This window comes from Pistacia vera, unplaced genomic scaffold (assembly GCF_008641045.1).
Source record: "Pistacia vera cultivar Batoury unplaced genomic scaffold, PisVer_v2 Contig144, whole genome shotgun sequence".
NCBI classification, from domain to species: domain Eukaryota; kingdom Viridiplantae; phylum Streptophyta; class Magnoliopsida; order Sapindales; family Anacardiaceae; genus Pistacia; species Pistacia vera.
The window spans coordinates 439049-491901 of NW_022195510.1; the positions used below are offsets into that span (position 1 = coordinate 439049).

The following is a 52853-nucleotide window of genomic DNA, read 5'->3' on the forward strand; positions in this document are numbered from 1 at the left end:
CTAAATCTTATTGAAAAGGCATCTTTGCGCTTGGGGCAATGACGCAGCTAGTGAGGTTCTAACCGAGGCGCGTCTATTGCTGGTTGAAAACTATTTCCAAACCCCCTCTTAGGCCAAGGTTCAGCTTTGGCCTTTGAGAATTTCTGGAAGGGCTCCCTCCGGGGTAAAGCCCTACAATTCCTAGTTTAAGCACACAGATACCAGCATTGACCAATATAAACTTTGCTAAAGAAAAGACCTCTGCATAATTCTTAGTTTAAGGCTACAGATAACAACATTGACCTGTATAAGCGTTACTGAGGTAAAAAGTATTATATATGGGATTCTGGCAGGAAAAAAATTACAAAAACCATAAACCTTGCCGGTTGATTCCATATAAAAGCCACTATTAATGTAAGGACCAAGCCTGTATTAATTATCTTTAATTTAAAGACCGAGACTGAGCCACTATCAGTTATCTTAATGTAAGGACCTTGACATGGTTACGAGATAGAGTGAAAAACTATTGGAAGGTCTCAATTTTATCAATGAAATTCTATATGCAATAAAAATAAATGAAGAAGAGAGTATTTCTAAATAAGTTTCGCAATAAAATCTATCATGTCTATTCCACATATTTGTAATTCATGTTTAAATTTATGTGCTATAAGAATATCAGTTCTTATTGAAAATTTATTCTGGTATTATAAGACAATATTAAGTCTTCTTTTGCTTGATGCATGTGTTTAGAATTTAGTTAATTATTTGGCCGTTGAAAATGTAATGAAACAATACCAGGAAATTGGATCTAGCAATATCAGGAAGAGAGTACTAAAGAGTTAAGAATTGCGATAGTGATTTCATGAGCAGCTAGGATTTTTCTAAAACCTTGAAATGGATCATACATGAAACTTTGAAGATATAATTAAATTTTAAAATCCCACATGGCCTAGAAGATACAACTCTCAACCTGAACTTTCTTTTATAAAATGCGTCAAATGCCTGATTATAAGTATGGAGCCGTGTGGTGAGCACAAAGCGAACTATTCTTTCGCCTTTTACTAAAGAATACCGTGTGCTCTCCACTTTCTGCGGCATACCTTTATTTTTGGAGGGGTTGCACTCTTTGAGTAATTACCCCAAACAAATCTAGTTGAGTTTCGCAGCAACTACTACAGTCTTCTCCAAAAAATCTTCTTTCCACATTTTAGAAAAGTTTTTGAAGGGCTAGGGTTTATCTTTAAGACTCTCCCTTAACACCAGCTTTCACTCTTTGCACCATGTCAAGTTGACAACAAAAGTTTTTGAACTTCCAGTACTGAAACCTTTTGTGAACAAGTCTCCAACTTGATCATCCGTATTGATTTGTCTCATCTCAATCTCTTCTTACAAAACCTGTTCTCTCATAAAGTGATAGTGCACTTCCACGTGTTTAGTTCTTGAATGAAAAACTAGATTCTCTGCCAAGCAAATTGTCGACTGGTTATCATAGAACAAAGGAACTGCATAGTCTATTGGTTGATTGAGATCATTCATTAATTATATAAGCCATGTACTCTCTTGAGCTGCTTAAGCTACTGCTCAGTACTCTGCTTCCGTCGTTGACAATGATACTGTTGGTTGTCTCTTGCTGCACCAAGAAATCGTTCCAAAACCAAGCTTAAACATGTACCTAATAGTTGATCTTATGGTGTCATGATCTCTTGCATATTTAGTGTCACAATAAACAACTAGTTTGCAGTCTTCGCCTTTCTGATATAAAAGATCATAATCAATTGTACTCTTTACATATCTCAATATTTGCCAAACTGCTTTGAAATGAGACTTCTTTGGATTTTGCATGTACTGACTCATCACACCAACTGCATAAGAAATGTTAGGTCGAGTCAAGGTTAAGTAAATCAAACTACCTACCAGTTATCGATACATCGTTGCATCTTTCAAGTCTTTGCCACTATGGGCACACATCTGGCATTCGATTCCATCGGTGTCGAGATTGGTTTGCCTTCAAGCATTTCGAATTTCTTCAACAAATCTTTGGCATATTTCTATTGACCGAGAAATATCTATACATTTGTTGTCTTGAACAGAGAATTGGAAAACTTTTCATATGTGCCAGAGCAAATTTGTAAGACTGCTTTATATATCAAAAAATTTCATATACAGTGTGTAAACCACTTCACTTTGTTTAATTAAAAATTAGATTGAACAGATAGAAGATGATTGTTGAATTGAAACATTAATTGCTTATTTAAAATTGGAATTATTTAATATGCTAAAAAAAAAAAAAAAGGTATGACCACTTTATTTATAAGGCCCACATGATTGGAATTTGACGGGCCTATAAAGTTAGGCCCAAATCAAATTGAACACTCATGCTTAATACCTAGAATTCTGGCAATTGGACTTTTAATTTTGTATCATATGCAGTACATGCACATTATGTGCTTGGAGAAGATGAACAAATTCACAAAATTATCTAATTAATTTAATACAAAAATTAAAGAAGAAAGTTCACTTTGAAAATTGATTATTGGGAAACAATAAGTTGAAAGAAAGAAACTGCAATGACTTGGATTACAAATAAACTAGAAATTATGTTATAGAGGATAATTCCGTACTGTAATACCCCGTATTTTTTTTAATGGAGTTTTATTAAATTTTATTTTGTGATTCTGGGGTAAAGTGTAATAATTTGAAAGTTTTAGGGAGTACAAGGTGATAGTCGAAATAAGTGAGGACTAATTTAAATTTTTCAGATATTTTGATGAACAGTTATCATTCAATGAAAAGAAAAACGGGGAAGAAGAAGAAAAGAAAAGAGAGAAAAGGAAGAAAGAAAAGAGAGGAGAGAAAGAAGAAGAAGAGAAGGAGAGGAAGAAGGAAAGAAAGAAAAGAAAAAGATGGGAGAGAAAGATGAAACCAAGAATAGAGGGAGAGAGGAGATAGGAGACCGACGGAGGTGGCTGCAAAAGGGGCCGCCGGCGAGCAAAACTCCGGTGATCGGAGGAGTGAGTAAGATCGAGCAACTGGAGGTTTAGTAACAGCTTGATATTTCATCTTTTTGGTGATTTATGATCAGAATCTCTTTGGAGTTTTGTTATGATTTGTATTAAATTCATGAAAACAAAACTAAAAGGGCGATGATTTAATAATTGGTGTGGGTAGAACATGAGGGTTGTTTCTAAAAAAAATGGGTTTAAAGATAGATTTTGATGTAAGGGTTATGATAGAAATCTGACCATCTGGAAACTCCGAAAATTTTTTGTATGTTTTGGGTTTGTTGTTGAAGCCGAATTTGGATATGTTGTTAGACATCTTGAGGGTGTTTAGAAATTTATTCACTTAAAAATTCGAAGGATTGAATTTTATATGGTTTTTGAAGTTGCCTTGTGAATCCTGGAATTTTCGTTTTCGCAGAACATGTTTTTGGAAAATGATTTGATGCATCTATTCTTATCCAAATTGAGTGATTTTAAATTTGGTGAATCCTATGTGTGTCTAGTTAATTCTGGAGAGTTTTCATGAGTTTTGGATTAAGGGCTGAATGTTAGAATTTTTCAAGTCAGTACCTCAATTTGGAAAAGGGGACAGATTTGAAGAGTTGAAAAGGAAATTGTGGTTTAAAAGTTATTGATTCTGGAATGACTTGAGAAAATTAGGGAACAACTTATGTGTCTCTAGAACGCTCTGTTAAAATTATGGCTTAAAAATGATAAATAGAATTTTTAAGGAAAAATCGGGAGGCGGTCCGATGTTCGATTATGAGACAGTTGTTTGAAAGCAGAAGTTATGTTAATCTTTTGGTGTGTGAAGTGTCCAATGATTTAATATTGAGGCGTTACCTTATGGGACTATGTATGGGGATTTTATTGAATTTTGTACATAGGGAGGCAAGCGGGGCCATTAGAAATTTCAGTCATTTTTTTCGCTTAAGGGTCGAGCTTCAAACGTGTGAGTGGTTTTAATAAAAACTTTTCCTTAAAAAATTTCAAATCTATGCTGTATGAGATTTCGTGATGCATTTTTATATATTTTGGTGAGGTTTGAGCAAAATGTGAAGCTTGCTTGGTTTATTTCTTCTTGCATGTTTCGGACAAATTCTAGAGTGGTTGTTTTGAGTTTTAAAGGGAATTGCTTGCTAATTAACTTGCAGCATTGGCTGTTTCAATAAATGAGATGGTGGCTAGATATTTTGGGTTGCATGCACTCGGCTGGATTGCATTTTGAGAGGTGCTTGAGTATGTAGTTGGACTAAAAGTGGTTGGTTTAAATACACTTGTATGCTTCCAGTTGGACGTCTTGAGAAAATGATTTCATGGTGTTTTTTTAAAATGCTGGGAGTTAAGGCATTTTGGCGTGTTTAAATGGTAAAGAAAAAATCAGATTGTGAGGTTAGTAATAATTTTCAATCTGGGTTAAACCGGTAGTTCGGAAACATGTTAGAAAAATTGTAGTTTCACCCTTATATGTGACTTTTGAATATTATGTCCTATATGTATGATTTATAAGCACATACGAAATATGCTATTGACTTTACATGTTACTTGAAAACTATGCATGAGTATGCTTGTGATGCAAAACCACCTACGAGTAACTATCCCAAAGAGATACAAGATTTTATGGCTCTGCCTGGGCGTTGAGTGGTCCGCCAGTATGACAGTTTCAGTGGCTTGCCCGGCGATGATAGATCTTGGCCGGGGTATGACAAATTTATTGGCTCTGCCTGGGGTTGAGTGGTCCGCCAGGTATGACAGTTTCAGTGGCTCTGCCCGTGCGATGATAGTCTTGCCGGGTATGACAGATTTATTGGTCTGCCTGGGCGGTGAGTGGTCCGCAGGTATGACAGATTTATTGGCTCTGCCTGGGCGTTGGAGTGGTCCCGCCAGGTATGACAGTTTCAGTGGCTCTGCTGTGCAATGATAGATCTTGCCGGGTATGACAGATTTATTGTCTGCCTGGGCGTTGAGTGGTCGCCAGGTATGACAGATTTTGGCTCTGCCTGGGCGTTGAGTTGTCCGCCAGGTATGACAGTTTCAGTGGCTCTGCCACACGCGACTGATAGATCTTGCGAGTAATGACAGGTAACGTCCCTCGCTCTGCCTGCGTTGTAGGACGCCGCCAGGTATGACACGATTTTCCCAGGGTACGTAGTTGGGTGAGAGTTTTCACATGTGATTGAGGATTTTGGATATGTATATCATTTATTTGAAAATGGGAACTTATAAAGTAAATGTTATTCGTATATGAATGTTTCTTAGAAATGAGTTTAGAGAAACATGAGTATTTATTCGTTATCATAATAGTGTTCAGAAAGAAGTGTTGCCATGAGAGATTTCAGATGTGTTATTGAAAGATGGCTATATTATAAATGTGTATACGGAAATGAAATTTATAAGCAATGAGTGTTTATTGTATATTGAAATGTTTATTACATACTAACCCATCCCCATCACTGAGCATTTCTAGCTCACCCTCGTTTTCAAAGTTTTTCTTTGCCCCCACCAGGTCTAGAAGGTGATCGTGCAGAGGAGTGAATTTCACTCAAGGTTGGGCCACACGACTTCATTTCACCATAGATTCTATAGTTGTATTTTGTTTGCCGCTGCAAAGTTTATGTTTCTTTCATCATGTATTTATTTCTTGTTTGGATTATTAAAGATATAGAAAAAAAAAATCTGATACCATAAATTTCATTTTGTGAAAATTTCAATTGCATTTGTTTATATGCAAATGACGTTACATTTTTATGATATTTTATTTATAAACAGGTTTTATAGTTTTCTCACATGGCACGTCTCGATCACCTGAGTCTCATGGGTGCGCCCGGAGCCTATGGGATAAGGGGGGGTCGGGACGGGTCATGTCACGTACACTTCTATAAAACAGAGTAATGCTATCAATCCCAAAATTCATATCTTCGCAGATAGGTAATTCTATGTGGTATTTTGAAAATAAAATTTACTAAACATTCTAAAACTTATATTTAAAGATGAGTGTTTCTACAATAAAGAGATTAAAATAAAAATTACATTAATCCCAAACTGTCCTCACTCTTTAGAACTAGGCTTCACTTCCACATAGTTAACACAATGGCTCTGGCTCCACATTGCCGAAACGTGACACAGGTGTTCAGGTTTCAGGGGCAAATAGATATGATGAAATTGTAAACCAAATTGAACACCAACATGACACTAGTCAAGAAGCTTCTGCTGTAGAAGACATGACCAAATCAGAGCCGTGGCCAGCGACATTGATAGCTCAAACACCATTAAATGACACACAGCCAGTCCCAAAACCAAGCAGGATTAATCAACTTAATCTTTTCTCTTGCAAACAAGTGAATTCCTGCATAATCGCTTAGCAAAATACTCGAAGCTTTTGTGCTCTCATGATAGCCCTTTTGGTAGTTCTATCATACATTGATTATCCATATTTTGGAATGAATATAGTGATATCAGAAGGGATTGTGGCCTCAAGGCCTCTTTACATTCTCTTGCTAACCAATGTGACAATTGTGCTTGCACAATTGTATCTCGAGGAGCGAACGCATTCGGAAGAAGCTGAGAAAGAAAAAGTGATACCTCAGGAAGAAAAGCATAACTTGATACAAGCAATTCAAATTATGGAGAAAGGCTTGGTGGTGTACCAGAGTATCTGGGCAGTTTTCATTGATTTCAGTATTTATGTTGTGGTTGTTGTTTGTGGCCTCTCTTTAGTGTAGCTTCTGTTATAATGTTGTTCAATTCTATTCACTCATTTCCAATTTTTGGATTTGTCATTGCCTCCACTTAATTTCTGCATAAAAATAGAAAATAAAATGACTTTCTTTTTTCTAATCTCGAAATAATATAATTTAAATGAAATGGTAATCAGTTTGATGCTTGATAGATGCACAAGTCCTTTGTGTTTGATTTGATAACTTCTTGGTATGAATGATTTTAATGATTAATTAGCACGAATAGATTTTATTTTTGGCAGAATTTTAGGTGAGTGTTTAATAAGTGATATTGTTGGATTTACTGAAACCATGAAGTTAAATTAATATATATGTTGCTGTCATTGCAGCAAAATCCAGAGAAAATTAAGTCCTTCAATACAGCCGCAGTAGTTGGAAAATTTAATGTGCAGGTTATACTTGTATATCTCAACTGCTTTATTCTCCTAACCTATATTTCTTGACATGATTGACTCCTTGGAAATGCATTAGTAACTGATCATGGCATTGATTGAAACTTCTTTATATCTTGATTGACCATAATTTTCAAGTAGGATGTTGTCACACTTTATATTGTTAGCAAAGAAGATCTAGAGAGATTTGAGTTCTCTCAATTAAGCAGACGCATTTTGGTTGAAGGTTGCTTGCTTGAAAGCCGAAAACAAATACTTGAAGATGAAAGACGCATGCGTTAAGTCCAAAGAAAATACTTAGTTGATTCTGGACTATATATGTTGTATTGAACTTACATGAGCTTTTGCCTTCATAATAAGTGCAGTAGTTGGGAATGAAGAATGGCTTACTTGAGTGGGGTAATGTGGTAAGAACTTACCCTGTCACTCTGGTCTTGGATTTCATTTAATATATTAGGGGACCAATGACGGAATATTGGACCCCATATATATGTAATAAGATTGGTAAAAAAGGACTTTACATGGGTCAATTATGTCATCCCTTAATGTGGCAACTTCTAGAAAGGGTAAGAAAAATTTAATGAAAAATGAATTATGCAGAAATTGTCTATCAGCAGTACCAGAAGAAGAAATTATTTGCCATGAAATTCAAAAAAACTGTTGTGTATATGGGTTCCTTTGTTTTGAGTCAGGCAATGATTGCACTTAATTGTCAGTTTCAGTAGGTGACATTGGCCTCTGTATATTATGAAGCACAAAGCTAATAATAAAGTATGTAGTTGAGGCCATCAATACTGAGGACTTGGTACAATGATAGAACCTCCAGAAGCAGAATCACATATCCAATACGTTTGCTATGTGGGTTCTACAATGGATTATGAAAATGTTTTTTGTTTTCTTTTTAATGGAAGTTGAAATTGAAATTGCATGAACTGATTTAAATGTTGTCTTTGGGGTATCTCTGGCTTGAGAACAAACAAAATAGGAGTTTGGTAAGCTTCATGATTGTAGTAAAGATCGATCATCTAACCTTTATTTTTGGGGTTCCTTATTTGATTCTCTATCGTAGTTGTAATCCAACTTTAATTTGTTTTAGGAGTATGTCAACGCAAGTTTCATAAGTTTCTTAATGAAACATATTTTACATATATATTTTAGTTTTTCTTTAGGATAATGATACAAGAATTCCCCTAACACATTGATAAATATGAACTAATCTTACGGAATTTTTAGGGGAAATATATTGATGTGTCATAGCCCATCTCTAAACAGTCTTGGTCTTTGTTAATCAAATATCCCACTAAGTCAGACAACTTTGACCATCCCCATTCGGAGCTTTTACTCTGCCTTTTCCCATTCAAATAACATCGATGGAGCCCTGCATCCCTTTAAACAATGAGATAAGATTTTATATACAAAGATGTTGACACGCAAATTAGAAAGACAAACCTCACCCACTTTCTTTTTGTTCATTTCCACTAATTCTATGTAAATCAGCAGCTTCTTCAGTCTTCAACCTTATGCATAGCTTTAATGCTAGAAGAATAAGATAATCTCAATACTACTTTTGCTATGTCATTTCGGTTAGAAAGGCATTAAAAATTAATCAATTTGCTAAACTTTGTTTCATGATGTAACGGTGGTTCTTGGCCTAATAATCCACCAACCAAATATGACTCTTCAAATCAACATAATGATTGATGATCTTAGAACCCAGAAGCCAAGGATGAACAAGTTATATTTGTACACTGCAATGGGTTACTTTTATCAACGACAAAACACAATAAATTCCAATGGTGCAATAATATATAATCGAGTAATCAGTCAATGATTCCTTCAAAGTTTCAACAATCTCTACCCCAATTTCCACATGTACTATCAATCCACAAGATTGACCAGTAGTAGTACTGCAATAATTTTCTCTTGAATCAGTTTTGATCAACATATTATTAACAATAGATTAGTGGAAGTGCAGTATTTAATTATTTATCTATGTGGTTTTCAAATTGAATCAGTTTATTAAAAAAAATATACTCTTTAACTGCAGTAGCTACTCCCATTTTTAAAGACCAAAATATATAGAAAATTTTGTACATATGATATTTATTCAATTATATAAATTTTTATGAGTTTGTTTTTCCGAATTTTATATATTTAATTTGTCAAGATAAGAGGAATGACTTTTCTAGAGAGATGCTTCATATCAACATCAAATATTTTGTTTTTTAATTTATATTAACCATTAATTAAGAATTTTAAGTTACTATCAGTTTATCATAAATTTATTTCTAATCGGTATCAACATTATTAACTTCTATAATCGATTAGAAAAGGCTCACGGTTCCGGAGTAGGTAATGCAATCGGCCACCGACAGCCCAAAGCACAGAGAAGGATGGAAATTTCGGCCCATCATCAGCAGCCCAAAACGAGGGCAACGGAGCCACGCCGTTCTTGGAGTGGCTTTAATTTGGGCTTATTTACAGTGTCTAATCACCCCATCTATTCTACTAATGTTACTGCAAAGAAATTGTGGTTACTTTTCACTACCATGCAACTGTATATTTCATGACAATTAAATGCGAGAGTCTTGTGATTTGTGAATCAAATAAAAAAATAAAAAAAATTGTTGGTTTTCACAGCAAAGAGGTAAATATCTCACTCTATATATCAAATTGAAAACAAAAGATTAAGATCCGATTCCCACGCTAACGTTAAACATTTACGTACAGTAGCTTTAATTGATTTTTCATCCGCATCAATCACGGAAGCATCAAATTAAAACGTGAACTTGCAGTTAAATTAGTCTGTATTTTCGTTGCTCCATCTCACTCTAATAATTTCATCACACTTTATTCTCTCTTATTTCCTCACCGATTTCTCAATACCACTTTTCAAAGACAAGTTTTTTCAGATAAATCTGAATTATGAGCTGTTTTTTTTTTTTTTTTTGTTTCCTTAGTGACAAGGAGTTTGGGACTAACTTGCCTCTTTACAATCTAGGCACATTGTGATAATGATTCAAAATTTGAACTCAAAAATCTTCTTAATCGTTACCCCCTTGGATTGAGCTGCATCTTCTTTTACTTGTCATTTGGTTATTATGTTCTCATGCAATGATAATAAAAAAACCTTAAAAGAAAAAAAGACAAATTATTGTTAATTTAGTATCAAGTAAAAGACTAAATGCCCCTGATAATTTCAAATAAATTTTATTTGCTCAAATACTCCCCAATGTAGCTGGAGATAAAGACAAATAAAATTGTAAAAGATGCGTATAACAAATAAACCAAATGACATAGAAAAATATTAAGAGATGCGTATTCACCCAAAAAAACCCTATCATTTTTATAAAGAATTTTGAATCGAATCACTTAAAAATCAAGAAAGTTTGTCTCTTGTTCCAAATGCTTTCCCTTGGCTTCGGTGCCAGCTTGATGCTTCTTGGCTCCTCCACTTCTCTAACTGTGTTGAAAGTATGATGACAGTTCGGTTTAATGGCGTTGTTTTGGGGAATGAAGACCCTTCTATTTGTGACTGTTTTTAGTTAGGGGTGAAAAAACCAGTTACTGGTATCTTGAACCGAACCGTTTTTTCGGTTTTAAAAAAAAATTAAACCAAACCCAATCCGATTTCGTATATAACCGGTTTAACACCGAAAATTTGGTTCAGTTACCGATAATTATGATGGGTTCATTGTTCGGTCCATTCGGTCAAACCCTCCACTTTGGCCCTTTTTTTCCAGGTTTTTTTTTTTTTTTTTTTTTTTTTTTAACTTATTAAAGTTTTTTTATTTTAATTGAATATTGAATTCATAATTTTAATGTACATCAAGTATTAATATTTAAAATTACATTATGAAGACCTAGGGAATAATTTTTAAAAATTGAAAATATAAAATTTTTTTTTTATTCATTAAACCGGTTTAAAAATCTGGTTCGTTAACCGTTTTATTATTTCAAAAAACTGAAACACAAATATGGCGAACCGAAAAAAAAAAATCGAAATTTCGGACCGGTTTTGGTTTTTTTCTTTCCACCCCTATTTTTAGTGAGGGAGTTTTTGTTGATGGTTGTGTGCCATGGTGGTGTGAGATTATTGAATTACAACTAAGAATTTAATTTCGCTAGATCATTGGCCGACGTCGTCTGCCACTGATTTGACCAAGCTAGGCGAGAATGACGACCAACGATATAGCCAACGTTGATAGTTGGGTTTTATTTTTGAATTTTTACTTTAAATATTATTTAACACCATTCAATTGTTAATTGTCCATTGTCACTTGTGTGGTTTTTAATATTTTCATGAAAGAAATACTATGTTTAAAATTGAATCTCACAACCCTAACATGACAACATATTAGTATTGTCATGTTAGTTCCCACGACACTCAATGCACTACTAGTAAGGAACGCACATTCATGATGAATAATTGTTCTTTATGAAGGAACATCATTCCTTTATATGGAACATTGTTCATTATGAAGAAACAATCTTCCTTCAATAAGGATGACTATATCTTATTAAAGATAAGTATGACAATTCCTTAAGAATGTATGAGTATTCCTTATGAAGAATAGAATGACCATACCTTCAAAATCATAGAAACGATTGTTCTGTAAGAGGGAATTGTCGTTCCTCTTTGAGGAATGTTCATAAATCATAAGGAACAATCATTCTGTAAGAAATGAATGGTCGTTCCTCAAAGAGGAACGTCATTCCTTTCGTGAGAACGACCGTTCTCTATGAAAAACGTCGTTTCTTAAGTCTAGTCAAAATCATTTTGTGCATTGGTATAGTGTGAACTGACTGACATTTTCAACTTAACTATCACGTCAAGGTTATAAAAGAAGTTTGTGAAATAAATCGTAGGCGTATCTTCCCTAAATTGATAATCTCCCCACAGTAATCATTATATATTTTGGTGATGGAATTTTTTGTTTAAGCTGTTTTATTAATAATATAAGGTTAAAGATTAATAAATTTATAAAGATAGATTTATGTTTTAATTTGTTCTTTCAATTAATAACTATTTTATATATAAATACTACGTGAGATCTCAAGGACTCCAGATTTTTTTTTTTTTTATGATAGTATATAGAACTAAATTCATACATTAATTAATTATGAAGAAATTAAAAAAAAAAATTGCTATAATAAGCCATTCCATTCAGTTAATTTCCGGTTCTTCACATTTGGACTACAGCTTTGCAACTTTCTTCTATCTTCTTCTTGTGCTTTTAAATTACAGTTATTAGTTAGGCATCTCTACAAAAGCTATGTAGTAGCCAGTAGGTATCATAAATCACAGCTTAGAAGTACGTTCCTTCCTCGACTATAAAGAGTTTCTTTTTGGCATTATATTGGTTAATGGTAGGATATTGGTTCAAGAAAGAAGATATGACAGAAAAACTTATCCAAAAGAATTAAGGAAGACCCATATAAAGTGAGAGTCGATTATGAAGTTTAAGGGCTACTTGTTTTTCTTGTATATTAAAAGACTCAATATTAGTAAAATATGCACAAACCCATTCGAAAGCTCCAAAAAAATTACACCATAAACATTAACATAAAAACCATGTGTAAGTGTAAATCATCAGCTGCGGTCCCATCCATTCCCTTTATGTCATAGAATCAGACCATAATAAGCAACACATTTTTTTTTTTTTCGATTTGTTTAGAACCCCTCCAGAAAAGTGGTTGAAGGAACTCAAATCATAACGAACGAGCACGGAAATACTGATTACTGCACAGAGATTTTGTGAAAAAAGGAGCCAATATTCCTTGAGAAAAGTGCATCTGTATTGATTATTCATTGTAATTAAGAATATTGGTGAGCAGAGCATACTACTTTAATCCCAGCAAGGCTATCAAACTAACAACAATTGTATAGGATTCCTAAACTTTAATTAATAGACTAAGGCCAGGTAAAAGAGCCACAAACACACAAGTGAGAATACACTCGAAGATCCACCCAATAATAATTTAAACCATGTCGTTTTAAAGACAAACATGAACACATATAAATCCACTTACACTTAAGAGGGTGGTTGTGGTACTTTCCACCACATTCTTCACACTCAACGAAACCGACCAAACTTAAAAAAAAAAAAAAAAAAAGAATTATCAGAAATTTAAATGTTTTCGTCATTAAAAATGCCAATTATTTCAGTGCATGATGTGTCATAGCCCATCTCTAACCAGAGCTCCAAGTTTATGAGCTCCCCTAAATTTCCAATTTCGGCTGGAATTGGACCCTGAAGGCTACAGTTTGATAAATAGAGCCAATTCAGCTTGGTCAGCTTTAAGACTTCAACTGGAAACGGGGTTGGAGAGAAATTATGATCGCCGAGACTCAGTGAAATCAGGTTTGTCATTTTTTCAAGTGATGCCCATGGAAAAACGCCAGAACACCCGCTGTTATTCAGATATAGATAGCGCAATTCACTGAAAGACGATATGCTTGGAAATGATCCCGAGAAACCATTGTTGCCAAGATCCAAGTATTGTAATTTTGTACAGTTGTTCAATTCTTTTGAGATTGTGCCATACAAAGAATTGAACCCAAATGAGAGCTTGTCCAAGGACTGAAGCTGGCATATTGAATCAAAAAGAAGAGTTCCCGTCAATTGTTGATTAGAAAGCTCAATTTCTTTGACGAAATTATCTGAGTTGCAAGTGATGCCTGTGAAATTGCAAACGTGATTATTTGAGACCCAGGAAGCTAATACATCAGTGTTTGATCCTTGAAGGGCGGTTTTGAGCGTCAGTAATATCTGAAGCTCGTCGGATTTGATACAGGAAAAGATGGAAAGGAAAAGAAAAAGACAGAGAGAGGAACTAGCGAGTGACATAGGTGACGGTGAGAAAGAAAAGATAAGACCAAAGGGTCTATTATTCATAGAAGAGCCATTTTTAACTAAAATGGATGGCCTCTTAATCTCATTCTCAATAAGCCTAATACTTACAGATACGTACAACTTGTAAATGGAGTAATGTTTACTCACAATCTTACTAATTATCTTACTATTCTTTGTAAATATAATTTATAGTATGGATATTATATACATAGTATGAATATTATATATAATTTTAATAAAGGTAATAAGATGGTTAATAAACTCGTGAGTAAGCATAATATTATTATCCGTAAATGCTTTGGTGGGATTTGGAGGTTCTGTAGCACTAAGCCAATTTTTAACATTAGTAATACGAGATTTTTGGTTTTTATAAAATTGTTTTTGGAAATATTTTATTTAATATTAATCTTATGTTTACAACAACTCATATATATATATATATATATAGAATCCCTTAACAGATATTATTCTACCTTCCATTATTCTGTAAACACAATTTCAGCAAATAATTATTGTGGTTTTGTAGAATTAGTGCGATCTAATTTTTGTACTACTCTCACAAGCTATAGAGAGTATGGGCCACCAACCACGTGGATGATGGTGGTGGTGGGTAAGTGGTAAGAGGCAGCCGTTAATTTGAAATGCAAGAGACAAATCTAAAATAAAAGGGAAAATTTGCCCATCTACCAAATGGAGCATTAGATCAACAAGGCAATGACAAACAAACATTTTCGTGTCATTTTAGATTCCATAGCCATCCATACACAATAACACTTGAAAGCCCATTGGCCATTGTCTTTTTGAGGCATGTGATAGGGTTACTCAATTTGAAAAATATAATATTCAGACATTCTAGTATTTATACATATAAATAATCATAGGGTCTGATTAAAAATTGACATAAGAGCAATTTAGTGCTCAAGAGTTTTCTAATAATCAAGATCCCGTAACTTAACTATGATTGAGTAAGATTAAAACTATGAATTCAATTGATCCCTTTTTAACCTGATATAGTCATTAATCATCTTTTAATACTAGGTAATCAAACAGTCAACTAGGATTTTTGGATGTATTTCTTAAGAGGCTTGAGTTCAATCTACTTTAGCCGATTAAAAGGTTATTTGATCTTTGATTTTAGGATTCTAAAGAATTAATTGAAATGTGAATTTTATTATTTGTTATATAGACTTATAGTGGGTAGGAGCGATTTATTCCTCTTCCAGGTTTGGTTGACTAATTGAGTAAATAAAAGGAGGTATAGTGTTGATTGCTGTCCTCCGTTACTTATCTTTCTTCTCAGAACGGTAGACCAAGTCTTCCATAAAATGACAAAATAACAGGAAAGGAAATGCAAACGAGAAGAAGATGAGCAATTAATTGTTATTGTACCCTTTAATCTGTAGTTTAATTATTATTATTTTTTTCTTTTAAATGATTTAACAAGTAGTTAATAATCAAAACATTCATTGTATTTTTATGATGATATATGCACAAATTGTTTTGCTGGCTTTTGGGATCCATCTGTTTGGTACGCGCTCAAGTGACAATGAAATGTGATATACGGAAGTATGAACATGAAGCCGCCGACATTGACTAAATTGGAGGATTGGGTTCAATCAAAAGCACGTGGATAATGTTATCAATAAATATCGAGCGATGAAAGAAACCTCCATCGCTGTTGATTCACTTTGAGACAAAACTCAGCTGCTTCCAAGGGGAATCCATGGATGGTTGATTCATTGCACCTTCTGTAGTTGCAATCTATAGTAAAATGACAGCAAATGGGGATGTCCTATCATTATCTTTTATGTGCATAGTCAAAAACAACTCACCAACAGGTGGGTCTAAATCACCCCATCTTATTCTTACTAATGTTACTGCAAAGAAATTGTGGTTACTTTTCACTACCATGCAACTGTATATTTCATGACAATTAAATGACGAGAGTCTTGTGATTTGTGAATCAAATAAAAAAAATAAAAAAAAAATTGTTGGCTTTTTCACAGCTAAAGAGGTAAATATCTCACTCTATATATCAAAATTGAAAACAAAAGATTTAAGATCCGGAATTCCCACGACTAAATCGTTAAACAATTTACGTACAGTAGCTTTAATTGATTTTTCATCCGCATCAATCACGGAAGCATCAAATTAAAACGTGAACTTGCAGTTAAATTAGTCTGTATTTTCGTTGCTCCATCTCACTCTAATAATTTCATCACACTTTATTCTCTCTTATTTCCTCACCGATTTCTCAATACCACTTTTCAAAAGACAAGATTTTGTTCAGATAAATCTGAATTATGAGCTGTTTTTTTTTTTTTTTTGTTTCCTTAGTGACAAGGAGTTTGGACTAACTTGCCTCTTTACAAATCTAGGCACATATGTGATAAGTGATTCAGAAATTTGAACTCAAAAAATCTTCTTAATCGTTACCCCCTTGGGATTGAGCTGCATCTTCTTTTACTTGTCATTTGGTTTATTATGTTATCATGCAATGATAATAAAAAAAACCTTGAAAAGAAAAAAAGACAAATTATTGTTAAATTTAGTATCAAAGTAAAAAGACTTAAATGCCCCTGATAATTTCAATATAAATTTTATTTGCTCAAATACTCCCCAATGTAGCTGGAGATAAAGACAAATAAAATTGTTAAGAAGATGCGTATAACATAATAAACCAAATGACATAGAAAAATATTAAGAGATGCGTATTCACCCAAAAAAACCCGTAATCATTTTTATAAAGAATTTTGAATCGAATCACTTAAAAATCAAGAAAGTTTGTCTCTTGTTCAAATGCTTTCCCTTGGCTTCGGTGCCAGCTTGATGCTTCTTGGCTCCTCCAACTTCTCTAACTGTGTTGAAAGTATGATGAACAGGTTCGGGTTAATGGCGTTGTTTTGGGGAATGAAGACCCTTCTATTTGTGACTGTTTTAGTTAGGGGTGAAAAAACCAGTTAACTGGTATCTTGAACCGAACCGTTTTTCGGTTTTAAAAAAAAATTAAACCAAACCCAATCCGATTTCGATTATAAACCGGTTTAAAACCGAACCGAAAATTTGGTTCAGTTAACCGGATAATTATGATGGGTTGCATTTGTTCGGTCCAATTCGGTCAAACCCTCCACTTTGGCCCTTTTTTTCCAGGTTTTTTTTTTTTTTTTTTTTTTGTTTTAACTTGAATTAAAGTTATATTTATGTAATGAATAATTTGAATTCATATAATTTTAATGTACATCAAGTATAATAATTTAAAATTACATTAGTGAAGACCTAGGGATAAATTTTTAAAAATTGAAAAATATAAAATTATTTTTTTATCATTAAACCGGTTTAAAAATTGGTTCGGTTAACCGTTTTTATTATTTCAAAAAAGAAAACAAAATAGGGGAACCGAAAAAAAAAAATCGAAATTTCGGACCGTTTTGGTTTTTTTTCTTTCCACCCCTAGTTTTAGTGAGGGAGTTTTGTGGATGGGTTGTGGCCATGTGGTGTGAGATTATTGAATTACAAATAAGAATTTAATTTCGCTAGATCATTGGCCGGACGGTCGGTCTGCCACTGATTTGACCAAGCTAGGCGAGAATGACGCAACGATATAGCCAACGTTGATAGTTGGGTTTATTTTTGAATTTTACTTTAAATATTATTTAACACCATTCAATTGTTAATTGTCCATTGTCAACTTGTGTGGTTTTTAATATTTTCATGAAAGAAAAATACTATGTTTAAAATGAATCTCAAACCCTAAAATGACAACATATTAGTATTGTCATGTTAGTTCCCACGACACTCAATGCACTACTAGTAAGGAACGATCATTCATGATGAAATAATTGTTCTTTATGAAGGAACAATCATTCCTTTTATGGAACGATGTTCATTATGAAGAAACAATCATTCTCAATAAGGTATGACTATATCTTATTAAAGATAAGGTATGACAATTCCAAGAAGTATGAGGATTCCTTATGAGGAATAAGAATGGACCATACCTCCAGAAATCATAAGAAACGATTGTTCTGTAAGGAGGGAATTGTCGTTCCTCTTGAGGAATGTTCATAATCATAAGGAACAATTCTGAGAAATGAATGGTCGTCCAAAGAGGAAAGATTCCTTTCGAGGAACGACCGTTCTCATGAAGAAACGGTCGTTTCTTAAGTCTAGTCAAAATCATTTGTGCATTGGGTTATAGTGGAACTGACGTGACATTTTCAACTTAACTATCACGTCAAGGTTTAAAAAGAAGGTTGTGAGAATAATCGTAGGCGTAGCTTCCCTAAATTGATAATCTCCCACAAGTAATCTATTATATATATTTGGTGATGGAATTTTATGTTTAAGCTGGTTTTATAATATATAAGGTTAAAGATTAATAAATTTATAAAGTAGATTATGTTTTAATTTGTTCTTTCAATTAATAACTATTTTAATTAATACTACGTGAGATCTCAAGGACTCAGATTTTTTTTTTTTTTATGATAGTATATAGAACTAAATTCATACATTAATTAATTATGAAGAAATTAAAAAAAAAAATTGCTTAATAATAAGCCATTCCATTCAGTTAATTTCCGGTTCTTCACATTTGGACACAGCTTTGCAACTTTCTTTCTATCTTCTTCTTGTGCTTTAATAAATTACAGTTATTAGTAGGCATCTCTACAAAAGCTATGTAGTAGCCAGTAGGTATCATAAATCACAGCTTAGAAAGTACGTTCCTTCCTCGACTATAAAGGAGTTTCTTTTGGCATTATAATTGGTTAATGGTAGGATAATTGGTTCAAGGAAAGAAGATAATGACAGAAAAAACTTATCCAAAAGAATTAAGGAAGACCCATATAAAGTGAGAGTCGATTATGAGAGTTTAAGGGCTACTTGTTTTTCTGTATATTAAAAGACTCAAAATATTAGATAAAATATGCACAAACCCATTCGAAAGCTCCAAAAAAATACACCATAAACATTTAACATAAAAACCATGTGTAAGTGTAAAGTCATCAGCTGCGGTCCATCCATTCCCTTTATGTCATAGAATCAGACCATAATAAGCAACACATTTTTTTTTTTTTATCGATTTGTTTAGAACCCTCCAGAAAAGTGGTTGAAGGAACTCAAATCATAACGAACGAGCACGGAAATACTGATTACTGCACAGAGATTTTTGTGAAAAAAGGAGCCAATATTCCTTGAGAAAAGTGCATCTGTATTGATTATTCATTGTAATTAGAGAATATTGGTGAGCAGAGCAGATACTACTTGTAATCCCAGCAAAGGCTATCAAACTAACAACAATTGTATAGGATTCCTAAACTTAATTAATGACTAAGGCCAGGGTAAAAGAGCCACAAACACAAGTGAGAATATCACTCGGAAGATCCACCAATATAATTTAAACATGTCGTTTTAAAAGCAAACATGAACACATATAAATCCACTTACACTTAAGAGGGTGGTTGTGGTACTTTTCCACCACATTTTCACTCAACGAAACCGACCAAACTTAAAAAAAAAAAAAAAAAGAATTATCAGAAATTTAAAGTTTTTCGTCAATTAAAAATGCCAATTTTCAGTGCATGATGTGATAGCCCATCTCTAAACAGTCTTGGTCTTTGTAATCAAATATCCCACTAAGTCAGACAACTTTGACCATCCCAATTCGCAGCTTTTGCTCTGCCTTTCCCATTCAAATAACATCGATGGAGCCCTGCATCCTTTAAACAATGAGATAAGATTTTATATACAAAGATGTTGACACGCAAATTAGAAAGACAAACCTCACCCACTTTTTTTTTTATTAATTTCCACTAATTCTATGAAATCAGCAGCTTCTTCAGTCTTCAACTTATGCATAGCTTTATGCTAGAAGAATAGGAAATCTCAATTACTACTTTTGCTATGTCCTTTCAGTTAGAAAGGCATTAAAAATTAATCAATTTGCAACTTTGTTTCATGATGTAACGGTGGTTCTTGGCCTAATAATCCACCAACCAAATATGACTCTTCAAATCAACATGATGATTGATGATCTTAGAACCCAGAAGCCAAGGATGAACAAGTTACATTTGTACACTGCAATGGGACTTTTATCAACGACAAAACACAATAAATTCCAATGGTGCAATAATATTAATCGAGTAATCAGTCAATGATTCCTTCAAAGTTTCAACAATCTACCCAATTTCCACTGGTATCATCAATCCACAAGATTGACCAGTAGTAGTACTGCAATAATTTTCTCTGCTTGAATCAGTTTGATCAATATATTATTAACAATAGATTAGTGGAAGTGCAGTATTTAATTATTTATCTATGTGGTTTTCAAATTGAATCAGTTTATTAAAAAAATATACTTTAACTGCAGTAGCTACTCCCATTTTTAAAGACCAAAATATATAGAAAATTTTGTACATATGATTTATTCAATTATATAAATTTTTATGAGTTTGTTTTTCCGAATTTTATATATTAATTTGTCAAGATAAGAGGAATGACTTTTCTAGAGAGATGCTTCATATCAACATCAAATATTTTGTTTTTTAATTTATATTAACCATTAATTAAGAATTTAAGTTACTATCAGTTTATCATAAATTATTTCTAATCGGTATTCAACATTATTAACTTCTATAATCGATTAGAAAAGGCTCACCGGTTCCGGAGTAGGTAATGCAATCGGCCACCGACAGCCCAAAGCACAGAGAAGGATGGAAATTTCGGCCCATCATCAGCAGCCCAAAACGAGGGCAACGGAGCACGCCGTTCTTGGAGTGGGCTTTAATTTGGGCTTATTACAGTGATGAGACAATGCCGCAACTGGATGCAAAATTTGAAGACCACGGTTTTATTCGTCAATTCCAAAAATATTTGAAGAACAAGTCAAACAAATTCTCTTAGAGCATTGGAAAAAAAATAGAATACAAAGATAAGAAACAAACAGAATTAGACTCCTTTGACCAAACAACATAAAATCCAACTCCAGGTTATGTCTTGGTTAGGATCCAAGACTTATACTATCATCATCATTTATATTTTTTTGATATTTTGCATGTCTGAGAGGGAGCATGTGAACTAGGATTATTGCACTGTTTGTTGATCTCGCTCCTCACCTAGCCTTCTAACCCTCAAATGAAACTGACCAGGCGCTGCTTCAAAGCTTGACTGTCTGAATTGGAGACAAATTCTGCAAATCTTCCTCATTGCCGTCCCACGAAGACCATCAGCCGCTCTAAAACCAACAGCATCCCCGCCTGCAGTTCTCTCAATGCGGCATCTTGCGTCCGACACCTCACCGTCCACTAAATATACAAAATTCCTGGCTAAAATGAACAGTGATGGTGCTGCTATTCTCTCTTGAAGCCGCGCCTTGTCTCTGATAGCTCTCTCTCCTCCCTTCTTGTCTCCCCTTTAGTTGCTCCATTTCATGTTCTTGCTCTTCCGTTAAATCCTTGACTGAGCTGTTAAGTAGCTTGAAAAGTAAGGATGGTCAAAACCCGCCAAGCCAAAGAAAAGTATTTCGTAAGAACTGAACCATGGAGGAGAAATGAAGAGAAATACATCTTCTCTTGCTGCTAATGATTCTCTTCATAATATGTTGGTAATGAGATAGAACTTGATCAATCAAGTTCTGGTGTTGCTCATTGTTGTGAATATTTTCTGGTGCAATTGCTGAGATGAGCTGATCAATAAAATTCTGCTGACAGCAACCAGCCACTGAAGAATGGTTGGAAATTGAGTCCAAAGTTTGGATTTGGCTGGGTTAGGTGAGCCATGCTGATGGTGAGAGGAAGAGGCAGAGACCTGCCCTTATATACTTATGGATTGTAAGGGGGTGGCAGGCTGTCGCTGTCGGTTAACAATTTGTTTATTAATAAAATAAATACTTAGTAATAAAGGTAGAACTTTTATTATTTTGTGATTTTGCTTCGTGGTGAAGGTGTTCCTAAGTCTTTTTGGATGGATATATGGATGTTAGCCCTTTTGAGTTGGGTAAGGACTTGTATGGATTGAAATTGATTGGCGGTGAGAGCCACCGGGAATTGGGGAATGCCACAGACAATATGAAAATGAAACTTCTTCGCCATTTTTTAGATTCTGGAATGTTGCTTTGCTTTGGACTCAGCACTACTCACGCGTCTACACGCGTGTTATCTATAATTTTATAGGCCCATTTATTTTTTTAGCCTCAGCCCGCCCACCATTCTTTGTCTCAATATTTAATGGGCATTCTAGACATATGATCCACTTAATACAAATCAAGTGATTCAATTTTATTATATGGACAAGTTTCTGTTTTTTTTTTTTTTTTTGGGATAAGTCTTTGATTTTGGTGGAGTTTTCATGAATAAATCTGTTCGACAAAGAAGTGTTTATTGAAGCGATTGAACAAAATTTACCCAATTCATATAACATAAATTAGTTGTTGGTTGAAGAAGAGAAGGGGGGGGGGGGGGGGGGGGGGGGGGGGGGGGGGGGTAAGGTGGTTTGTTTAAGCACAATTTATCATGTATTTCAACTAAATCTTTTAGAGTCTTGCGGTTAATGACCAGGTAAACCCTCTAGTGGTCACTTTTATTAGCAACTGAGGAGAATTGAACTCAAAATCTCTTAAGTAATACACTCAAGAGTCCATCTCGTCCCACCCGATCATCTAAGAATGGTTTTTACGAGTAGTGATTAGTGTGAAATTTCTTTGAATTGAAGTGGTTCAAATGGGCCCAATCCCCGAAGCGGGAGATATGAACAGGCTCATAGTTAGAACCCATCGTAATCTAACCCAGATGAAAATATACTTCCTGTTAGACTTGGCCCTTAGCTCACACTAACAGGAATGTCTAGCGATTAAGCTGTAGTTTGAAGAGCATAAGGTATCATCATTTTGTCATTCTCATCCATATGCTGCAGAACTACGTTACAAAATGTTTAACGGTTTCCTACTTACGAGTATCTATGTAAACTAATTGAAGCTCAGGAAAGATTGGCCTCTGGCTCTCCTGCACACAATAGTTACCCTCAAGATTGCCCATATACACATCATCAACCCATGAATTTGTGCAGTGTAGTACGTTTGAGTTGATTTACTTCAAATAAAAAGTTAACGATACTACTTAAATATGTAATGTTGAATCAATTAAGAGAGGTGCGGGACGAAAGCATAAATTTTCTTAACTATTAAATCAAAAATAAAAATGATACTTGCAAATTTTATTAATTATTTGGTTTTGGTGGGCATAAACATTAAAAGCAGGCTTACGGAAAGGAAATCTCAGAAGTTTGTGGGCTTTTTCCGTCAGTATGATCAGTTGGGCCACCGTTATTCGCTATTTACCCTTTGTCTGTCCCACTCCAAACCTGATCTTCTAACTCTTAATTGAAATTCAGCGGCTCCCGCCGAAAGCTGAACTGTCTGTATCGGTGACAGAATCTGCAGAACCTTCCTCACTATCGTCGCACGAAGCCCATCCGCCGTATCTAAGGCCACCACCATTCCACTGCGCAGGGTTCTCATGGCCGCCTCTAGTTCTGATGATGCCTCACCATCTACCATATTTTGAGCACGCCTCGCCGATATCAGTAATGGCCCTGCCGCTATGTTTTCTTGTATCATCGCCATTGTCTCTGTTAGCTCTCGTTCTTCACTTTTCGTCTCTACTTTTACTATCTCCATCCTATTTTGTTGCTCGTCTGTCATGTCCTTGACAGAGCCGTTTAGTATTTTGAAAACCAAGGATGGTTTAAACCCACCAATCCAGAGGAAAGTTCTTTCGAAAGAAGTGAACCACGGTGGAGAAAAGAAGAGAAACACATCTTCTCTAGCTGTTATTGATTTCTCTTCATAGTATTGCTTATAATGACACAAAACTTCATCAATCAGGGTTTGATGTTGATCATCACTTTTGTGAATATTTTCTGGTTTGATTGCAAGAATAAGCCGATCAAACAAGTCTTGTTGACGAATAAGCCAGCCATCCAAGAATTCCTGAAATTTCACCTGAACGTTTGGGTGACCTGTAGGCTGATATGCCATAGTGCTGAGAGTCTGGGAAGCCAAAGATCATATTTATATAGGTAAAGAAATATGCCCCGTCAACCCCAAGGGGTTGGTTTGGGAATTGGGATCAAGAAGGTTTGCTTTTTTTATTAACTTTCTCTTATTGTCAGTTAATACATTTATAGCTTAATTTGGGACATTGAATTTGTAAGGTGTTCAATGAACTCCAAATATTAATTAAGGTACGTACAAACTAGTCTGAACACCTAATCATTAAAAAAGAAAAATATTCATTGTCATCCTGTGAATGACTTTGGTTATGTGTTATGAGGTGTTCATGTTGTAGTTAATTTTATGAAGGTGGTGACGCATGAATTAATTGCTTCATCGGTTAGATCTACATACATTTAGAAGAGTTTTGGTTAATGTCCTTTCGGTGTGGGTGTGGTTTGACTGAGAGTGAGAGCCAGTGAACACTAGCAACTGGGAAAGATTAGGCCACCGCCAGAGCGATGCTAAGAAACATCTACGTGCATACGCCCTTTGGAATGATGATGCTTGGACAAGCATACAAATTTCATCTTCTTTCTTACTGCTACACTGCCAATTTACGACACGTCCTAAACGCGTGGAATCCGGCAATCCGCTTGTTTTTTTTTTTTTTTTCCGTCATCTTCTTTAGTCTGGTGACTGCTGATGACATCTGCAATTGGAAAGAAAAGAAGGCCCATATATTTGACTCCCACTGATTCTTATGATCCTCTCTACTAAAAGAATTAAATTGAGATATTAGATTGTTAATAGTATTGAATTAAAATGTTATAAAATGTGAGATTGTAATATAAATAATAATTTATCGATAATATGATAACTATTAAATTATACGGTACGGGTATATAGACCAAAACAAAAGAGGAAATATTCATTATAAATTTCTTCTTTTAGCTCCCAGTTTCCCAAAACCAAAAGCCAACTTGGAATTGAAAATAAGCATTCCACAAATTACGACAAAAAAATGAACAGAGCAGAGCTGATTCCATGGATGTAGCTGTACATAGACTGGGTATATGTACATTTGAAGACTAGCTCCAATGAACGTACATAGTGATGGAATATGATTATTACATAGTGCTGTGATCCAGGCTTAATTGAAGCCTGAAACTATTATGGCTTGAACTATTATGGCTTGATTGAAGGAATTACAATTACTGATTTCATGTAATTACATTGATTATATTTGATTGTATTTCCATATTTTACACTTATAAACTTGTATAAATTAGACACATTACAATACTGAAATACACAGAAAATAAATATTCTTTCATCTTCTTCCTTTATCTTCTAGGCACTCTGTCATCTTTGTTCCTCTGCCTCTCTTGCCTATCTTTCTTTATCATATTCTGACATGGTATTAGAGCCATTATGTTTCATTTAGCTTCCGCAACTTTATTTTTTTTTCTGTCCCTGCAAAAGCAAACAGAAACTCTATTAGTTTCTCTCATAATTCAACTCGTCAATCACCGAAACCAATTTCTAGAAAATTATCAGATCCAACAGCCCAATGGCAACCAACACACACACTACTAAATCAACCCACAATGAAACAAACCCCACAAATGGCCCAAATCCCACAGTTGGCCCAACAATAACAATAAGCCCAATTCTTACAAGAAGCCCACCTCTCACTATAGGCCCAAACCCATTCCCCTTTGGTATATCGGGTTACAACCCGGATTCAACTCAACCCACGGGTCAAAACCCATATCCTTTCACCTTCCAAATGGTTCGACCCATCGGTCACCGCCCTGAATCAGGCGATGTCCTCTTCTCACCGGTCTCCGATGGATCGTTAATTACCCTTATCAAGCAATAGTTAATCGGATCTGATAACTACTCAACATGGGCAAGAGATTTCCGACGAGCCCTCGTCACTAAAGACAAAGAAGGCTTTGTTGACCACACTATCCCACCACCACCTTTGGATTCACCCTTTCACCGTTACTGGAAGAGGTGCAATATGCTCGTGAGATCTAGGCTCAACAACTGTTTATCTCTCGAAGTGGTGGCTGGATTACCGCCAACTGAAATTGCTGCAGAGATGTGGCAAAATATTAGAGATATGTATGGAACGCTGGATTTAGCAAAAATATACACTCTCTAGCAACAACTCGCTGAGATCAGTCAAGGTAATGCAACCGTGACTTTTTATTTTAACAAATTGTCTGATATATGGCATGAGTTAGACGCTGCAAAAGAAAAGCTTGAGGGATCGCCGACAACCCTCGCACAATACCAGAGGATTCGCAATCAAGCACGACTCAGCCGTTTTCTCTTGGGTCTCAATGAGGCCTTCCTGCCGTTTCGGACACAAATCTTAGCCGCAACATCGCCACCAGATCTTTGTCGAGTTTTCAGCTTGCCATGCAAGAAGAGAGTCAACGACAGGTTGTTGTGACTGGCTTCAGATCCGTCGATGCCACTGCCTTCGCCAAAGCTCGCCAAAGTGTTTTGGATGTTCAAGATTCAGAGAAAAATCTGAATAAGCTGCGACAAAGGTTTCAAAACCCTTCTCAACATCCTTTTTTATATAAACAACCCAAAGGCCCAAATCTATTTCCTCCATCCAACGACCACCATTTGATCTCTCAATCCAACAACCCAAATGCTACCACATCACTGTTGAAGTCCATTGGGTCTAATAGTCTTCATAATTCAAATGGGCCGAATGGATTCGCTTGGTCAAATGGCCCAACCGGGTCAAACTAGTCAAATGAGCCTGAAGCACACAAAACAGGGAAAAATAAATTTTATTGTGACTATTGCAACAAACGAAGTCAACCTAGGATAGATGCTGGAAATTACATGGGCGTCCTATTGACAAATCTGGAAATTCAATCTCTGCACCTATGATCAGCACGAAACAATACACTCAATTGCTTCAAATGATGAATCAACGTCCTCAGATGTCCTCGGCTTCTTGTAGGTACATCTTATTGTTTAAATTCAATTAAAGATGATATTTGGATTATTGATTCAGGGCTAGTGATCATATCATTTGTAACCAAATTTTTTTTACCCACAAATCCAACACATCATCCATTTCCATTCACATGCTGAATGGGATTATAGCACCTGCCACACATATAGGAACAATTCAACTTAGTAAACACCTCACCCTTAAGAATGTCCTATTTGTTCCGGATTTCCAATTCAACCTTATATTCGTATCCAAAATTTGTACTGATAATCACTGTATTATAAAATTTCACTCGAATACATGTGAATTTCAAAACCCTTTGACTGGGACACTGTAATACCCCGTATTTTTTTTATGGAGTTTTATTAAATTTTATTTTGTGACTCTAGGGGTAAAGTGTAATAATTTGAAAGTTTTGGGGAGTACAATATATAGTTGAAATAAGTGAGGACTAAATTGAAAATTTTTAGATATTTTGATGAACAGTGATCATTCAATTAAAAGTAAAACGGGGAAGAAGGAGAGAAAGAAAAGAGAGATGAGAGAAAGAAGAAGAAGAGAAGGAGAGGAAGAAGGAAAGAAAGAAAAGAAAAAAAAAGGGAGAGAAAGATGAAACCAAGAATAGAGGGAGAGAGGAGATAGGAGACCGACGGAGGTGGCTGCAAAAGGGGCCACCGGCGAGTAAAACTCCGGTGATCGGAGAGTGGAGGAAGATCAAGCAAATGGGAGGTTAGCAAAACTTGATATTTCCTCTTTTTGGTGATTTATGATTCAGAACTCTCTTTGGATTGTTTTGTCTATGATTTGGTATAAATTCATGAAAACAAAACTAAAATAGGGAGATTGATTTTAATAATTTGGTGTGGGTAGAACATAGAGGTTGTTTCTAAACAAAAATGGGTTAAAGATATGATTTTTGATGTAAGGGTTTACTGTACAGAAATCTGACCATCTGGAACTCCGAAAATTATCTGTATGTTTTGGGTTTTTTTTTGAAGCTGAATTTTGGATATGTTGTTGTAGACTTCTTTAGGAGTGTTTAGAAATTTATTTCACACAAAAACTCGAAGGATTGAATTTTATATGGATTTTTGAAGTTGCCTTGTGATGTTCTGGAATTTTCGTTTTCTGCAGAACATGTATTTTGGAAACTGATTTGATGCATCTATTCTTATCCAAATTGAGTGATTTTAAATTCCGGTTAATCCTATATGTGTCTAGTTTAATTCTGGAGAGTTTCAGGAGGTTTGGATTAAGGGCTGAATTGTTATGAATTTTTCAAGTCAGTAACCCCAATCTGGAAACAGGGGACAGATTTGAATGAGTTGAAAGGAAATTGTGTTTTAAATAGTTATTGATTCTGGAATGACTTGAGAAAATTATGGGAACAACTTATGTGTCTCTAGAACTCCCTGTTAAAATTATGGCTTAAAATGATAAATAGAATTTTTAAGAAAAATCTGAGAGCAACCGATGTTCGATTATGAGACAGTTTTGTTAAAGCAGAAGTTATGTTAATCTTTTGGTGTGTGAAGTGTCCAATGATTTTAATATTGAGGTGTTACTTTATGGGGACTTATGTATGGAGGATTAATTAAATTTTGTACATAGGGAGGCAAGCGGGGGCATTATTAGAAGATTTCAATCATTTTTCGGCTTAAGGGTCGAGCTTCAAACGGTGAGTGGTTTTAATAAAAACTTTCCTTAAAAATTTCAGATCTATGCTTGTATGTTATTTTCTAGTATGCCATTTTTGTATTTTGATGAGGTTCGAGCAAAATGTGAAGCTTGCTTGGTTTATTTTTTTCTTTGCATGTTTTCGGACAGATTCTAGAGTGGTTGTTTTGAGTTTTAAAGGGAATGAACTTTGCTTGCTAATTAAACTTGCATGCATTTGGCTGTTTCAATAAACTGTGATGGTGGCTGGATATTTTGGGTTGCATGCACTCGGCTGGACTGCATTTTGAGAGGTGCTTGAGTTATGTATTTGGACTAAAAGTTGGTTGGTTAAATACACTTGTATGCTTCCAGTTGGACTGTCTTTGAGAAAATTGATTTCCATGGTGTTTTAAAATGCTGGGAGTTAAGGTATTTCGGTTGTTAAAATGTTAAAGAAAAGACTGAGATTGTGAGGTTAGTAATAATTTTCTCGGTAAAAAGGGAAAATGGGGTGCTTTTCGTCAGTTTTGAAAGTATATTCTAAAAACTTGCATTTTACCCCCTATTTTCCATGAAATCTCACATGTTGGCATGTCTTATCCTTATGGGAAATATTCATATATTATTATTATTATTATTATTATTATTTTGCTTTTGCTTTTGGGTTTAATTATAATTATAATGTGTTATATGAGTTTTGACTTTTGAAAGTGATATTTGTTTATGATTTATAAGTACATATGTAATATACTCTTGACTTACATGTTACCTAAGATTATGTATGAGATTGTTGTGGTGCTAAAACCACCCTACGAAGTACCCATCCCCTAGAGATACAGTTTTTTGGCTTTGCCCGAGCGATGCAGGATTCCGCCGGGTATGACAGTTTCAGATTTTGGCTCTGTGCATGCGTATGATAGATTTTATTGGCTCTGCCTGGGCATTGAGTGGTCCGCCAGGTATGACAGTTTCAATGGCTCTGCCCGCGCGATGATAGATCTTGCCGGGTATGACAGGTACGTCCCTTGCTCTGCCTGCGTGTGGGACGCCCACTAGGTATGACAGATTTTCCCCAGGGTACTAGTTGGGTGAGAGTTTTCACATGTGATTGAGAGATGGTTTGTATATGTATATCATTTATCTGAAAATGGGAACTTATAAATGTAAATGTTATCCATATAAGAACTGTTTCTTAGAAATGATGTTTTAGAGAAACATGAGTATTTATTCGTTTACCATAATAGTGTTCAGAAAGAAGTCTTGCCATGAGAGATTTTAACATGTGTTATGAAAGATGACTTATATTATAAAATGTGTATACGGAAATAAAATTTTATAAGCATGAGTGTTTTTATTGTATATTGAAATCTTTTATTTCATACTAACCCATTTCCCACTCACTGAGCATTTCTAGCTTACCCCTCGTTTTCAAATGTTTTTCTTTCCCCTCACCAGGTCTAGAAGTTGATCGTGCAGAGGAGTGAATTTCACTCAAGGTTGGGCCACACGACTTCATTTCACCATAGATTTTATAGTTGTATTTTGTTTTCCGCTGCAAAGTTTATGTTTCCTTCATCATGTATTTATTTCTTATTTGTATTATTAAAGATATGGAAAATCTGGTACCATAAATTTCATTTTGTGAAAATTTCAATTACATTTGTTTACATGCAAATGACGTTACATTTTTATGATGTTTTATTTATAAACAGGTTTTATAGCTTTCTCACATGGCACATCTCGATCACCCGAGTCTCATGGGTGCGCCTGGAGCCTATGGGATAAGGAGGGTCGGGACGGGTTGTGTTAGACACTGATGAACTTGGGTAGAGTAACTAGTGGCCTATATTACTGGATTCCTGATAGTTCTTCTAGTAAATTTCTCCATTGTAGGACAAACAATAAATCTGTCCAATGTAATTCAAATATCAATAAAAATTCATTTATTCTTCATTAAAGACTAGGTCATAGTGCTTTCATACCACACCCACAATGTCCAATATGTCCTCTAGCAAAACAATCTTGCATAACCTCTCCCCATAGCACTTCCACTACAACACAACCATTTGCCCTCATTCATATGTTAGGAAACGATCTAACCCATGGTTGCGGAAAACAAAAATAAAACAGCGATCGATTCCATTTTAAGCCAAGATCAGGATACAAATATTAAAGATAATATGTTAAATTAAATATTATGTAGTAATATGAACGATCAGAGTAAAGATTAGACTTCATACGCACGTTTGGAGGCTCCTTCAAGTTTGTCTCTAACTGAGTTCGCTACCGATTCAAAGTAGAATCAAACCAGCGGTATTTCACACGAAGATAACCCGAAGAGCTAAAGAGGGATTTGCTAGATCTTTTTTAGCCTTAAGAATTAAGAACAAGAATCAAATGAATCTGATTCACACAAAGTAAAGTGGCGTGGATTCATACAAAGTAAAGTGGCGTGGGGTAGAGAGTGGGCTGGAGCTTTTTCAATGAATATGATATAAAATGACTTAAAATGAAAGTGTTATTTAATTCATAGAATACCTGCACTTATATAGTGCATGTGAAACCCTATTCCACTTAGGAATAGGCTTAGGCACCAACCTAAACAACCCCTATGTTCAAATGGCCCCATTTAGATATTTTTATTTTAATTATTATTATTTCAATTAAATTAAATTAAATTAATATATATATAATCTGTGAACATTTAACAATAATAATAATTCATTTAAATATATGCGTACACATATTTAAATATAATCTCATTTATTTAATTTTAGTATCAAATTAAATAAAGATAACAACCTCAGCAAATTTAATTGCACTGTGAGATTACCAAAATACTATTCTGTCTAAAAAGATGAAAACACCCTTTACACAAACTGATTATTAAATTATCTTCTATGTGTGTGACCCATAGGCTCCTCATCATACCGGCAGTGTGTAGTGTCGCAATCAACACCAATTAATCTTCTCACTACACACAGACCAAGATTGGCCCCTAGGAAGACATCATGGCCACCTGATAGATTTAGATTCAGCGAAATTGCTACCTATCAATGATATGGTTACTGTTCAATTCAATCCTTTCATCATCTGTTATCTCATCGAGACCGAGGCACATAAATAGTGTCAACCTCAGTTACTCTCGATATGTAAATATTCAGTTACTGGACCAATGACCGGAATAATAAACTGGATTGAGCAACAACTCAATCCCACCGTGGTCACAGTTTTAGTGTCATTGCCATTTATTGAATTGCGCTTTGAGATAACTTCTCCCGTACCTGGTAGTGATGAATCCTCTGTCGATCCACCATAGTCTTGATACACTCTTTGATGCAGCCAATCACTACCGTATTGACAGCTCTGAATAGAACTGCATTGGACTAGTGTCAAACTACACCAATCGGTGTACAAGGCGCTCTAATGATCTCAAGTCTAAGGATCACATGCACCACCATTCGTTAGAGGATTTGTTCCATAGACACTGGGGTTACCATCCATATAGAATCCTCTAGTGGGTTAATCTAGTGAACTTGCCTACAGCAAGCACCTATATGTTGCATCAGGTTGTCACAAAAAACCTTGACAAGTGAGATTAGTCACTGCCTTTTGACAGAGTCGTTTAACATTATGATAACCTTACCGTATTATCTGTCCCCTTACTTCAGAATAATACTGGGGCTACGAAAGTTTCTAGAATGACCACCATATGTGCTCATAGGGTTCTCACCATCAAGATTTGAAACACTTGATACCCTTATCACGGTTCTACCATTCTAAAGACATATATCAATACATACGATATGATTTACGCGATATAGAATAAAATGTCTTTTTATTGATCAATGAACATTATTACAAAGAGTCACTTCTACAATAATTGATTGGCTCTAGGGCACATACTCTAACAATCTCCCACTTGCACTATAGTCAATCATTCATGTATTTAATACCAAATGATCTCAAATGCTGTTCATGCTTCTGCTGCGACAGAGGCTTTGTTAGTGGATCTGCGAGATTGTTGTCAGTATGCACTTTACTGATCTGCATATCTTTCCTCTCAACTATTTCTCTAATGAGATGGAATCGTCTGAGTATGTGTCTGGACTTCTGATGAGACCGTGGTTCCCTAGCTTGAGCGATTGCTCCATTGTTGTCATAATAGATGTCTATTGGATCAACAATCATGGAAACCACACCAAGTTCGGTGACGAACTTCTTAATCCAGACTGCCTCCTTGGCTGCATCTGATAATGCAATATACTCGGCCTCCATTGTAGAGTCCGCTACAGCGCTTTGCTTGAAGCTCTTCCAGCTCACTACACCCCATTGAGACAAAATACAAACCCTGATTGTGATCGATAATCATCTTTGTCTGTTTGAAAACTAGCATCACTATATTCTTTTACAGTGAGCTCATTTTCCCCTCTATAAACCAAAAACTTATCCTTAGTCCTCTTTAGGTACTAAAGAATTTTCTTGACAGCCATCTAGTGACGCTTACCCGGATCCGATTGATATCTACTACAAGTGCTCAAAGCACATGAGACATCAATCCAAGTGCATAACATGACATACATGATGGATCCAATTGCTGATGCATATGGGATCATCTTCATCCTACTCTCTCATCTTGTGTTCTAGGACAAATATCCTTGGAGAGATAAACATCATGTGACATCGGAAAAAATCCCTTCTTGGATTCTTCCATACTGAATCTTTTCAGTACTTTGTCAATATATGCACTCTGACTTAGGCCAAGCAACTTACGCGATTTATCATGATAGATCTTTATTCCAAGGATGTAGGCTGCTTTCCCTAAGTCCTTTATGGAGAAGCACTTGGATAACCAAGTCTTTACCGACTGCAAGTTTGGTATATCATTTCCAATAAGAAGTATGTCATCGACATACAACACTAGGAATGTCATTGCGCTCCCACTCACTTTCTTGTAAACACAGGGCTCATCTTCGTTCTTGATAAAACCGAATTCTTTTACGGTTTCATCGAAACGAATGTTCCAGCTCCTTGAAGCTTGTTTGAGTCCATAAATGGATCTTTGCAACTTGCATACCCTATCAGCTTGCCCATCAAGAACGAAACCATCGGGTTATGTCATATACACATCCTCTTCAAGGTTTCCATTTAGGAAAACTGTTTTGACATCTATTTGCCAAATCACATAGTCATGATATGCAACAATCACAAGCATAATCCACATGGATTTAATCATAGCAACCGGCGAAAAGGTTTCTTCATAGCCCTGTTAGTAAATTCGCGTTTTATACGCGAATTATACGCCCAACCGTATAATTCGCATATAAAACGCAAATTCCCGTATTCTATAAACACAGCCGAATTATACGCGAATTATATGCCTTGCCGTATAATTCGCGTATAATTCACGTATAATTTCCGTATAATTCGACCGTATTTTTAAAAATAAAATTTTATTATTTACTAGGCCAAAACGACATCGTTTTAGGTGAAATTTGATCAAAACGACGTCGTTTTATGCTCAGTCTTTTAAGCGCGATGTCAGTCTCTTTTTGGCGCCTTTTCTTCCCTTTTCTGCGCCCGCTTCCTTTCTCTTTCTTTCTTTTGGCCCCCTTTCTTTCTTTTGGCGCCCTCTTCTTTCTTCTTCTCTTTTTTTGTGCCCTCTTTCTCTTTTCTTCTCTTTTTTGGCGTCTCTACCTCTCTTCCTCTTCAACTATTCTTCAACAAACACCACTGTTTGTCTTATCTTCTTCTTCTTCAACTTAAAAAACAAATAAAATTATTTGTTTTATTTAATAATTGATCACTTCTATAATATTTGTAATAATAAACTAAAATATTATAATTAAAAAAATATAAATCATACACCTATAAAGAAAAATAGAGAATAATCAATTCAATGATCATAAAAAATACTAAAATCAGGATTAATATTACCGTATTTTTCAAAACGTATTATTGACAATATACCGTATTAAACCCGTATATACCCGTATCATATTTTTCCCGTATCCGAATTTTAAGGCCGAATTTTTATAAACATATTTTTCATCGTTTGCCGTATCATTCCCGTAAAATTCCCGTACCGTTTTTTTACCGTACCCGTATTTACTAACTATGCTTCATAGTCAATACCATAAATTTGTTTGAAAACTTTGGCAACCAGCTGTGCCTTATAAGTATGCACCTTGCCATCAATGTCAGTCTTCTTCTTGAAGACCCATTTACACCCTATGGGTTTTATCCCTTCAGGTGGTTCCACCAAAGATCATTCTTGGTTCTGGTACATGGAGTCCATCTCAGATTTCATGGCTTCAAGCCATTTAACGGAATCTAGATCCAATATAGTGTCTTCGTAAGTTCTAGGTTCATCGTCTTGGTAGACTAGTACATCACCATGTTGAGTCACAAGATAACCGTATCTCTCAAGCTCATGGCGTACTCTTCCAGATCTACATAACTCCTGTACTACCTAAGGTGGTTCGCTTTGATCAGAAACCTCCTCCTGATGTTCAACCACTTCCTGTGGCACATTATCCCGTCCTTCGTCTAGTATATTTTGTGGTTTTAGAACTTCATCGAGTTCTACTTTTCTCCCACTGGTACTTAGAAAAAATTCATTTTCTAGGAAGACACCAGTACAAACAACAAAAATGTTGCGCTCTTCTGGGTGGTAGAAATAGCATCTTTTGGTCTCCTTTGGATACCCTACAAATATACATTTACAGGATTTTGGGCCCAGCTTGTTCGAAGTAAATTTCTTGACATAAGCTTCGTAACCCCAAGTCCTTAGATAAGACAAGTTGGGCTTTCACCCACTCCATAGCTCATATGGAGTCTTATCTACAAACTTTGACGACATACGATTCAAAACGTGACTCGCAGTCTTTAGGGCATAACCCTAGAAGGATGCAGGTAGATCACTTAAACTTATCATGGACCTAACCATATCAAGCAAGGTTCTATTCCTTCTTTCAGATACTCCATTGTGTTGGGGTGTTATGGATGGGTGAGTTGTGATACTATCCCCCATTCCTTTAGGTATTCAGAAAGCCCTGAGCTTAAGTATTCACCTCCTTGATCCGACCGAAGAGCTTTAATACTTTTTCCCAACATATTATGTACTTCATTCCTGAATTCTTTGAATTTATCAAAGGCTTCAGATTTATGTCTCATAAAATAGATATAACCATATCTATTGAAATCATCAGTAAATGTGATGAAGTATGAATATCCACATCTGGCCTCAACTGTTAGTTGACCACATACATCACTATGGATGATGCCTAACAATTCACTAGCCCTTTCACTTTGTCTTGTGAAAGGCGACTTGGTCATCTTGCCTAACATGCATGACTCGCATACCTCAAATGACTAAAAGTCAAAAGGGTCCAAAACTTTATCCCTTTGAAGTTTTGCAATACGGGTCTTATTAATATGACCCAATCTACAGTGCCAGAGGTATATCTGGTTTTGATTGCTATGTTTAGCTTTCTTAGTTTCAACATTGAGAATATCTTTATTGTTTAAATCAAGAACATATAGCCCGTTATATAACCTTGCAATTCCAAATAGAATACCATTCAAACTAAAGGACAACAATCTATTAGATATCTCAAAATGATACCCTATATTATCCAAATCGGATACTGAAATAATATTTCTAAAAATAGAAGGTACGTAATAACAGTTATGTAGTTCCAACAATAAGGTCGTAGGAAAAGCTCCAACAATACGAGGACTGTAGAACATTCAAGTCCTACTCTACAGTCCTTAACATGTTCAAAAGCTCCGACAGGGTTTTTACCATTGTGTTCATATTAAAGTTCATTATGAACGATGCATAAGAGTCAGGCAAGGATTGCAGAATTAAATCCACTTGTAATTCTGCATCCAACTCAAACCCCAAAGTCTCAAGCCTCTCCATGTGCTCGATCATTTTGAGCACGTGAGGGCCAACTTGGGCTTCCTCAGTCAGGTGACTTCCAAACAGTGCTTTTGACATCTTGTACCTCTTATGTCGAGCATTCCCTTCGTAAAGCTCCTTGATGTGTAGAATAATGGCAGTAGCGTCCATATTCTCATGCTGCTTTTGTAACACTAGTGTCATTGATGCTAACATCAAGCATTGAACGCCATCAGCGTCATCAAAGAACTTTTGATGAGCATCATTTACTTCCTGAATGGCATCAGGATTAGGCTCAGCCCTGTATGGCTTATCAAAGATATACAATTTCTTTTGAGACTTGAGTATAATTCGAAGATTACGATACCAGTCTGAGAAATTGGATCCATCCAACCTGTTTTCTTTTTCAATCATCGGTCGCAGGTTCATAATGCTCATTTTGGTGAATCTACAATTGCAGAAAAGAAAAAGTCATTTTAAAGTTCATTATTATTTAATATGGTCTTTTATTAAACGACGCTCCCACTATTTTCCTTTGAAAGATGGAATACATGGAGAATAATGCATGTGATACTATAACATGTATATTCATATTTTGCAAAAAAAAATTCAATCAAATTGAAAACAAGGTATAACTTATTACCTCAAGTCCTTAGCAATCTTGGAGACTTTTAATTTCAAGAGAAATTAGACAAAAGAGTATCCACACTAAGGTGAAAGAAGAATTAGGCCAAGAGAGACATTTATGGCTCTTAGAAATTTTGATCTCTGCCCTAAAATTGATATATCATTTTCTTTATATATATAGCCTTGTAAACAATTCAATAATTATTTTGGACTTCCTTAAACAATTCCATAATTGTTTTGGAGTTGTAAATAACTCCATAATTATTATGAAGTTGTTAAACTTCTTTAAATAATAATATTGGATTAACATTTAATCACAACTAACAATTTAACTCTTAAATTGTTTACATAACAATTTAACCCTTAAATTATTCATATGTTTACAATTACAACCCATTATTAAATCCAATTTAATATAAAGAAAATGATTAATTATGAATTGGAATTCCATTTAATTCCAATTAGCAATTTTACTCGTAAATTATTCATAATAACTAATATAACCCTCCATTGAATCTAATTCAATGATAATGATGTAAATAACTTTATTACCCTTGGTAGGTGCTAGCCAACCTTGGATAATCAACCCTCTTTGGCTATTTCTCCATTCTCCTTAGTTTTTATGTGTAACCTCTTAGGTTCACTGTGGCCTAGCCGTGGGCCCAATATCATAGTCTATTTTGATATATTTTGTCATAAATCTTTATGAATAAAACTCGCACTGATTATGGTAGGCATCTAGCAATGCTCTATAACCCCTAAGTCACAATGAAAATATACTCCAACGAACCCTTTTATAATCATACGTGTTGTATAATCAAATCCTTCCGTTGTCTAATCCCAATTAAGAATGGATTCATGGTATGTCAAAATCCTTATCTTAATTTTATATCAAATTGACAATCAATACATATGGAACGTGTCACCATGAAATAACCTTTCAAGTAACATTTTATATACCCCGGCCGGAGATTTCCCTTCTCTAATGTATCTTGAAATTTGTCTAGGAACTTGATATCAATCTATACCAAGTCAACGGATTCCATCTTGACTATCACTTGTCCTCACACATAAACAACACATGGCCAAATCGGCTTATTAACACATGACATGATTAGCCTCGTGTTTATACACCATACGAACCATATGTATTTATGCAGAATCCAACCGTGATATCTCAGGTCTAAGGATTAATAATATACTAGTACGATCTTATGATAAATCATTGACTACATTTTAAATGTCCATGTGATTAATCATAAATAGTCATATTCGATAAACAGTTCACTAACCGCTTATCCATGCTAATGCCATAGTGATATAACTTTTATAATCACCCACACTAATACCATGACATAATATTCTACGGAGACATTCAGCATGCCTACTATGTAATATTATTGTCCAATTAATATTACATATGTAGGGAATAGTTTGATGATTTTGATCTTCTAAAAATTTATATAATCCGGACATTTCACATGTAATACATATAAATAAATGAAGCATTAAACCACATGTGAAATAAGAACACTTTTTTCTATCAATAACATAAAATGTATATACAAAATATATACATTAACATATATATATAAAACATAATGCCTTGGAACCGACAACATGATTGGTTCCTAGGGCATACACTAACAAAACTACCACTTGCACTAGAGCCAATCGTTGTGGTATCTAATACCCATCTTCTCAAGATGATGATCTAATTGCTTCTGTGTCATTGCTTTAGTAAGTGGGTCAGCTACGTTATCCGCTGAAGGTGTTTTCTGCAACAAAATTTCTCCAGCTTCAACAAGCTTTCTGAAAATATGATATTTATGCTGAATATGTTTTGATTCTAGTGTGCTCTTGGTTCTTTTGCATGTGCAATAGCACCATTATTGTTGCAAAACAAGGTTATCGGATAACTCATGTTTGAAACCATGTCAAGTTCAGCTACAAATTTGCGTATCCACACACCTTCTTTTGCTACTTCTGAAGTGACAATAATTCAGCTTCTGTAGTGGAGTCAGCAGTGGTCGACTGTTTGGAACTTTTCCAACTAACTACTTCTCGATTACATGTAAAGATGAATCCGGATGTAGACTTTCTATCATCCACATCTGACTGAAAATCAGAATCTAAGTATCCTTGGATTTTCAATTATGAATGTCCATAACTCAGTATTAAATCTTTAGTCCTTCTCAAGTACTTAAAGATTGTTTTAACTGCAGACCAATGTTGTAAGTACCTGCCACGTAGGGAGCTGCGTGAACTCCGTGGCCGGGCCAGTCAGGGTGTTAGAGCTAGGCGGTCTGTTACACCTTCATCTATGTTGAAGCATTCTTGAACATCCATCCATGAATTATCATCCGGCAAGCAAGGATCTTCTTTTTCCATAATCCACGCATCATCGGATTCTATGTCCAATAAACATATTGGATCATATGCCTCTCCTTTCTCCTCCCTAAGCTTTTGCCTCATTTCTAATTGAAGGTTATATTTAACAAAGACAAGAGCATTCAATCTTTGTTGCTCCAAACGATTCCTTGTTTTAGAATGCATATGTTCAAAGGTGCTCCAATTTCTTTCACAACCCGTGACACTACATGTAAGGCTTAAGACTTTTATGGCAAGTGTTTGCAACTCTTTGCACTCTTCTCAATAGCTGTCCCACCATAAAGCTATTTAAAAAAAAAAAAAAAAAAAGTAACAAACACATTACTAAGTTATAACAAAAAAAAAAAAAATGTAAAAAACGTACAAGCAAACATACCCGGTTGTTTTTGTCTCTTGTTATTATGGCCATATCCATTTCAAATAATCTTACTCCTCTTTTAAACTTGTCAAATTGAGCATCAACTTCAACTCTTGTTTCCACATCTGGATACATCTTCTCAATTACCTTGTACAATCCAATTTTAACTTCTTTGTCTGGATTGAAGTTTGGATCATAATGGTACCTAATATATAAAATCAACATAAATTAGATTTCTAAATTCAAATTTTCAAGCAATTTTTATATGGATTAAAAAAAATGATCAACACTTGCTTAGGATTAAGGTAGTATGCCGCTGCATGAAGTGGCCTATGAAGTTGAAAATCCCAACGAGTGTCAATTATCTTCCATAATTCTCTATATCGATGCTCCACATTGTTGAAATTCTTTGCAATTTGATTCTTTGCTCTTCTCATGGCTTCATAGATGTATCCTATTGCTGGTTTCGCATCACCATCTACAAGCCTCAAAACCTCCACTAGTGGATCCACACATTTCAAGGCAAATTGGATGGATTTCCAAAATCTTGTATCACTCAAGATAATATCCACCACTTTTTTCCCCTTAATTGTAGTAGCATGTGTACTATTTGCCCATTCTTCTGATGCAAACATGGACCTAAGAGCTAGTTTACTATCCATAATGCAACTCAATGTGAGAAAAGATGTTGCAAATCTTGTTACTGCCGGTCTTGCTAGCTCTTTATCCTTTGAAAATTTTCTATATAAATTAAGCACCCATGTATGCCTATAAATGAAACTTGTGACTTGCTTGGCTTTTGCAATGGTGTCATAGAATACCGCAATCTTTCCAATATCCTCAAGAATCAAGTCAAGACAATGAGCCGCACAAGGAGACCAAAATAGCTTTCTCCTTTTCTCTTCTAACATTCTACCGGCAGCTACATAATTGGATGCTCCGTCAGTTACCACTTGTACAACATGCTCTTCTCCTATCTCCTCCACAACACTATCAAGTAACTCAAACATTTTTTGAGCATTTTTTATAAATTCGGAGGTATCAATAGATTTCAAAAAAACTGTCCCACTTGGACTATTGACAAGAAAGTTAGTCAGTGATCTACCATTTCCATCCGTCCACCCATCTGACATTAATGTGCAACCATTCTTTTTCCACTCATTTTTATACTTTCCAAGTTTTTCTCCCACAAGATCAACCTCTCTCTTCAAATAAGAAACTCTTGCTTCATGATAAGTAGGAGGTTTCAATCCCCTTCCATAATCTCCCACTAACTTTAACATGTCAACAAAAAAAGAACTTTTAACTAAATTAAATGGTAATGCATTGCCATAAAGACACCTACATATACCTTGAATTACCTTTTCCCTATCCTTCACAACTTCATTTAAAGTTCTTCGCTTGGTTAAAACCACTTCCTTTTTTTCCCTTACTAAGAAAACTATCAATTTTACCCGTATTTGGATTAACATCTTGCTGTTTAAAAATGTCAACCATATCATCATCATCATCCTTATTAACTTTCTTTGCTACCAACAACTCTTGAAATTTCATCTTAACATCTTCGAGAACTTGACTACATGGCTTAACTTGGATATGGGTTCCAGCAAGATGATTTTTCATTCGTATTACGCCACCCCAATATGGTATACCACAATAGTTACATGTAAGATGCAATCTATTTTCCTCATTCAATTTTTTACAATGCTCCCATGTAATATCATCTAATTTTCCCTTCTTATTTCTCATGATTCAAATCTCAGTCTTAATCTAATAGACTAAAAGAGGCCACAAAAAACCAAATGAAGAAGCATAATGTAAGGAAAACAAATCAAAACTTATATACAAGAGGTCTATAAATTTGTTATCCATAAAACAATGCAACTAGGAATTTCTTGGTATTCTAATATTATATTATTTAATTGCCTCCAGTTGTATTCAACAATCAACAAAGATAAATCACTTTTTTATATTCTTAATGAGCAAGACGAACAAATCAAGGTTTTTGTAATATTATATTACAAATCAAATATGTAATGAAAAGAGAAAAAGAGTAGTTTACCTGAATCATTCGTGTAGAACTTGGGTGACTTTTAGCTTAATTGGTTTAATTGCTCACTGCTGAGGAGTGGGGACCGAGAGGCTGAGGTGCAACTGCTCTTTCACCAGAGTGAGTCTAGCAAGGGTAAAATTAGGGATGGGTAATTTTGGGTGGGTTTTAGTGAACCGGGTCGGGTGACATGGATCCGACCCGAAAATTTTTTTTGGGCCCTAGGCCCAAATTTTGTATCAATATTTTTAAGGATACGTATCGTATTGTAGGATACATATCAATGTATCGAAAGGTTTGCGATACAGCCTCTAATACATGTCGTTGGTGACCCGTATCGAATCGTATCGTAGGATTTGTATCGCGTATCGTAGGATACTAACAACTATTATTACTGTAAATCTGGTACCCTAGGCTCTGATACCACTGTTAGGAAATGATCTAACCCATGGCAGCGGAAAACAAAAATAAAATAGTGGTCAATTCCATTTTAAACCAAGGTCAGGATACAAATATTACAGATAATATGTTAAATCAAATATTCTGCAGTAATATGAACGATCAGAGTAAATATTAGAGTTCATACGCACATTTGAAGGCTCCTTCAAACTTGTCTCTGACTGGTTTCGCTACCAATTCAAAGTAGAATCGAACCAGCGGTACTCCACATAAAGATAACCCGAAGAGCTAAAGAAGGATTTGCTAGATCTTCTTTAGCCTTAAGAATCAAGAACAAGAGTCAAATGAATTTGACTCATACAAATTAAGGTGGCATGGGGTAAAGAGTGGACTGGAGCTTTTTCAATGAATATGATATAAAATGACTTAAAATGAAAAGTGTTATCTAATTCATAGAACACATGCACTTATATATTACATGTGAAACCCTATTCCACTTAGGAATAGGCTTAGGCACCAACCCAAACAGCCCCTATGTCCAAACATCCCCATTTAGATATTTTTTTTAATTATTATTATTTCAATTAAATTAAATTAAATTAATATATATATATATATATAATATATTAACATTTAACAATAACAATAATTCATTTAAATATATGCGTACACATATTTAAATATAATCTCATTTATTTAATTTTAATATCAAATTAAATAAAGGCAACAACCTCAACAAATTGAATTACACTGTGAGATTACCAAAATACTCTTTTGCCTGAAAAGACGAAAACGCCCTTTACACAAACTGATTCTTAAATTATCTTCTATGTGTGTGACCTGTAGGCTCCTCATCATACCGACAGTGTGTAGTGTCACGATCAACACCAATTAATCGTCTTACTATACACAGAACAAGATTGACCCCTAGCAAGACATCATGGCCACCTGATAGATTCAGATTCAGCGAAGTAGCTACCTGTCAACAATATGGTTACCGTACAATTCAATCATTTCATCATCTGTTATCTCATCGAGACCGAAACACATAAATAGTGTCAACCTTAGTTACTCTCGATATGTATGTATTCAGTTACTAGACCAATGACTAGAATAATAAACTAGATTGAGCAACAACTCAATCCCACTATGGCCACACAATTTTAGTGTCATTGCCATTTATTGAATTGCGCCATGAGATAACTTCTCCCATACTGATCAGCAGTGATGAATTCTCTGTCGATCCACCATAGTCTTGATACACTCCTTGATGTATCCAATCACTACCGTATTGACAGCTTTGAATGGTTGGGCTAGTGTCAAACTACACCAATCGGTGCATAAGGCGCTCCGATGATCTCAAGTCTAAGGATCACATGCACCACCATTCATTAAAGAATTTGTTCCATAGACACTAGGGTTACCATACATATGGAATCTTCTGGTGGGTCAGTCCAGTGAATTTGCCTATAGCAAGCACCCATGTGTTGCACCAGGTTGTCACCAAACAACCTTGACAAGTTAGATCAGTCACTGCCTTTCGATAAGGTCGTTCAACACTATGATAGTCTTACCGTATTATCTATGTCCTTACTTCAGAATAATACTAGGGCTACGCCAAAAACTTGGTGATGATTTTCGCAAGTGTACGAAATCGTGCAAGTAATAAAGTGTAAAATTACGGATATCGACCCCAAGGGAATTACTATTATCAATTACCAATTAAACTATCCTATTAGTATTTAATCAATCAGATTTTCAGAATGATTCAATGAAAAATAAAACAACTTAGAAACAAAACAAAAACAGACTTTTATTAACACTTTAGTAGGAAATCAATATGACTAAACCTAGGGCATAGATTTCACACCAATTTAATCCTATGCATTGACAATTATCGTTAACCCAATTAAGCTTATTCTAAAGACCAAACTCCCTAATATTTCGCTAACTTTCTCTCGAACAATTAACAAATTAACTCCTAATTACTAACCCGAATTATCTCTAATCAGATTTAAGCAATTGGAGATCATTAAGTTCTATGGAATTTACTAGAGCCTCACAGATCGCGGTAACCTATCTCTAGTGTTCGCTCAATCTATGGTTTTATAACCTTAGACTAATTAGGTTTCATCTCTCGATCTCAATCTAACCCATAAAATCATTCAACTCTAGTGCCCTTAAGAATTGAAAGCTTTAAGCACAATAATAAAACTTAAAACAAAACTTAATAGAAATTAGTAACAAATAATTCAATGCATATTCATAAAATTGGGCGACATCTTAGCCCTAGAAAATAAAATTAGTTCATACTTTCAATAATAAAAACCATTGTATTCATAAACATGAGTATAAGAAAGAGTATAAAAACTTCTCTAATTGATAACTCAAAATTGCAGAAATTTCCAATCTCCAAAGAGCAGCTGAACTTCTCCCTCTTTCTCTCCACCAAAAAATCAGCTAAAGACATCTATTTACACTCTTAGGGTTTTAGGGTTATGATTCCCACTATCCTAATCACTTTAGAACTCTTAAAACAGGAAATGGACGTCATAAATTTAATCTAAGAAAACCCAGATTCGCAGTTGTGCCGCGGCACTATGCCTAGGCATAGTTGATTCTGCCCCAAAACGCGAAATCTTAACAAGATGATGGTTTTTGAGCATGATAACGTTCGAATCTTGCCAAGTGGTAAACATATGAATTGTAGCCCTTTGAATCATCTTTCCAACGGTTCAAGATTCATCTCAATCAAAAATCTACAGCTCAAGTTATTGTCAAATTATTGTCGCATGTTCAAAACTGGAGCGTTTTCCAGGATTTTCACTTTAACTTCAAATCGCCCTAACTTCTTCGTTTCAGCTCCAAATCACAAACCATTTGATTCTTGTTGTCCCACATTCCATCATCGATATAACCTTCATCTGAATATCATTTTAAGAACCTGAAAACACTCGAAACATACCCGTGATCCCATAAAAGACATTTATAAAATAATTAAGTTAAATTTCACAAATTAAACACATTTTTCCACAAATAATCCAATTGAATCACTAACAAAAAATGTATTTTCAAGCTTTTATCAGCTACGGACGTTTCTAGAATGGCCACCATATGCGCTCATAGGGTTCTCACCATCAAGATTTGAAATACTTGATACTCTCGTCACGGTTCTACCATTCTAAGGACATATATCAATACATACGATTTGATTTACGCGATATAGAATAAAATTCCTTTTTATTAATCAATAAACATTATTACAAAGAGTCAATTCTACAATAATTGATTGGCTCTAGAACACCTACTCTAACATCATATCGATATATGGGGTCCATATCACACTCCAGATCATGATGGGTCTAGGTTTTTCCTCACCATTGTAGATGATTTCTCCAGAGGCACTTGGGTATTCCTTATGCAATCAAAAACACAGACTCTCACTCACATTAGTAATTTCTTATCCATGGTAACCACCCAATTCAAGTCATCAGTTCAAAGGGTTCGAACTGATAATGGTCGGGAATTTTTTAGCCATCAGTGCTCCTCGTTGTTTTTGTCACTTGGCATTTTACATGAAAGCTCTTACACCTATTCTCCCTAACAAAATGGTGTGGTAGAAAGAAAACACAAACACCTATTAGAAGTAGCCAAAGCCCTAAAACACCAAGCCAACATTCCCATTAAATTTTGGGGAGAATGTGTGATCACTGTCACATACCTGATCAATCGGATGTCAACTCGTGTCCTTGGTGGCAAAAGTCCATATGAAGCATTGTTTGGTAAGGTACCCAAAAACAGTCATCTCAAAGTATTTGGTTGTCTCTGTTATTCTGCCATTATTGGGTCTCATGATAAATTCGGTCCACAGGCCACTCAGTGCATTTTTATGGGATATCCAATGTTACAGAAGGGATATCATCTATATGATCCCGCAGCAGATAAGTTTCTTATTTCCAGAGATGTCTTTTTTCATGAAGATAGCTTTCCCTTTATTACAAATGCTGCCCTTCCAACTCCATCAACAAAGTCACCCATGTTTCTTGGAGATGAATCTCCAACAGGTCCTCAATTTGCAATACTACCTACTACCAATTTGCCATCACTAGAAACTACACCACAGCACCAACACTAATCTACTCCCACATCTCCACAAACAGACTTCATCCATCTACTGACATTCCCTTGACCACACAAACAAACTCTCCCATCCCCACCTCCCATTTATCCTCAAAGACAGTCAACTCGTTCCACCAAACCACCTATCTGGACATCGGATTATGTTTGCCCCACCCTACCAAATTCATTAGGCACACCTTATCCATCTTCCAATTATGTTACTTATGACCGTCTTTCTCCTACACACAGAGCTTGTATCAATCAGATTTCTGCCAACCGTGAACCATCTAGCTATTCAGAAGTTGTCCAACATATTCAATGGCAGAAGGCAATGGCCGACGAACTGAATGCCCTAGCTCACAATAACACTTGGGATCTGGTACCTCGCCCTACTCACAGGAAACCCATTGGCTGCAAATGGGTATTCAAAATCAAATATCAAGCGGATGGTTCAATCGAACGATATAAAGCTCGACTAGTGGCAAAAGGTTTCACACAACGGGAAGGTTTTGATTACCAAGAAACATTTTCACCCGTTGCAAAACATGTTACTATAAGGTCATTTCTATCTATTGCCTCTGTTCATAACTAGTCTCTACATCAAATGAATGTTCATAATGCTTTTCTTCATGGTGATCTACATGAAGAAATATATATGGAGCTTCCACCTGGACTTCGCAGACAGGAGAAGAACACAATATGTTGTCTGCGCAAGTCTCTCTATGGTCTAAAACAAGCATCTTGACAGTGGAACGAAAAGTTCACAAAGGCTCTTACAAACATTGGTTTTGTACAATTCAAGCATGACTATGCCCTTTTCTCCTGGCGCAAAGGTGAATTTTTTATTGCACTCATCATTTATGTCGATGACATTTTATTCACAAGAAACGATGAAGAGGGAATCAAAGGTTTGAAGGTGCATCTCAATAGGCATTTTCGAATAAAAGATCTTGGTGAGCCAAAATACTTTCTAGGGATTGAAATTGCCAGATCTCAAACAAGCATTTCCTTAGGTCAACAAAAGTATTTTCTTGAACTTATATCAGACTCTGGGTTAGCAGCATGTAAACCAAGCGTTATTCCAGTCGAGCACAATATCAAGCTTACTACTCAAGAGTATGATAAAGGGACACCATCCTCAGAAATAGATCCGCCACTATAAGATCCTTCACATTATCAAAGACTTGTTGGGCGATTAATTTATCTTACCATGACACATCATGATATCAGCTACGTAGTCCATATTCTCAGTCAATTTATGCATGGGCCAAAACAATCACACATGGATGTAGCAATGAAGGTACTCAAATACTTGAAAGGATGTCCTGGCTTGAGACTTCTTTTACCTAGAGATGAAAACTTAAATGTCACAGCATATTGTGACTCTGATTGGGCATATGCCCCATGACAATGAAAATCTCTCACCAGGTTCTGTATAAAACTCAGAGGTGCACTAATCTCTTGGAAGACAAAGAAACAGTCAACAGAATCTCTCTCATCAGCAGAGGCTGAATATAGAGCAATGGCTAAAACGACTTGTGAGATCATCTAGATCCTTGGGTTACTAGGAGATTTGGAGGTACATATTAAGAAACATGTTCATTTATATTGCGATAACAATGTTGCAAATGATATTGTAGCAAATCCAGTGTTCCGTTCCATTAAAGAACAAAGCACATAGAGATTGATTGTCATTTCGTTAGAGGAAAAATTCAAGAAGGAATAATCAAGACTCTACATATCCGCACTTCAGAATAACCAGCGGATGTCTTCACAAAACCATTGTGTAGCAGACATCACTCTTATCTTCTTCACAAGCTTGGAGTTTATGACGTCTACAAACCACAAGCTTGAGACGGGGGGGGGGGGGGGGGGGGGGGGGGGGGTGTGATGGAAAATGATTATTACAGGGTGCTGTGACCCAGGCTTAATTGAAGGCTGAAACTATTATGGCTTGACTGAAGGAATTACAGTTACTGATTTCATGTAATTACATTGATTATATTTGATTGTATTTCCATATTTTACACTTGTAAACTTGTATAAATTAGACACATTACAATACTGAAAAATATAGAAAAGAAATATTCTTTCATCTTCTTCCTTTATCTTCTAGGTACTCTTTCATCTTTGTTCCTCTGCCTCTCTTGCCTATCTTTCTTTGCCATATTATGACACATAGAATACATAAGTTAACAATGAAATATAGCTAGCCAATTGGCCAAATTTATCTCATCAAACCACCGATATCTTTCATTCCTCTACCTGTACTCCATAAGCTACGTACATCTTCCCAGTGACGAACATCAACTGAACTGAGGTCATGATCTACATCTAGTGCTAGAAAATTGCTAGCTGTCGCAGTGTTGCATGCACACCTTGATTTCACTTTTGGTCTTGGTTCAATTAACCAAATATGATGAGAGACAAGGGAGTATACTTTTTTAAAATCAACTGTTTTCTTTTGAAATCCAAATATATATGCACGACAGAAAGTTTAATTGTGACTTTAGGTTGTTGTGGGTGCAACTGTTTCCTGATTAACACTGTTATTGTTCAATTTCTTGAAGGTGAAGAGGTGGTGTTAACATATGACAGAGGCACGGGTGAAGAAGCAAACATATTTTTTTTGTTTTTTTTTTTAACTAACCCCAGGGTTGATACGACGGTTAAGAATGTTTGCTATTTTCGTTAAAATCTTGGGTTTAAACTACCTTAAGATAACCGATAACATTTGTGATTTACTTTGAAACATTATGTATTATAGGGTGTTTANCGGTTAACCGATGCTCTGAAATACAATAAATAATATACGAATACATAGGACCACTTAAGAGATCCTCTGTATTTACACAGTCGGTTAAGAGATCCGTCTGTATCGCTCAAGCGATTCTTTGCTTTTACTCTAGTCGATTAAGCGATGCGTCTGTATCACTTATGTGATTCTTAACTTTTACTCCTGGTCGCTTAAGCGATCGGTAATCGCTTAAGCGATCTAGCCCGGGGAAGATGCCCAGATCGAAAATCGCTTAAGCTATCCATTTGTATCGCTTAAGCGATTTTTTAAAATACTTTTGGTCGTTTAAGCGATCTTGTCCGAGGCAAAATGAATATCTGCCCAGATCTATGATCGTTTAAGCGATCTTATATATCGTTTAAGCGATTCTTCCTAAACCCTTCTCTGTCGCTTAAGCGATTTGGGATCGCTTAAGCGATCTTGGCCAAGGCAGAATGGACATCTGCCCAGATGGGTAATCGCTTAAGCGATCTTATGTATCGCTTAAGCGATGCTTCGTAAAAGACTCTTGGTCGCTTAAGCGATCTTGTTCGAGGCAGAATGAATATCTGCCCAGATCTATGATCGCTTAGGCGATCTTATATATCGCTTAAGCAATTCTTCCTAAACCCTTCTCTGTCGCTCAAGCGATCTTGGCCAAGGCAGAATGTGCATCTGCCCAGATGGGTAATCGCTTAAGCGATCTTATGTATCGTTTAAGCGATCTTGTCCAAGGTAGAATGAATATCTGCCCAGATCTATGATCGCTTAAGCGATCTTATGTATCACTTAAGCGATTCTTCCTAAACCCTTCTCTGTCGCTTAAACGATTTGGGATCGCTTAAGCGATCTTGGCCAAGGTAGAATGTACATCTGCCCAGATGGGTAATCGCTTAAGCAATCTTATGTATCGCTTAAGTGATGCTTCGTAAAAGACTCTTGGTCGCTTAAGCGACCATATCTGGAAAATTCTTGGTCGTTTAAGAGATATATATGGTCGGTCATATACGTAATTGTTTGGTACCATGCCATTGTTTAAGTTAATTAATTTTGAAATGACTGTGATTAGGAAACATTTGTACATCACTCATTTATATCAATCTAATTCATCACAAATCAAAATATAAGAGACATCAATGTAACCTGTTTATCGAAACACAAAATAAAAAATAGGCATGGGATGCGGTAAATATCGAAATATATGGACAAGCTAACCATTAGCCCCAACTATGGTGAATCAAATAATCACACCAGTACATCACACGTTGTAGACTTTAATGTCACTAACAACTATACACTACCTTTATTTTTCACTGCATAAGAATTTCCTATACACTGCCTTTATTTTACTTTTTGATGCCAAAGAGTTTAATGTCACTAACACCTTTGCACAATCCCTGTATTGCAGATGCCTCCTCCTGCCAACCAGCCTTTGAGAAGTTTTCGAATTCTGTTTGCCAGCAACCTCTTTGAGATCATTGTTTGGTACCATGCTTTCCCAGCAGCCTTTGTTGCAGATGCCTCCTCTTGCCAACCAGCCTTTGAGAAGTTTCCTCTCATTGTTTGCCAGGAACCTACAAAATTATCCGGCACACACATGTAGACACGTCAACTTTTATAAATAAAAAAAAACACGTAAAAAAGTTACAGAGTGGGTAAGTGAGAAGTTCACTCAGTCCGTGTCTTTCGGTAAAGCTCCATATAAGCATGATACCTGTAGCATCAGCACCATAACCCAGGTATCAACATCAACATCACATAAACTACAAAATTCAAAGTCCAACTTTCATACCTTTTTATTGGGTCCTGCTCACTCAAAACGGATTCATCTGCCCATGGAAGCAGTCGACAGCCCAGCCCGGCCCTCCCGGTAGTCTCTTATTGTTTCGTCATTCAACCCGTCCATCAGGGTGTTGGTCATGTCGAACTCAATAAATTTCAGGGCATATGCTCCACATTCAACACTACAATAGGAAGAAAACATTAGCATTAGAATAAACTTATAGAACAATTGTATTATGTAAGTTAGTTTTATACAAAATTTACCTTGACTCATTTATTGGGCCAGTAGAGCGCTTAATTGGCCACTTTCCGGTTAGTACTTGATCACCCAAGTGCCCAAATATCCCGCTGTCACATAACAACCGCAGGAACAACCTGGACAGTGGCTCCAACTCGACCTCCAACTATTTGTCTCGACAAATAGTGGGGTTGCAATCAAGGATCTTCAGCAACCCCTCCTCTAGATGCGCAACGACTGCTATCCAGTGCATCTCTTTGACGAGGATGATGCAGTACACTCTTTTAACAAAGGCCCAACCGCAGCCATAATTGGGCTGATCCCCCCGTATATATTGCATAATTATGTCATCAAAATGAAAATCATCAGGGATGTAGTCCAACTGTACTGGGGCCAATCTTTTTCGCTTCGGTTCTTTTGCTGCACCACTAGCAACGACATTTTTAATTAAAGTGCAATATGCCGAAACAAGCATTTGGCCAAACGCCACATCGGTGATGGCACAGTCGGGATACAACAGATCACCATCAGTAGTATGTCGTAGCCTCATCAGTGCCAATATCTCATTGATGTGCTGCATCAAATAAAAACAACAAGATAAGTATGGAAAACATAGGCAAAAATAAGGAAAATTAAGCGAAAATAACTCACCGAGTGCTCAAGCCACATGCCCATCGTCAACAACTTCTTAAACCATTCCCGGGTATAATCCCTTGTCTTACACTTTATATGGCCATTACTTCCTGATCCATTGTAATAGGCATAGAAGAGTTTTTTCTTTTCCTCTATTGGCCTATACAAATCGACATTTGAGTCTAATTTCTCTTGCCCGCTTCCTCCATTTTTACATCCCCGCTTCCTTCGCCCCCACCTCGCCGTCCTCCATTATCACCGCCCCACTTCCTCCACCAACCTCCTCCATTTCTGGTTCTTCCTCCATTTGTTTCTTAATTTTCTTCTTCTTTACCTATGTCACCACCATGTAAGGCGATTTCACAAACTTGCTCTTTTGGCTCTCTCTTTTCAAGCCAATTTGCACTTCAACCGCCTTTAATTCTCCACCAACTTCCTCCTGCATTATACCAACTTCCTCCTCCACTGTACCGACTTTCTCTGCCAGCTTATCCACTTTGTCCTCTACCATTTTCATGCACTCTTCCATCTTGTCAAACCTTGCATAAACGGCTATTGTAAAACTCTCAAACAAGCCGTTTATGAGGTTAACAACCTCATTCTCCCGACGCCGATGTCTCGACAAAGTGGTACTTGTTGTACCAGTTTGCTGAGGCATACGAACCTCTTCCTCCCTCTTCTCCTCCTCCTCCTCGGACCTCCGGTCGATTGGAGCTTCATCATCCTCGACATCAACCACGTTGTGAAGCAGTGGCCCCGCAACTGCCATCACATGCGTGACCCCTTTTAGGTCCCGCATCAGGCGGTCTATCCGTTCATCCCTTGCATCCTCCAGTGCTTTGAAAGATTTGACATAGTCCTCTTCCGCTTCAGTCCCAGTAGTAGTGAGAAAGGGACGGACGACTCCTTGCAATAAGAAACAAAATCAATCAGATTGAAGCGACATTTTAAAGCAACTGCATATTCAAAAGCTT

At 35.7% G+C, this 52853-nt stretch overlaps 3 protein-coding genes, 2 long non-coding RNA genes and 2 other non-coding genes across 7 annotated transcripts; 3 read left to right on the forward strand and 4 right to left on the reverse strand.

The window, feature by feature from the left end:
- Positions 1 to 20: 20 nt before the first annotated feature.
- LOC116123736 lies at positions 21 to 171 on the forward strand. Its single transcript, XR_004127083.1, has one exon. It is a non-coding gene; the product is annotated as a U4 spliceosomal RNA (small nuclear RNA).
- LOC116123672 lies at positions 74 to 375 on the reverse strand. The gene is made up of 2 exons (XM_031409421.1): positions 351 to 375; positions 74 to 180 (listed from the first exon to the last, which is right to left on the reverse strand). Exons 1-2 carry the CDS (start codon positions 373 to 375, stop codon positions 74 to 76), a joined length of 132 nt encoding a protein of 43 aa, XP_031265281.1.
- Positions 376 to 997: 622 nt separating this feature from the next.
- Positions 998 to 1114, forward strand: LOC116123742. Its single transcript, XR_004127088.1, has one exon. It is a non-coding gene; the product is annotated as a U5 spliceosomal RNA (small nuclear RNA).
- A 22086-nt stretch (positions 1115 to 23200) lies between these two features.
- On the reverse strand, positions 23201 to 23997 carry LOC116123673 (protein DOG1-like 4). Its single transcript, XM_031409422.1, has one exon. It carries the CDS (start codon positions 23995 to 23997, stop codon positions 23284 to 23286), a length of 714 nt encoding a protein of 237 aa, XP_031265282.1. The 3' UTR covers positions 23201 to 23283.
- A 1176-nt stretch (positions 23998 to 25173) lies between these two features.
- Positions 25174 to 25877, reverse strand: LOC116123720. The gene is made up of 2 exons (XR_004127073.1): positions 25644 to 25877; positions 25174 to 25428 (listed from the first exon to the last, which is right to left on the reverse strand). It is a non-coding gene; the product is annotated as an uncharacterized LOC116123720 (long non-coding RNA).
- A 1610-nt stretch (positions 25878 to 27487) lies between these two features.
- LOC116123634 lies at positions 27488 to 30251 on the forward strand. Its single transcript, XR_004127071.1, has 3 exons — positions 27488 to 27670; positions 28553 to 28619; positions 30056 to 30251. It is a non-coding gene; the product is annotated as an uncharacterized LOC116123634 (long non-coding RNA).
- Positions 30252 to 39751: 9500 nt separating this feature from the next.
- LOC116123674 lies at positions 39752 to 41505 on the reverse strand. The gene is made up of 4 exons (XM_031409423.1): positions 41337 to 41505; positions 40171 to 41152; positions 39901 to 40087; positions 39752 to 39808 (listed from the first exon to the last, which is right to left on the reverse strand). Exons 1-4 carry the CDS (start codon positions 41503 to 41505, stop codon positions 39752 to 39754), a joined length of 1395 nt encoding a protein of 464 aa, XP_031265283.1.
- Positions 41506 to 52853: the final 11348 nt, after the last annotated feature.

Excerpts from the sequence above, each read along its gene's own strand:
- LOC116123672 (XM_031409421.1), bottom strand. The coding sequence starts at position 375 with ATGGAATCAACCGGCAAGGTTTATG. Across the intron at positions 181-350 it reads ATCAACCGGCAAGGTTTATG|GAATTGTAGGGCTTTACCCC; the intron begins GTTTTTGTAATT and ends TGCTTAAACTAG.
- LOC116123673 (XM_031409422.1), bottom strand. The coding sequence starts at position 23,997 with ATGGCATATCAGCCTACAGGTCACCCAAACGTTCAGGTGAAATTTCAG.
- LOC116123674 (XM_031409423.1), bottom strand. The coding sequence starts at position 41,505 with ATGAAAAATCATCTTGCTGGAACCCATATCCAAGTTAAGCCATGTAGT. Across the intron at positions 40,088-40,170 it reads TACCTTAATCCTAAGCAAGT|GTACCATTATGATCCAAACT; the intron begins GTTGATCATTTT and ends TTTATATATTAG. Across the intron at positions 39,809-39,900 it reads CAAGAGACAAAAACAACCGG|CTTTATGGTGGGACAGCTAT; the intron begins GTATGTTTGCTT and ends TTTTTTAAATAG.